We start from the raw sequence: 72,089 nt of genomic DNA, 5'->3' as shown, positions 1-72,089 counted from the left end.
ATTCGTTCTTCAGACTTTTCTAAGCTATTGACACTGCTTCAGGCATCTGCTTTAACTCTCTTCCAAAATGATTGATAAAAACCAACCAACTACGGAATGTTTACAGAATCCAGAGTTTCTACAAAATAAAAGATTTAAAATTGAGAATTTGGTATCAATAAGAAGATAAATATTTACCCGCTTTTGCACGAACAGTGAATACTTTCAATTTAGTGTTTTTCACCACGCTCTTTAAATTTTAACATCAAGGAGTGAGGTTGATTGGCTTGATTGTATGAAAAATCCTTCAATTACTGTAATACCATCCTCTTGACTAAAAAGGAAGAAATTAAAAGACCCCTTTGGGATTTCTTTAAACATGCGCTCACCTTCTTCCAACATTCTAGGCTTCTCTCCAATATATTTGAAAATTTCAAACATTGAGAGTTCAACTGTAATATAATATAAGGAGTATTTAGATTTATTATTTCCAAAAAGATATTTATTTTGAAATTTATACCCTTTAGAGACTAAGAGACGTCATATTCGATGTATATCAAATTCCTTCTATTTACATTTTACTGGTACACCACCAAGACTAACTATTCAATTAGTCTTAAATCTTTCCAACACTGTCATTTAGAACTATATAATATACTACCCAAACATTTACTAGACTTACTAATTTAAAAATAATACCAAATTTATATTTAATACGACGTTTAAATGGTCTAATTAAACGTATTGAAACCCTATTTAAAGCCTTGCCAGCCATGCTTCTGATTTATTGTATCACCGAAGTATAGTTTGAAAGAGTGCGGATAGGTGGCGTTACTGTAGTTTTCTTTAGCGAATATAAAGGTCTAGATAAAATATTTCAAAGGGAGTGAATACGGAGGTGACAGCTAGCAGAAACGCGTAATTTTTGCAGGCTATCCTTATAAGGCGCTATCTATCGGTAAGAAAGCTCGTGCTATCGTCGCGAGAGCCATAGCCGCCTAGATTAAACAAAGCCCGTGCATGGTCGGAAAATCTTTTTTAAAACTGGCATTTTAAGGACGCTAGGGTTGACCGCTTGGTGGCGTGTTATGGACTAGGGACGATTACGCAATAATTTTCTAACGGTGCGGTAGAGGCGTCTGCTACGAGGCTTGGAGGCTGTGTGCCTCGTAAAGTTGTAATAAGTATTTCATTATTATTTAACAGGTAAGAAAATGATTTTAAATGAAAAATACTTTTTTAGAATAGTGTTTCGTTCATTAAATAACTAGTTTAAAGTGCACACTGTGCGGTGTACTTTATTTAGGGTGTTCTATTTTGAACTAAATGCTATATACGTAGGCCTTATCTTGGGCTATTTGTTAGGTCTTTTCCTAAAACTATTATTATTTTTCAGTTAAATTTGTTAAAAAATGGTCTACTGTTTGGTTCCAAGATGTAAGAATAACGATTGGCACAAGAAAACTTCTGATACCAGAAGTTTTCATAGGATTCCCAAGAAAAAAGATAATAGAAATAACTGGCTTTGTGCAATATTTGGTGAGAACTATGAAGTTCAAAGCGAATACCTTGAAAACATTAATAATCAGGGTGCAAGAGTTGGTAGTGATCACTTTAATCAAGCTGATTTCAGCATTTCAAGTTCCAGAAAATCATTACTGGCATTTGCTATTCCTTCAATATTTGTCGAAGACATTGTTGAAGACCAATTAAATGAAACTTTAGTTGATAAAAGTAATCATCAAAGTCATGGAGATTACGCAATAAATAAAACCCCTTTGTCTAATATAATACGCAATCAAAATCAAGAAGGGGTTTTTCACGCTAGTCAAGGAACTCAATATGACTCAAATTCTGTGCTCAATAAAATGTCATCACATAATACAAGGAATCCTTATTTATCTCCTCCTAAGAAAAAAAGGTCACCTGAAAAAGTACAAAATGAAAAATTAACATCTATTACTGATAATGAAGCTAGTCAAGAAATCTCAAACTTAGCAGCTACGGTTACTTACATTTTGAACTTTATAAGGACCTCCCTAGTCCCTAATACAATTTATTTTCCTTGAACCTTTATTAATGCCCCCCGAGTTCGTAGTCCATAAGACGCCATCCAACGGCGTACACAAGAACTAAAGCTCGGCTAGGAGTAAGTAAAATATCCCCCCCTCTCTGGGTACCATGCACGGGCTTTGTTTAATCTAGGCGGCTATGCGAGAGCCATTGTCTCCTGCTTAAAAATTATACTAAAAGTCACCAACAGATGGTGTCTTAAGACTACGGCCTGCGGAAAGGTCAAGCACTTAGTGCTAAAATGCTAAGAGAGCTCGCGCTCTTGGTCACGTGCCTTCCTCGGTGTCTGCTAGGTGTCAATTCCGTATTTTATGTTAGGCTTAGACGCCTCGAAATTAATCTAGACCTTTATATACATTTCTTATATCTATAGTCCCAATTTCCAAAATAAAGATAAAATAAAGCGTGGCAACTGGCAAGTGTTTTTGCAACAATTGTAAGTGAAAATGGAGAATGCTGTCGGAGGATGTTGCCCATATGTGCATTGTTATGCTCATCGACTAAAAAAATAACTTCCGAGTACATTTAAACAGTCATGTACATTGCTTTTGTAAAATATTAAAAATAAACTCGTTTTGTCACAGTTTTGTTTAGTTAGTGTATGTTAACGTGGGCCCCCAAATTAAAGAATTAAGTAGCCTACCCATAGTAATATCCTGGCGCCGCCACTGTTCGCGCTTGTTGCAGCCTTCTTCCAGGGGCTAGTAGACCACACTTTGAAGTTATCTGGTGCTCTTTTAACTCATCGTAGGAAAATGGGAAAAACACCGGCATACTTCTCAACTCACCCACTACAACTCCTACAAATGTTTGCATAATCCTTTGAAACACCCTGTATTTGTGATGTATACGTTTATATTTTAAACATAATTTATTCTGTTATTCGCCATAGTTATAGTTGGGCTTCTGCTACAAATGTGACAATTTCGTCAACCTAATGAGATAAACAAGATAAGTTATTCGATACACATTCCGTATCACTCAGCTATTTACAGAATGAGACCAGTAATTCGATTAGAGGAAAGAGGCTGTTATTTTCGCTCCGGATGTGGTGAGTGGTGGTGGTGATGGTGGTGAAGGTGAATAATACAGTGGAAGCTATAGGTCCGTATAGGTCCCCGGGAATCGACGAATTATCTTCAACGGCACTCGATATACATTAATTTCAGGCGTCATTTAATTGGTATTAGCTCTCTCTCTGAACCTTGAATATCAGTCCCGAAAACGTAAAAAATATCAAAATTGATAATTTAAAAATTGAAATTACCATTTTAATACCTTGAAAATAAACAAACATAAAAAATGCATATACTTCAAGAATTTTATGTTTTTCCCAAGCTTCATCATTTAATTTTTCACATAGATAAATTTATATTTACCGAAAACAATCGCTGAGGTGGATAATTCCATTTATTGACTTAATTAAATTGACTCAAATCATTTGAGCGGTAAATTTGTTATTTTATTATATTAGCTCACACAAATTTCGGTTAAGTCAACTTTTCCTTAGAAATTTTTCAATTAACGAAGTATTATCGCCGCAGCGACACCCATGTAAAGAAATTTCAATTTTGTGAAGCAGAATGAATAGATAAAATGGATTCAAAAGTACTTTGTTTTCAAGATATGCCGAATAAACGAGAAATGATTAAAATAATAATAAATACTCATTTATTTTAAGAAACTTTACGACAAGAGCCAGTGCTAAGGTTATACGACTTACAGTCACTATTTAAAATGGTTTCAGAGTAGCAAATAATTTATTTTTAAATATTCAATTGAATTAATTTCTGATAAATAAATTTATATAACGGTTTTTAGTTATCCAAAATCATAGGAATCGTTTAAAATGGTCACTAAAGGCACGGGCATGTCTTACTAAAGATTCTCGAACAAATTTTAAAATGCCTGCCCTGTTTCGGAGAGTGTCACGTCCTTCAATTACGCGTCATCACCATTCAACTCCATCAAGAGAAGGGCTCGAGCTCACCTCACTGAATTTGTATATGAGCTTACGGATGGTCTTGGGTTCACCTTGGGGTACGACAAGTTGATAAGATTTCTTGTGATCTCGTGAACTTAATGATTTTTAAAACCGGACGTAAGAGCGATTGACGTCAGAGATCTTGCAAGATTAGTAAGATCACTTTCGAGGTAGTTTTAAATAAGAATTAAAGATGGCGTTGAATGGCGGTTAATTATTTAACAGACCTTAAAGACGAAGATACGGGAATAATTTATAAATTTGAAGTTCCAGCCGAAGAAATTGAGCGAATTTTTAATTTTAAATATATCTTTATTGTTCTTCGAGGCTTTTATAATATTAAAGCAACATTTCGGCTTACTACTTATGAAATAGCATTTGATGACAAGGATTAATGATATTTATATTTGTATTCTAGTGTCATTAGAATTCTTAAGCCTTGGCCTTATTTTGAGCTGCAACATGCATTATCAGTAGCACATTAAAAACACTCTTGTTTAACTTAAATTTTTTACGAATAAATTCGTTAAAAATTTAGCGAAATCTTATAATAAGAATTTTTCTTGCTAGACCAATTCTTATAATAAGGAAAATATCTTCTCCACTTGACGTACCCTTGGTCTCACCAATTATTGGCTGGGTCTCAGCTCAAGCTAACAATCTAAATTTCCCCGCCGATGTGAGGTCTCGAGCTCAGTAGATTTAAAACCTACAAACCGTCTCGGGCTCGGACTCGCAGCAGCTATAAATATACGGGCAGTCTCGTTCTCACGCTCACTATATTTACAAATCGACGGGCGGTATCGGGCTCACAACAATTACAATTCGACATGTAATCTCGGGCTTAGGCTCACTATAGTTACTCACAAATAAAATGGTGGCATCGAGCTTGGTCTCACTATGTTTTAAAACTACTAAAGACTCAAACTCAAGCCGCACAATTTATTAATCAAATAGCCCAGTAAGTGTTTTCGAGCTCCATTCCGGCATCACTGGCACACCTGGAAGACAGTCGGAGGCAGTCAGGCAGCCCTAAGCCCGGGAGTCCAGACGGCACTAGGGCGCGCTATCTTCTAACGCTTTTTTTCGCCAAAATAAATTTCGAACGTGGGCTTAGGGCTAAACAATATTGCAAATTGGAAGGAGATCGAGCTGATCCTCAGATACTAGAACAAATTGGTCTCGGGCTCATGCTCAATCGTAAGCGTGAGTTGAGCTCGGGCTCACTTCAGATATGGACACTACTAAAATCAATCTTGAGCTCGGGCTCAATCGTAAGCGTGAGTTGAGCTCGGGCTCACCTCAGATATGAAAACTACTAAAATCAATCTTGAGCTCGGGCTCAATCGTAAGCGTGAGTTGAACTCGGGCTCACCTCAGATATGAAAACTACTAAAATCAATCTTGAGCTCGGGCTCAATCGTAAGCGTGAGTTGAGCTCGGGCTCAATCGTAAGCGTGAGTTGAGCTCGGGCTCACTTCAGATATGGAAACTACTAAAATCAATCTTGAGCTCGGGCTCAATCGTAAGCGTGAGTTGAGCTCGGGCTCACCTCAGATATGAAAACTACTAAAATCAATCTTGAGCTTGGGCTTAATCGTAAGCGTGAGTTGAGCTCGGGCTCACTTCAGATATGGAAACTACTAAAATCAATCTTGAGCTCGGGCTCAATCGTAAGCGTGAGTTGAGCTCGGGCTCACCTCAGATATGAAAACTACTAAAATCAATCTTGAGCTCGGGCTCAATCGTAAGCATGAGTTGAGCTCGGGCTCACTTCAGATATGGAAACTACTAAAATCAATCTTGAGCTCGGGCTCAATCGTAAGCGTGAGTTGAGCTCGGGCTCACTTCAGATATGAAAACTTATAAAATCAATCTCGAGCTCGGGCTCAATCGTAAGCGTGAGTTGAGCTCGGGCTCACTTCAGATATGGAAACTACTAAAATCAATCTTGAGCTCGGGCTCAATCGTAAGCGTGAGTTGAGCTCGGGCTCACCTCAGATATGAAAACTTATAAAATCCATCTCGAGCTTGGGCTCAATCGTAAACGTGAGTTGAGCTCGGGCTCACCTCAGATATGAAAACTTATAAAATCAATCTCGAGCTTGGGCTCAATCGTAAGCGTGAGTTGAGCTCGGGCTCACCTCAGATATGAAAACTACTAAAATCAATCTCGAGCTCGGGCTCAAGTATTATGTCGGGCTCAAGGTAGTACGTTAATTTTTAATAAGGACTCGGGCTCGAGCTCCAAGTAATGTGAATGAAGAAATGGGTTCAAGCTCGAGCTCGAAGTAATTTGAAACTGAACAGGGGCTCAAGCTCGGGCTCACTAGTTACAATATGCGTTCCACAATAGCCTACCTCAACTCGGGCTCGTTTTAATATGGTCACAATATTTATTTAAAATACCTGAGCTCGGTGAGCCCGAGCCCGTTGACCTATGGTGGGAGATTGTTGCACTGAGGAGAATAAACTGGGACCTATGATCACGAACTTCACTGGTATAATCTAACAAGGAGACTACCCGAGGTGGTTAAAACCGATTTTGTTGAAACTCGGGGGTTAGGTAGACCTTACGGTAGTATGAAAATTGGCCAAGGGAAAAGTTGCAATGGGCTTTAGTTTTCCCATGGCAACCGAAAATGTTTTTGATCTCTCAAAACAAAAATCTCCATTTAAAAAAGCATAGCATTTTCTCGGTTTCACAGGGTACTTACTTACTTGAAAAAATTATATTTTCAAAACTTACCCATAAAGATAAATTGGACCTATTTTGGGTAAAATTGTTCAAGGATTTTGGGTAAAATTGATCAAATTGGGAAAATCCTATGCTATTTTAATGGAGAGGTGGGGTGGCGGAGTGGTTAGCACTTTCGCCTCGCAGCAAGAGGAGCCGGGTTTGATCCCAGCTTGTGGCACTGGGTGAAAACTCGGAACAACTCCTTCTGCGTTGAGTTTGCAAGTTCTCTCCCCACTGGTTTAAGGGGTTTTCCCCCGAGTTCTTCGGTTTCCCCTTCCATAAAAACTTGTCAAGGTTAACGGTAATAGTTAGTGTAGGGAGCTGTTGGCTCGATCGCGTGGCATGCAGGGCTTGCCACCACCCTCCTACGCATTGTAACCCGGCCACCTTAATTAATGGCTTCAAAAGTCGCTTGATGACTTATGCCTAGGGTGGTGCCTTGGGTATTAGCCTAGCTGATTATTATAAACAAAAGCCCATTGCAACTTTTCCCTTTGGAAATTTTCATACTACCATAAGGTCTACTTAACTCCCTAGTTTCAACAAAATCGGTGATAACCACCTCGGGTAGTCTCCTTGTAAGTCCTTGAGATAGCCCCAAAGAAATAATTGACGAGAGTTTAAATCCGGAGATTGGGTTGGCCACGAAAACGTTTCGCCTCGACTTGTCCGGCTCAAAGAGAACGTAGCATTGAGTTTGGCTCTAACTTGGCGGTGGTACACCGTCCTGCAAAAACCGCATTCGCTGTCTTATTGCTAATGATAAAAGGATTCACCTATGGACTGCAATGCAAAGGATGATAAACTTAGCGAATAAGTAGATTAGTTCATTAATAAAAGGGATAAAAAAGCTAAACCCAAAACAAATTTAAAAAAAATTTAAAACTTACAAATAGCTCGTACCGATAGGTCTTCGACACGTTTTCGAGTTGATCAAATAAATTATATTGGAAAAATGTCAGATATGCAGTGGCGTAGCCAGGATTTTGTTTCGGGGGGGGGGGGGCACGCCATTGAAAAAAAAGTAAAAAAATATAAATATTTGTAGGAATGACCATACGTTTCGGGGGGCATGTGCCCCCTGTGCCCCCCCCCCCTGGCTACGCCACTGCAGATATGCCTAAACTAAATTGTTCTTGGTGTGATATTTGGGAATTGGGGTACCGAATAACTCTCGTCAAAAGTAACTGACAAAAGTCATTACGCCTAGGATGTCTGCTTGGTTAAGAGATTGAACCTTTTGCAAATTATAAGTATGATATTGATGTGCGCAAAGAATTCGCCAGATCATAACTTAATTGATACATAATCAGCGCCCAACTTGCCTGGTGCTTGTACAAAGATCTTTATCGAAAATAGTAAATATTTAATCCTCAATGTCCACTGGGAAATCTAAAGCTATGTATAGAGATTTTGTTAGTTGACTTTGTTCACTTTCTCTTAATCGTCTGTCAACAGTCTCAAACGTTTGCCATCCAAGTAGTTGTCTTTGAGGAAACTGTGCCCCTGAACAAGAGTACTCAGAATTAGTGAAATTAACATTTGATATCAACCTAATTAAAACGATTATTTACACTTCAAAATAAACTTTCCTGAGAAATTAAGGTCAACACTCGGAAACTTTAAAAATAATATCTCCTAATGAATAAGTGTCTGAAATCTGCTATGAATTACAAATAAAAGCTTCGACGCAAATATTATAGTTTTGCTCCAACAAATCACACCGTTGAGAAATTTCTTAGAATAAGTGGCTGAAACCAAAATATTTTTCAAATTTTAAATAGTATCGCAAAAAAACGTTTTATTTTACTCAATTTCATTGTGTCCAATTTCCAGTGGCGGATTGACAACCACCAGAACATCAAAATCCATTCTCGTCAAACTTTTATTTATTTGGTCTTTTTATCCTCATTGGAACTCCTACAAACCCCGACCGTAAAACCACTCAGATTGTTGGTTAATAGGCCAATTCCAATTCACATTAGTAATAAACTTAAGGAAAACATTTGAGAGAAGTGATTTTATGAAACCACATAAGTTTGGCAGAAGTGATTTAATACAATTGTTAACCTCGGCCAATGCATTTGAAAGAGAAATATTGACCTGAAAAAATATAGCAAGTTTTGTTTCATTAAAACATTTAATCATATTATTTAAAACAATTTCAGATTAACTTTCTTTATATAGAAAGTAATAAAACGTAAATTTTAATTTTGCAAACAAAATGATCAAGGCATTATTCGACTTTTCGGTTTTAATAAATGTTGATGTATTTGTAACGTTTTCAGGAATGAAATTCCAAGTGCTATAACTCTAAAACTTTATGACTACAGTTTTGCGGCTCATTTTCACCCAAAGAACAAGACCCGTAATTATCAACAGACATATCCAAAACACCCTATATACAGACGGATACTCTTGTAAAAGATGGTTTATATACTTCTGTTCTTATACATTATTAGTGAGATTAAACGAACGTCTTTGGAATATATTTGAAGGTAGTACAAACTTCCATATTTATTAATTTAATTATAATCAGCAAGGCTAATTTCCATGGATCAACACAGTCCTAAATCAACTAGTGCCTTGTGAAGCCAATTAATAATCAGCTAGGCTAATACCCTTGGCACCACCTTAGGCCCAAGTCAAAAAGCGACATTTATTGCCTTTATCCCAAGTGGCCGGCGGAAATTTCTTAAGATGGTGGTGGCTAGCCAGCCCTTCATGATACGCGAGCCAACAGCTCTCTATACTAACTATGACCATATGAAACATAATCACTCATAAGCATGCTCTGTATAAAATTTCCATATAAAAAAATTCAATGAGATCCTGTTTCACATTCACATGCTATAAGTGAGCCCATAATGGTATTATTTTTATAATCTTTAAGCTATTGAAAGGTTACCATGCAAATGAAATCACGTGATTGCGAGCCACGTGTTAAAGTTAAAAACGAGCAAGGCTTCCCGCGCATTTTCAATATTCGCTGATGACGCGTTTTTCATCACGGAGTTGGAACATTGCCACCAGTTAGGATCAAACCCGGGCCCTTCTTGGGAGAGTGCTAATCACTTCGTCCCCTCACTACCGTGGCTCAATTTTGGTCCATTAAATTTAACTTTTAGGGCTCCTTAAATATAATTATTCACAATGATAACGGAAATATTTAATATTTTAAGTTAATATTAATTTGAAAAGAATGTTTCATGCTATTATTTATACTTATTTGTAATATATCTGAATTAATTTAATAAGAACCGTCAAAGCTTTTTAGAAACCGACTACAGACGTCGCATCAGTCGACTTTCTACGAGGGAAATTTCTCTAAGGCACAAAGATTCTTAAAATATTTTAACTATATTTTAATATAATAAGAGCCTGCTAAGCTTTTAGAAACTGACAACAGGTGTCGCATTATTTGACTTTCATAAAGCTATCCTGATTTCTATCACAATATTTTTCTCGACGGCCAAATAATTCCGAAACCATTTAAAATTTTAACTAAATTTTAATTTAATAAGAAACTTCATAACTTATCAAACTGGCAAGAGATGTCGCTTCACTCGTCTTTGAAAAAAATTATCTATGACGAGAAATTCTCCAAGGCAGCATGAACGAAGAACCTAAGGGGACTCACTGTTAACTAAGACAAACCTTACTTTATGGCACCTACTGTCGCCTAAGCCCGGACTAAGATAACCGTAGTGATAGTTGAACCTTGGATGAATAATTACTGGACTAGAAACATAAACAAAATCACCGGTTCCACAATTTGCATCGCCCGTCCTCGCTCCTACCTAGAGAATCGCGAAATATTTCTATCCAAATACAAAACACGCGCGTAAAAATGTCATTCCGTTGTCTGCTCTGCTGTTTTTAAAAGAAGTGAGGCTTTTGGAATTTTAAAAGGCTTTAGATTATTCAGTAATAATTGTATTGGAATAAAAATGAAGAGTAATTATTTAATTAATTTAAAAATAAAATCCGCTTTAATGTTTTTGTATCTATAGTTTCTGTGAAAGTTTAAATAGATTATAAATTTAAAAATGGAAACAAAGGTGTAAGCCTTGGCAACAGCGACGAGCTAAGAACGCTAGGCCTAACGTCGTCCGCTAATATTGGGCACGTGTTTAGTATTTGGATAGAAAATTTTGCGATACTTGACACTAGGGCGCTCCCGTAAAAGCACCAGTAATTCATAGAAACTACCACAGGAATAGAAGGCCCTGCCTTTGTACGTGCTTTACTAAGATGACACCGGCAAAAGTTTCTCCCTTGGTTATCTCTGGTCCAATCAAAAAGAAGCTTTGGAAATGACGGCCAATTAGATTCAAGCGGAAATGAACGGAGAACCTTTTGCCCGTACCGAACCCGTAACACTTTTCATCGACTCTTTCTATATCTCTTGTAGTTGCTAAGAGTAATTATTCGTCCATGGTTGAACGCAATTCTGGAGTTGCTTCAAAGTGAAGGGTGTACCTCCGATTTAGGCCACGCCTACCATGTCAAATTATCGGCCACAGTAAGTCCCCTTAGATTCTTGTCCATTTAGATATACGTGATCTGAGATTGTATTGGGATTGATATAATACAGTCAACCCATAATAACGCCTTCAAGTGTAGATGCTTAAAATAAATACAATAATGCCCTTTAAGTGACTTAGTAATATTAATTAAACCGTCTTATGAACCGGGTGCTATTTGCCATAGGTATTTGCGTCTCATTATACTAATCACTAAGGCTGAAAGCTGTATGTGCTTAATTACCCAAAAGAGAATGCTACATAAATCACAGATTGCAAAAGCATTAGTTAGGCTAGCAACATGCAGAATAGGCTGTACAGTTAATATTTTCCAACACCCCAGACCGACGCGACGGTCGATATTTTGTACATAGCTAAAAGGTGACCTACGTGAGCGCAATATGTTTCAAAATATAATGAATTTATGAAATACAATGGTTTGTTTTAGAAAAATTAACCTAAGAATAATTAAATATTAAGAATTGTTGGCGTTAATGTTTTGCCGAGAAATAAAATATAAGCTTTTAATTTTCCGATTTAATTAGATTTCTATTTTCAGGCTCCGGTCAATTTTGCAAATGACAGTGCGTGGGATATAAATGATTTCATAAAAAAATCTAAAAAAACTACGTCGAGATAACAAGATTTTTATTTTCATTTTAGAAATTTTGATAAAACAATATTTGATAAAATTTTGATAAAACAATATTTGATAAAATTTTGATAAAAAATATTTGATAAAATTTTGATAAAACAATATTTGATAAAATTTTGATAAAAAATATTTGATCAAATTTTGATAAAAAATATTTGATAAAATTTTGATAAAACAATATTTGATAAAATTTTGATAAAACAATATTTGATCAAATTTTGATAAAACAATATTTGATCAAATTTTGATAAAAAATATTTGTTCAAATTTTGATAAAAAATATTTGATCAAATTTGGAAAAAAATATTTGATCAAATATTTATTTCACCATTTGATCGATCCAAATTTTGATAAAATTATTTGATATAAATTTGATCAACCATTTTCCTAGGGGAAGCTCTCTCCCCATTGGTTGGAGGGGCTCTCCCCCGGGTTCTTCACGTTCCCTTGTCTCTAAGAAGTTGTAGAGATAGGGAGCTGTAGGCTCGCGTGGCCTGAAGGGCTTTTCACCACCCTCCTACGCATTGTAACCCGGCCACCTGATATCTTGGAGGAGAGAAAGGGGTTCCAGGAGGGGAAAATATGAAAACCATAGCTCGGGACGTTTTTTTTGGTCGGACTCTCGTTTAACGCTGCCACCATTGAGGGGAATTTGGAACTATATTATTATTTTTTGCCTATTTGACCTTGACCGACAACACAGATCGCGACTAGCAAGCTTTTTAGGATGTTGATCGGAATGTTTAATACAGTTTTTGATAACGTTATAAACTTAAAATGGAAGATGAAATATTTTTAAAGTCGCTTGTTTATCAAGAGCATAATTACACCTGTATTTCCATTTTTGTTACCTCTCCGAGGGGACTTTGTACCCTAGGAGGGGTTATACAACCACCGTGTCTGTCTGTCTGTCTGTCAGTCAGTCAGTCTGTCTGTCTGTCAGGACTGCGAACGCGTTCGCATTTTCGGGGCAAAGGGTAATCACTGCGTACCCAGTTTCTTAGAATCAGGGAAAAGGTTTTTCCAAAAGCGCCCTCTTTTTGTCATTGGGTGTAGTATAATTTTTTAATCGGCCAGGATTCGAACCCGAGCCCTCTTGCATGACAGGTGAGCGTTCTACCGCAGAACCACGGATAAAGTTACGCTTGACTGAAAATTAAAAACTCTTCCGAGGAGAGGTATATTTTGGCTTGCCAACTTGTTTACTGGTCGCTCATCACGCGTAACATCAATAGCCTCAATTGGTTTTTGAGATGGATATGGATATGGGTTTTCTTGGGTTGGGCCTCGTTTATCAATGAAATGCAAATTGCAAACATAATGATGTTGATGCAGTAATGGAGTTTCGGTTAATACTAAAAATCCATTTTTGGGTGAGCTCTAACTTAGTATTTCTCTTTCCAGGTTTAGGTACTGGATAAAAAGTCATATTCTTGTGAAATCTTGAATCACTTCTACAATCTATATAACAACAGTACTTTCCCATAATAATGAATTAATTGTAAAAGTTTTAACATTTAAACTAACGCGTAAAAGACACAAGGCTTAGGAATGATTCCTAAGCCTTGTGTGATCTAAAAACGTCTTCCAAATGTGCAGACGACTAATTCGAATTTTTTAATAAATTTATTGCCGCCCCCTGCCTTCCCCCTGTCCCGCGCTCGGGTACCTATCGCCTATGATCTTGGTATTATATTTTCCCCCCAGGAACCCTTTCTCTCCTCCAAGCTGATATAAGGCGTTGAAAGCCGCTAGATGAATTGGGCCTAAGACGGTGCCTTGGGTTGTTATTATTATTATTAATTCAGCAACTAAATATCAATAAAAAAAAAAAAAATTCAATTCCCTAGCTGATCATTAATTTTTCCGGGAATTAGGTGTTTTACAGTATTAGTACTTGGTAAATATACAGTTTAATCAAACCCAGCGAAAACGTGTACGGCAAAATTGTAAGAGTGAAAACGTAGCTTTATTGCGCACAATCATCTACACTCAAGTTATCCGTTCACGTTTTCGAAAGCCTGCTTAACTTGTCTAATAGCTCTAAACATAACATGGATTATTGGATTTATATACCCCGTACAAAGGTGAGATGGAAAATTTTGCGTTGCGCGTTAAAAAACCTTTTTATTCAGAAAAAGGTTCTCAGAAGTGAAATGAACTCCAGATATGCCAAGGAACTGGAAAAAAATTAGAAAACGTTTTCGTAAAAGTCGGGTTACGGAAAAAATTTGAAGCTGAAAAAGGAAGAGCTAGTTGTGTCTGATATCCCCGAGTCAATTTCCTTTTGGTTCTTTTGTAAATATATTTCTTTCTTAATGCACTTCTTTCAAAATTACAGAATGACTTCCTTTGATCCCCCGCACCTTTACAAACATGACCTTTAACCTTAGTGAAGATGAAAGGTATTTATCTAAACTGAGCGCGAAAATCGAGGCTTTTTGTGATTCTAGTACTCGCCATTTGTGGCTGGGACAAAGTAAAGAAAACTTCGCAATATTTAGGAGGAAAGGCTTTTGAATAATCGGATTTTATAAGGTTATAAAAAGAGTTTCAAATAAGCGTCCTTATAAGAAACCCGTCGAGAATATCTAGCCTTTGATGAAATAAAACCCACATTTTTTAAATGAATTCGGCCGCTAGCGCTCCTAACGAGAGTACATCGAAAAATTTCCACCCAGGTACAAAGCACGTGCGTAAGAAACTTTATATGACGAACTTAAAGTTTTATAAAAGTAATACACTTGAAAAGGTATACAATTCCAAATGTAAAAGACCCAAAATAATAAAGCTAAACCCTAAACTTTAAAGGAACTACAAAGAATACGCAAAACTCGGACCAAATAGATCTTGGAGTCAAAATCCAATTAAAATTGAAATAAAATAGGCAAAATCGGCAACGCATAGCCGAATAAGGCGATTGTGGTGGAGAATAAAAAAATACATTGCGCACGTGTTTACTATTTTGGTGGTAATCTTTACAATATAGGATGTTTGAAAGAATCATACAGTAACCCACTCGCATAGAGTGGAAGACCCTTTGGAAGCGCATGAAACATTTATCCTACCGGGGCAACGTGTTTCCGAGGCGTGAATAAATATATAGAGCGATGGTGTTGTTTTCACATTTTTTAGAGTACAAACTTACTTTTTTACCCAGATATTGTACAGTACCTTTTGGCCAACTTGTTTATTTCACGCCTCGAAAACAGGACGTTGCGTACGAAAAAAGTTCACAAGTTTCGCTGATAGCCTTCCACTCTAAATGTGAGTGGGTTACTCTATGCAAGCGCGAAAGCTAGATTGGGGTGCAGTAGTTTATTCGTCCATAGTCTCACAAAAAGTCAGTTAAAATTCATCGCTGTGAATCCTCGTAAGAAAGGTAACCCAATTCTACCTACGGTGGGTCAAGTTGATAAAACGTCCTGACTGTTCGTAGGAAAAAGTTAGTAATATCAAAAGTTACATAATTACCAAAAGTGTGACAATCTCTGTACTTTCGTATGATAAAGGTTTAATGAATGCTCGACTCGAGATCGTCCACATAAAATACTTTTTATTGTCGCCTTTCTGGATCTTTTTTTAGTCTATGGTATTATATCGTAGATAGATGGCGATAGCATCTCCACAGAACGACGAAAAATCAAAAAATACTCTAACATTGACCAGTGCTACATAGTTCCTCCGTTCCTCACTACGAGGCGTTATTTGATGTTTTTAACTTCCTTCCCTCCCAAAGGCAAACTTTCCCTTCTCCCCTCCCAACTTGTAATTCGCTCGTAACATTTATTCAGAAATAGGTCCGATTGACACACACTGTGTTATTATGTCACTTTTGGTAATATTTATATTCAAGTAATGGATTTTGCAAAAATACTTAACAAACTTTCTGTGCCCCGACACTTACGTACTTACTTAAAATGGAAAGTAAGTTCTGTTCAAAACGACAACCTTTCGTATTTATACAAAACTGTGTTGCAGTTTGAGTGTTTACAATCTATTTTTAACTCGGTGCCTGCTTGTAGAGTCGTAGGCACATTAATAATAATAATTTCACGTCACAGATGATGAATTAAACTCGTTACCTTGGCAACGGAAATAAGTCGATTTTGTGTCGAAAACACGATTTGAAAGATTTTTATTTCTATAACCAAAGAGTTCTGCTATTTTTAAAGATTTCTTTCAATTCCGAATGAGATAATTATTTCTAAAATAATCTTTGTTATTTAGAATAACCGCATTAGAGATTATTTTCAGTTCAAATTAATGCTCTTAAGATTTATAAGATTATTTCCAATTCCATTTTTAAATCACTATGCTGCAAAGATTTAGAAATCTTTTCTGATTTTTATTGGTATTTTGGATTTTAATAAAACGAATTATCATTTTTTTCTCTAAATGTAGGCCATATGTCTCGAAAATCACTATAAATCAAGCATATTTGGAATTAAGAGCTTGCCACCACCCTCCTACGCGGTACAACCCGCCCACCTGAATTAATGGCATTAAAATTCGCTAGCTGACTCGAACCTAAGGTGGTGCCTTGGGCGTTATTCTAGATGATGAATATTATTATAATCCAAAAGTACATTTATCTCGTCTAATTTTCTTTAAACTTGCGAGACCAAAACAAAAAGCTTTTACAAATAGATTTGAATTTCACATCCTTTCAAGTTTTTTTTAACATATAGCCCGAAGACATTTTCTTTTCACATAAAAGAATGACACTAATCCAAGAAAAACAAAACACTAAAGCTTCAAAAGCCCGTCACACGAATACGCCCATCCAGTCACTAAGCGGGAAGGTCTTTGTAAAAGCTTTCGGTTTTGATAAATAGAGTGGGTGAACTCCATATCAAAAGATTGGGCCCCGGTAGGTTAACTACTAATATGATCCAGCGTATGTTGCTATACGGAGTTACGCCCACGGACCATATATTAGCTATATTAAAAGCCTGCAAATTTCCACGGGCAGTGGATTGGATACTACGCGGGTAGAATTTATAAAACAGTCAAAATGCGGTATGATTACAGCAATGCAAAGACTCTTCCTACTATATTATTAAGCTCAGTTCACACTACTGCCCTACAGATCAGAAACGCATTATGTTCGATAGATTAGTTTCAGTATATCTGATACGAGTAGCGATAGTCAAATCGAAAATAATTACACAAACTTTTCACAAACACTAATATTATACTTCCATTAAAAATAACCATATAAAAAACTCGTATTTATCAATTTTATTGTTTCTAAAGTGATTGTATAAAAATTAAGATAACTATCGCTACTCGTATCATATATACTGAAATTAATCTATAAAACATAATGCGTTTCTGATCTGTAGGGCAGACTATACAATTAATTGGGTCACTTAATTGTATCCAATTAATTGTAAGCAAGAAAATTGTATAATGTGAACATAAATATTGTAACAATGTTTCCGACTATTTCTGTTCACACTATGCAATTTTCTTGATTACAATTAGTTGGATACATTTAAGTGGCCCAATTAATTGTATAGTGTGAACTGGGCTTCTACCAACGCAAAGTCCCGTTGATTTTTCAAAAAAAAAAGGTTTGGGACGAAGACCGTCATATATTGATTTTCTAATATTATTTAATCGAAAAAATATAGTTTATCAATATGTTAATATCCCTACCATAGAGTAACCCACTCTCATAGAGTGGAAGGTCCTATGGAAGCGCATGCAACACTAACTCAAACGGGCTGCCTTGTTTTCGAGGCGTGAATAAATATAGTCCGAAGAGCGATGGTGTTGTTTTTCAATTTTTTAGAGTACAAACTTACTTTTTGATCCAGATATTGTACATCACCTTTAGGCCACCTTGTTTATTTCACGCCTTGAAAACAAGACGTTGCGTACGAAAAGTGTTAACAGTTTCGCTAATAGCCGTCCACTCTATGTGAGTGGTTTGCTCTATGATCCCTACGCAGAGTAAATTTTACACCATCAAACCTGGTAGAATTTGGCAGCGACTTCAGTAATTAAAAAAGCTCCCACTGGTGAGTCTCATTGTTGAGACTGAAGTGAAATTTATCGACTTCAGTGGTAGGAAATAATTGACGAGGACTATTTTTCCAACTTTTAAAATTTATCGGGTTATATAAATAGATTTATAGAATAATTTGTAGCCACAGCAGCAAACACTTATTTCAAAATCTAGTTTTCAACTTAGGTCGACCACATTAGGTATACTATATTATGGTACCCTAATTGTGGTTTTCGACGGTTACGGTCTGTAAAACAACTTCAATTAATTGAATTAATTTAATAATTAGGTATATCCGCTATATACAAGATACTACACATTAATATAATCGTATAAATTAAATTTTATGACCATGGTCTCGATGTATAAACTAAAATTAAAATCAACGACGGATACTTCATGGTTAAAACATTTTTATTTTTAAAAATTTGGCTAGCTTTCGGGTATGACACCCCTTGTTAAAGACTCACGCTTGACAAGGGGTGTCATACCCGAAAGCTAGCCAAATTTTTTAAATAAAAATGTTTTAACCATGAAGTATCCGTCGTTGATTTTAATTTTAGTTTACACAGTAATATAAGTCAAAAGACCGAGGTTCATAATTCTTTAGGCATACACACGAATTTTTATAAAAAACCTTCTTCTATAGACACTAGACCGTATAACTAAAGGCAAATTATTATGTTATCAACGTACAATTGGTTAATATTGTCACAAACCAGTTGGTTATATTGGGTACGTTGCCATGCGTGGAGACAGTTATGGCAACGTTCTAATTTCGTTTTGATTGTGTCGGAGTTTTGTAACTGGCGCTTTTTCCTTGGTTATACAAATAGGCGTATTTCCCCGGGAAATAGCGGGTACCTCAGCTATTAATAAAATAAAACTTTGTTAAATTTACACATGCATCAAACTTTTAATTAAAAAGTCGAGACTTAAAAAGTTGATCCGTCGAGTTTCGGTCAGTTTGGAAAGAACATCATTAATTAAAAGTTTTATACATGTGTAAATATAACAAAGTTGTATTTTATTAATAAAATTTAAGTCTTTCTTGATGTAGATTAAGGTTAAGATAAGATAAAGACTTAACAATTTGAAAGATTTATACGGATTTTTATACGCTTATCATTTTTATGGTGTTTTTTTGGTGTTTGGTCAAACATTGGGATATCGCTATTTTTACGAAAGACGTAACTTATTGTTTTACGGCATACATTCTCAGACCAAAGAATCGATTTTTTTCGTAGGAGAACTTGAAGCGTTTTCCCCTTACCCCCGCTCTTATCGATTCTTTGAGTGGTGAGAGCTTGAGTGGCAATTCCGACTGTTCTGGATTTTGTACCTAACTTTTTTCAATTTTCATTGATATCTGTACCTTATTCAAGAGAAGACCAACCTGTTTGTCCAGCTGTCCAAGCTCTAGCTCATAATAAAATCAACAAGATGATACAGCCACCGTAGTAGCCTCTTCCTCCTAGCACTCTTGATTTTACACCTTTGATTAAAAACCGCGGCTCAACACTGGCATAGGTAGATAGAAAGAGCTATACCAATCGAATGACGCCAGAAATTAATGTATATTGAGTGCCGTTGAAGATAATTCGTCAATTCCCGGGGACCTATACGGACCTATAGACTATACGGACCTATAGCTTCCACTTTATTATAAAAAAATTGTCACATTTGTAGCAGAAGACCAACTATAACTATGGCGAATAACAGAATAAATAATGTTTAAAATATAAACATATATAGGTTGTTTCAAAAGGTTGTGCAAAATTTTTAAGGGGTTGTAGGGGGTGAGTTGAGAAGTATGCCTGTTTTTCCCCATTTCTCTACGATGAGTTAAAAGAGCGCCAGAGAGCTTCAAAGTGTGGCCTACTAGCCCCTGGAAGAAGGCTGCAACAAGCGCAAAATCAAGCAGCAGGAAAACGCGAACATTAAGGTTTTGGTTTTGCACTCGCAGCTTCTTTCATATTATTATTTTAAATAAGCTAAATAATATAGAATTTAAATAATAGTTTTTAATTGAATTTTTCAGATTCCTTAAAAGTATCAAATTGTTTTGCACGGATTTCACAATATGTGATGGAAAAATTGATCGTTACAATTTGAAAAACGCTCCATTATCATTAAAGATGTTATCAAAGAGAGTTTGAAGGTTTTTACTGAATACCAACAATGGATTTAGAAAGTGGAAACCACGTTTCTTTAAACCACACCAACGAGGTAAAACCATTTTTTATTATATAATATTTTTAACTTCTACTATCCTTGTTTTTATGTACTACACTTTTCATATTTTTTTGCCACAGCGTTAAACAAATTTTGTAAAACATTTTTGTTATATTAATTTAGCTACCTTAAAGCAAGTGTCGGCTCTAGGTGCAGTAGCTCTTTTTTCAACAGATGTCGCTAGCGTCGAAATCAAAACAAGATGCTGAAGCTACATTTTGACCCAAAAGGCGGGACCTAAAAGTATGCTTCGCGTTGATGGGCTCATTTGTAAATTTGTCAATAACTTCAATTATAGTAATGGTTTACAATATATTTTATATGGGATATATAATTTAGGTTAACGTTCACTAAGTAGAGTAAAAGTGGTCTAAATGGCTCTCTGACGACGTTATTGTTTCGCTATTTTGAATTTTAGCTTCCGTTCCCATTAATAGATGGCTCCACGCTCTCCGCGAATATCATTTTTTTCGAAGATTCGGATAGATTCATGGCCATCTCTAATAACAGGGTCCTTTTCATAATACAGGTGACAATGATAGAGCCGACAGTTGCTTTAAGGCAAGTGGCGGCTCTAGTTTAATACCTGGGTGGTACAATAGATGTCGTTTTTGGCAGCTCCTCCATTCTAGTGCATTAAGTCCGATTAGATGAGATATCCAAATGTTTAGACACTTTAAGAGGCCTTCTCGGTGTAATACGGAAAAGTATCCAATGGTATATTTTTGGGAGCCACCATTTGCTTTAAAGTCTTTTAAAGCAACTGTCGGCTCTATCATTGCCACCTATATTATGACAAGGCCTTTATTATTAGAGATGGCAATGAATCCATCCGATTCTTTGAAAAAAAGACTTTACTGGAGAGCCTGGGGCCATCTATTAATGTCAAAGGAAGCTAAAATTCAAAATAGCGAAACAATAACGTCAACAGACAACCATTGTAGAGTATTATAATTAGACAACTTTTACTCTGCTAAATTATATATCCCATATAAAATATATTGTTAAAAATTACTTTAATTTAAGTTATTGTGAAATTTACAAACGAGCCAATCAACGCGAATTTTGGGTCAAAATGTAGCTTAACCACCTTTTTTGATTTGCACGCTAGCGACATCTGTTGGAAAAAGAGCTACTTCACGTGGAGCCGACACTTGCTTTAAATGTATTCAATGAAATGTTCTGCAATTATGAACTACATCTTACGATATTTTCAGTATTCCTCTAATTCTTTCAATTTTCGATTGAAATTTAAATATTTATATTATAATTCGTACATTAAATGATTAATAAATGAAGTTTAAAGGTAATAGTTTAAGCCTTATTTAAATTTAATTGTTTCAACACCAAATACGACTAAACCAAAGACGAAATAGACGCTTCAATAAAGCCCATTTAGCGATTCACTATAGATGAAACTTTTATGTGCATATTTAAGTCATTTTAAACAAACTTCGTATATTCTAGAAAAATTAATTATTTATACTGGAAATTTCTTTTTCATTATAAATATTTAGACGTTTTGCTTCCAGCGTTAACTTCTACTATTCCACTTTATAAGTTGTAAATAACAAGAATCAGTTAACCAAGGCATCTCTTTAGGGTACAGTCATCTAGGGACTTTTAATACCTTTAAATCAGGTGGCCGGGTTACTAACCGCCACACCACCCTCCTACGCATTATAACCAGGCTACCTGATTTAAAGGCTTTAAAAGTCGCTAGTGGAATTGGGGTAAAGGAGGTGAGTTGAGTATTAGCATATGTAACATAATTACTCATAAGTATGCCACTGTACCTTTATTTCATTCAAAAATCTTCACTAACGGTTAGTAGGGTGGTGGGGTGGCGGAGTGGTTAGCGCTTTCGCCTCGCAGCAAGAGGAGCCGGGTTCGATCCACGCTTGTGGCACTGGGTGCAAAACTCGGAACCACTACTTCTGCGTAGAGTTTGCAAAATCCCTCCCCACTGGTTTAAGGGGTTTTCCTCCGAGTTCTTCGGTTTCCCCTTCCATAAAAACTTGTTGAGGTTAACGGTAATAGTAAGTGTATAGAGCTGTTGGCTCGCGTGGCATGAAGGGCTTGCCACCACCCTCCTACGCATTGTAACCCGGCCACCTGAATTAATGGCTTCAAAAGTCGCTTGATGACTTAGGCCTAAGGTGGTGCCTTGGGTATTAGCCTAGCTGATTATTATTTAATAATAATAATAATAATAATCACCACGAACCAGTAAAAAGGTGGACTACGCTAGATTCGTCTTAGTAATTTTGGGAGTCTAACTAACTTATGTATTTAAACCAATGGAAAACCTCTAAATTGAGAAGGAATTTTTTTTGTGTCGGAATTTTAGTCAGCCCAATGTAGCTTTATTAAATTCATTGTGCGAATTAAGTTAAATAATGAGTACTTTAGAAAAATAAAAGGTTGAGGAAAATGACCAATACGGTTCGGTTCAGTGATCGCTTTCCGAAAATGGAACAAGTCGTCGAAGTGGGATATTCCACCAGCGTTACTAAAACCCATACCAAGCCTAGAAGAGTTAGGCCTAGGCTCAAAAGAATATGCAAAGACTCCAACCTTGTAGATGACCCAGAAAAGCTCAACCTGAATTTCAACTATTTTTTCCAATAAACCGGCTTCTTTTATTTGACAATGCAAATTTATTTTAGAACCCGAGTCTCCGAAAACTTTATTTATTTGCAAATTAATTGCATTAACAACACTGGACACTAAATTGTAGTTCATTTTAGCTCCCAAGCCTTAGTTGTTCAAACAGGTTTGTTTACTAAAATAATGGCAGTCGGTTTATCAGAGCAAATCGCGCGACGGCATAATCGGCATTTGAGATTCGATGACGTCAAATATGACATCAAATATGACGTCAAATATTACGTAGGGTACGGATGACGCAATATCTATGAAATAAACCGTTAGTGAAGTAATAGAGCTAGTGGCATACTTATGAGTAATTATGTCACATATAGTATTAGCAGGCCCTTCATGCCACGCGAGACAACAGTTCCCTAGATTTACTAGGAAATTGTAAACTCGGAGGAAAACTTGTTCCGCTCCTCTTGCTGCGAGGCGAAAGTGCTAAGCACTCCGCCACCCAATAATTTGTTGACGCTGGCAAGGCTTAAAGAAACTGTCGGATCTATCATTGCCACCCGTATTATGAAAAGGCCCCTGTTATTAGAGATGGCCATGAATCTATCCGAATCTTAGAAAAAAATGACTTTCGTGGAGAGCGTGGAGCCATCTATTAATGTGAACGGAAGCTAAAATTCGAAATAGCGAAACAATAACGTCGTCAGAGAGCCATTATAGAGTATTATATTTAGACAACTTTTACTCTGCTAACGACTTTAGTGAACTTAAACCTAAATTATATATCCCATATAAAATACATTGTAAACAATTACTATAATTGAAGTTATTGACAAATTTTCAAACGAGCCAATCAACGCGAAGCATATTTTATGTCCCGCTTTTTGGGTCAAAATGTTGCTTCAGCATCTTGTTTTGATTTCGACGCTAGCGACATCTGTTGAAAATAGAGCTACTTCACCTAGAGCCGACACTTGCTTTAATTTGTAGAGGGAGCTGTTGGCTCGCGTGGCATGAGGGGTAGCCACCACCCTCCTACGCATTGTAACTCGGCCACCTACATTAAAGGCAATAAAAGTCGCTCGATGACTGGCGCCTAGGGTGGTGCCTTGGGTATTAGCCTAGCTTATTATTTTTATTATATTTTTAGTGAAATTGTATCGCTTAGGTAGTGTAGCATCATTAAAGATGTTTTTATTTGTATGTTTTTATGTGCTTGCAATAGTCTCGGCTGCACGAAGAATGGCTGCAGTTTTTTTCCGATTACAAAGGATTCCTTCGCTTTCTGGATTTGCTGGAGACATTCTACATCCCAATCATGATCGCTTTGGGCCTGGTGGGCAATTTCCTTTCCTTCGTGGTTTTCTTCTTCACTAATTTGAGAAGACGCTCGTCAAGCTATTATTTGGGCTCCCTCGCAGTCTCAGATTTTGGATACTTGTGCTGTCTCCTCATTGTGTGGCTCTCTAAACAAGGCGTTGACGTAAGAGCCTTTATCTTATTTCGTTTTCGTTTGTCTTCTGTTGTCTCATCTCATTGATTGAAAACGTTGAGTGTCCACGCTTTCTGGTCGAAACGTGTATCCAGACAAATACCATGGTTACGACAGCGTGTTAATACGACCAGCGACCCTTACAGACTGATTTGATAAAAATAAAACGTAGACCAAAAAGATAAATAAGTAAAAATACCGCTGAAGTTAGTAACGTAAATATTGCACAGGAAAGACTCTTAAAGCAACTGTCGGCTCTATCATTGCCACCTGTATTATGAAAAGGCCCCTGTTATTAGAGATGGCCATGAATCTATCCGATTTTTCGAAAAAAACGACTTTACTGGAGAGCGTGGTGCCACCTATTTATGGAAAAGGAAGTTAATATTTAAAATAGCCAAATGATACCGACGTCAGTTAGCCATTATATCCCACTTCTAGTTGTTCGATATTTTTGGATAATGACGTCATTGAAAAATATTCCTTGTTGATGATAATATTTTCTTTCAAATCTTTTATTGACAATTTGCTTTCTCCAACAATGTTTATCGCCACTAGCCATGGGGGCTCGCAATCATTTATCTTCATACATAGCTTATTAAGTGAGGAAATATCGTACCTTCATTAGCGCATTCATAGCTCGGCGAAGGACGGTATTTGCCCCTTTGCCCCCTTGTGGCCGCTCATGCCACTAGCCACCATTTTTTAACTTTATCTTGAAGAATGTACGTAACCCATTCTTTGTATTTATCACCCATCCTAAAACCTTGCCACTGCTTTTCAGCTGTATGGAGAGTAATTGAGGGTTACGAAAGTATTTGAAAGAGTTAACACGAAAATCTGAATCTGAGATTCGTACTTCTTCGAACAGGTGACCTCTAGATACGGCTGGTGCCAAATTATCGTGTACCTGTCGACCTCCTTCAGCTGCTGCTCCGTGTGGCTGATCGTCGGCTTCACGGCGGAGAGGCTGGTGGCCGTGAGCTACCCATTCTGGCGAATCAACTTCCCCAAGACGCAACGAGCTCAACAAGTCTGCCTGACCATTCCTTTTATCAGCTTCGCTCTCAATCTGTACCTGTTCTGGTTCGTGGGCATCACCAAATCGGGCAACGGTGCTAACGTCTGCGACATTGTCGACGGAGAAGAGAAGTGAGCTGAATAATTACCGATATTTTACCGATAAAGCATATTGATACCGAGGGGTTGCTATCGGTGTACAAGCCTGTAGCTTTGACTGTACTACAGTGGCGTAGCTAGCATGGGTGACACCCGGGGCGGATATCATGGTGTGCTACTTTTTAGTCTGTGTAAGTTTTTACGTTTTTCACCGCCCCCCCCTAGCTACGCTACTGCTGTACTAAAAAGAGTACGCGGACTCTGTACAGTGCTATGTACTCGGTGTACATAATAGCCTCTCCATCGATACCAATGTCGATATTTTCCCGATAAGGCATATCGATACCGATACCTATAATTAAAAAGTAAGTCCTATCGATCCTAATTAATATGTTTACAGATAAGCCATATCAATCCCATTTATTATATGTTTACAGATAAACCATATCGATACCGATATTTCTACCGATTATGCATATCGATACCGATATTTCTACCGATTATGCATATCGATACCGATATTTCTACCGATTAGGCTTATCTATACCGATGCCAATATCTTTACCAATAAGGCATATCGATCTCGATGCCGATATTTCTACCGATTATGCATATCGATACCGATATTTCTGCCGATTAGGCTTATCTATACCGATGCCGATATCTTTACCAATAAGGCATATCGATCTCGATGCCGATATTTCTACCGATAATACATATCTGTGTCGATATATTTACTGATAAGGCATATCAATCCCAATGCCCATATCTTTTCCGAAAAGGCATATCGATCCCAATGGCGATAATTTACCGATAAGGCATATCGATCCCATGCCGATATCTTTATCGATAAACCATATCGATACTTATGCCGATATTTTAAAGATAAGGCATATCGATACTTATGCCGATATTTTAAAGATAAGGCATATCGATCCCATTGCCGATATCTTTATCGATAAACCATATCGATACTTATGCCGCTATTTTAAAGATAAGGCATATCGATACTTATGCCGATATTTTAAAGATAAGGCATATCGATACTTATGTCGATATTTTTAAGATAAGGCATATCGATACTTATGCCAATATTTTAAAGATAAGGCATATCGATACTTATGCCGATATTTTAAAGATAAGGCATATCGATACTTATGCCGATATTTTAAAGATAAGGCATATCGATACTTATGCCGATATTTTAAAGATAAGACATATCGATACTTATGCCGATATTTTAAAGATAAGGCATATGAATAGTTATGCCGATATTTTAAAGATAAGGCATATCGATACTTATGCCGATATTTTAAAGATAAGGCATATCGATACTTATGTCGATATTTTAAAGATAAGGCATATCGATACTTATGTCGATATTTTAAAGATAAGGCATATCGATACTTATGTCGATATTTTAAAGATAAGGCATATCGATACTTATGCCGATATTTTAAAGATAAGGCATATGAATACTTATGCCGATATTTTAAAGATACGGCATATGAATACTTATGCCGATATTTTAAAGATAAGGCATATCGATACTTATGCCGATATTTTAAAGATAAGGCATATCGATACTTATGTCGATATTTTAAAGATAAGGCATATCGATACCGATCATCATTTTCCCAATATCAATTTTTCTATTACACTATTCTCGGGGGTAGGGGAACTGACTAGAAATCAATATTACCTGCGATAACTAAAAAAGGATTGAAAGGAGGGGTATTTGGTCCTACTCCGGAAAGGTAATAGATACCTAGTAAAAGTAATCGTTATACAGAAATAAAATACAAATAAACGTCATGTAATTATATCTTTTCTTCCCACACTAAGATAGGCTTCTTCTTTAAAAAAATCAAACTTGTTAAAAAATAAAATGTACCCAAAGACTAACGATTGAACAGAAAAACTTTGATTGTATTATGTAAATGAAATTAATGAACACGTTGATTTATTTTTTAGTGAGCTTGATTGTTGTTACTGTTTAGGCTCTATCTGAAACCTAGAGCTTAAAAATAAATGAGATAAAAATAACTATAATCTTATTTCAAAGAGACTTGGGCTACGTTCAGTGAAGCTTAACGGTCTGATACCGTTTTACGTTTGCGTTGATTCCGTTGAGACTTTTTATCCTGGCCTGTTGAACGCTTTTTTACGATTGTTGTAATTTTTATAAAATATCGTCTGCTATTTCATCCGCAGCTAGCCTTCCCGCGTGCTGTGACGTCACGATTCCGTTTAACAATGAAGAAACCGGCTGGAAGAGCAGGTTCAAATGTTTCAGGAAAAAAGCGTACAGTAGGAAACCGGTTCCGAAATCTTGCAACGTTTAATTTTTTGCAAGCTACTGAACGTAGCCTGAGAGAGCAAAGACTTAAAGACTTACCAAGCCAAAGCTTATTGATGATAATGGCTATTAATTCAATGAGCTACTAAAAGAACGTTACTTAGAAACATATCTGAGTTTAAAAATGGGTGACTCACGATGTTTATTTAAAAAACGTACCAGAAATGGAGTTTTGAATCATTTATATCAAAATAATAACAAAATAAAACAGCTAAGTAAACGGAGGCCCAACCATGAAACGCGTAGGAAATCAAAGGAAATAAAAAATTCGCTTAGTTTAAGAAAACACTAAGCGCTTGCGAGCGCTTGGAACTTGACACGCGATGACGTAGCAGGCAACATTTTCAAGATAGGCTCCTCTAATTTTAAAAAATCAACAATTTAAACACAAAGAAATTGGATTACGAAATAATATCATGATAAGCCATTTTCACAGTATTTAACTTTGATTACGACCACTTTAGTAGTGCCAGGTAACGTTGATTTTGCGTATAGTCGATAAAATAAAATACATATTTAGCTAATCGTTAAAAGATCGAGAATTATCTGAAACTGGAAACTGATTATTTGGCAAAATCGTGAAGTCGGTAACTGAAACCCACCATTTATAAGCTTATGCCCACCAGCAATAAAGCTACTGCCACCAAATAAAAGGGTTTGCACCAAAACGTAAAATGAAAGAGATGCATTATTTCTCCAAAATAATCTGGCTTTCGAATTTTCGTTGCTATTGCACTTTTGTTCCATTTTGTTGGCTGCCGGAAAGTTTTCAAAGTAACTGAATTTTACTTAGAGACAAGGTTGATGATGTTTTGACATTTTGGTGGTTATGGTTTTTTTTAAATTTTGACGGCTATTGTGATTTCCTTATTTTTGGAGATTCCGACGAAAGTGGCATTTTTCGGTAGATTTTTTTATTATTTAGCGTATTTTATAGATTTTTCACTTTCCAACGGTCAACTGTTCGGTTTATTCAGGTCGTAATTATCAGATATCTGAAGATTATTAGTTGGTCAGATCAGGTTTATCTTTTATATCGGATCACCAATTGTACATGATTCATTATCCAAATTAATTTATCTGAACAGATCGGTTATAATTCATGCACATTTAAATTGGCTTTTGAAAGATAATCCAAATGAACAGTAATTAAAATTTCGAAAGGAATTTAATCAGGGGATATTTCAAATCGAAATATCTCAGGAAGACAGCGAATTAACCAAATATTTTGTAATACCTGTAATGATTCTTAATACCATATTGGTAGATATTGACCTTTGAAATGAATTGTGTCTTAATTGTCTAGTTCAATATCAAATGGCAAGGGTTTTATTTAGAAATTCCAATAATAATAGGAAATAATTTTGTTGTGCAAACATTTATTGAACCCTGTATCTTAGGAAATAATAAGTAAGCTAAAAAACAAGAAAGTTAAGAGTTACGTTGAAATTCTTAAAGCTATTGTCGGCTCTAGGTGAAGTAGCTCTTTTTTCAACAGATGTCGCTAGCGTCGAAATCGAAACAAGATGCTGAAGCTACATTTTGACCCAAAAGGCGGGACATAAAAGTATGCTTCGCGTTGATTGGCTCGTTCGTAAATTTGTCAATAACTTCAATTATAGTAATTGTTTACAATATATTTTATATGGGATATATAATTTAGGTTAACGTTCACTAAGTAGAGTAAAAGTGGTCTAAATATTATACTCTATAATGGCTTTCTGACGACGTTATTGTTTCGCTATTTTGAATTTTAGCTTCCGTTCCCATTAATAGATGGCTCCACGCTCTCCACGAAAGTAATTGTTTTCGAAGATTCGGATAGATTCATGGCCATCTCTAATAACAGGGGCCTTTTAATAATACAGGTGGCAATGATAGAGCCAACAGTTGCTTTAAAAGAACTCCCCATAACATTTCAGAGGAGAAAAAACAATTTGAAAGAACTGCATTTAAATAATAAATACACAATTATATTTAAGGTATGAGATTTAAATTATTTAAATTTCTATATGTGATAAACCTAGAGTAAATTAAATTTGACTTTCTAAAAGCACTGCGTTCATACGTTTTTATATTTGTTAAGACGCTCTTAAAAGCTACCTGGGGGCGTGCCACCACCGGCGCGGCGACTTGCCCTTATTCTCCGTTGTATTTAAAGCAACTATCGGCTCTATCATATCCACCTGCATTATGAAAAGGCCCCTGTTATTAGAAATGGCCATGAATCTATCAGATTCTTTGAAAAAAAAAGCGACTTTAGTGGAGAGCGTGGTGCCATCTATTAATGGCAAAAGAAGATAAATTCGAAATGGCAAATGATAACGTCGTCAGAGAGATCTTGTAGAGTATTATATTTAGACAACTTATACTTAATTTATTGGGCTTTAAACTAAACTATATATCACATGTAAAAAATATTTTTTAAAATTACTGTAATTTATGTCATTGACCAATTTACAAACGATCCAATCAACGCGAGGGGTACCTATAAGTACCCGCCTCTTGGTAAAAATGTGGCTTGACTAACTTGTTTTGATAACGACGATAGCGGCATCTTTTTAAAGAAGAGTTACTTGACGTCGAGCCGAGACTTGCTTTAACTCATTATTTTTAGGCGCCAATGACGCACTCTTACGGTTTTGTTTTTTTTTACCTCTCGGCATTATGGAACGCTGTTTATTGAACAAGGTTGTGCTTATAATATTGTTTTGCCCTCCCCCTCTCGTTAAAACGTTGACACGCCCCTAAAACTACCGATTTCCAACTTTGCTTTAATATCAGATAATAAATTAAGTTAAAAATCGTATGAATCATCGATTTTTTGTAGGAAAAATGAAAAATGATCAATCCTGATAAAGTTTTTTTTTAATATTGTAGCATTCGCATCATGTCAATTCTTAATTACGTGGACACTTGCCTGACACTGGTTCTTCCGGTACTACTGATCATCGGAATGAACACCATGATCGCCCGAGCTTTGGTTCGCTTCTACACCCAAAGACGAATCGACAGTGTTCAGGATGACCATTCCAAAACTGAAATAGGTAACATCCAAAAGAAATGAGGTTTTCCATTCTGAAGTTTGGCAATTTGAAGGTTGAGATTGCCATGCGTAAAGTAGTATAGATTTTAGTATATTTTTGGAATTAACATTTTGAAGGTCAATGTTGCAATTTTTAATGTTGAGATAACCTTGTTTATAGTACTTATTTTTTGGTTTAAGATTTTAGTATATTTTCGGAATTAACATTTTGAAGGTCAATGTTGCAATTTTTAATGTTGAGATAACCATGTGTATAGTTTTTATTTTTTGGTTTGAGATTTAAGTATATTCTCGCGATAATCATTTGAAGATCGAGATCACCATTTTCAAGGTTCAAAATCGCCATTTATTAAATATGGCCTATTTGGGTACCCCCTTTATAAAACTAGGAATAAATAGTTTTTCGCATAACGAAGCCGTAATCTGTTAAAAATATTTTCAAAAACGCTCGAAATATGAAAAGCGTTTGCCAAATCTGAATAGATCGAACTCGACTTCATCCTAAGTACTTCTTAAGCCTAGTGAAAATGAATTAGCAGAAGCATTTGCCGCCAGTCGGGGAAGCCGGTCAAGTAGGGGATCCGTTCTTTACAGGTTTATATGTTTTTAAATAAAACCCATTTATTCTGATTCCAGTCTGGAATGAAATTGTAATAAAATAATTATCATGAGAACTTAAAAGATAGAAACCTTACTTATTACTTTCCATTATAATTAGTGTTTTCGGCGAGTTTGATTAATTCTGAGTTTCTGACGGTGTTCATTTTGTGATTGTCTATCCAATAATATTTTTCTGTCCGCCAACTGGTGGAAAAACAAACCATCTTTCTAAATTTAATTATCCCTTCATCCTTTCGAAACAAGCGAATAGCTGACGCTTTGTTTTATTAGATTTCTAGCTGCTTTTGAAAAGCGACTTCATGGCTAAAAGCGAGCCACTTAAGAAATCTGGTGTACAAATTGTGAGAAATCGAAATCATTATTTCCGGAAATCTAGAAATTCACAAGAAATATACGAATTATTGGAAATTCAGGAGAAATATAAGAAATCCAGGATAAATATTGGAAATTCAGGATAAATATTGGAAATTCAGGATAAATATTGGAAATCCAGGTGAAATATGGAAAATACAAGATAAATATTGGAAATCTAGAGAAATAAACGGAAATATTTTCGATATTTCTGGAAATCTAGAAAAACCGGAGAAATATTAGAAATCTCGAGAAATCTAAAGAAATATTAGAAATCTAGAGAAATCCAAAGAAATATTAGAAATCTCGAGAAATCGAAGAAATATTAGAAATCTAGAGAAATCCAAAGAAATATTAGAAATCTCGAGAAATTGAAAGAAATCTAGAGAGCTTAACGGAAATATTTCCGATATTTCTGGAAATCTAGAAATTAACGCAAATATTTTCAATATTTCTAGAAATCGAGAAATCTAAACCAATATTGGAAATCTAGAGAAATAAACGGAAATATTTTTATATTTCTGGAAATCTGGAAATATTTGGAAATATTTAAGAAATATCGGAAATATTTAAGAAATATCGGAAATATTTCAGAAACATCGGAAATATTTAAGAAATATCGGAAATATTTAAGAAATATCGGAAATATTTAAGAAATATCGGAAATATTTAAGACATATCGGAAATATTTAAGAAATACCCGAAATATTTGGAAATCATAAATCTGATGTACAATTTTTTCTAAGTGGCTACCCCTCGGCTAAAAGCGGTTCTCAGAGTTGAAAGCTTTGGAAAAACCCTGAAATTTCGAGAAGCATATTTAAATGAGCTCTTCCGTACTAAATAAAGTTTTAAAAAGCTGTCTCTTGAAATAAAATATTATCGAAAGAGAATATAACGTTATTTTAAAACCGAAGTAGTAAAGTCGTACCAAAAACCATAAAAACCGAAAATTTACTGAAAGACCTATTGATAATGCGAACTGGACCACATACCATTCCGTTCAGCTTTTGACCTTTATAGGCGCCAAAAAGGCAAATACGGTCAGGTACTCAGGCTGCCAATTTTTTTAGGTTCACGATCAATAGCTTACGCGGATTTCTATCTAAAGAATATAATAGGTGTTTCTATAAAATACGGGAGGTCATGTGATAATGTTTTGACTAGGTCACTGAGCTGTTCTACTGCCGTGCAAAGCACAAAAGCATTAACGACCAAAACCAAAATATGGAGAAAACCCGCGAAATTCAAACTTTCTTTGCCTTAAGATACCCCAACTTACTTCTTTCAAGTTTATATAGTAGACTTGGATTTTTCAACTCAAATTCTATTCTGGTACTAAACAATTTACAAGCCAAACGATATTTCAGAAATATCATTAAAAACATGTCTTAAAACGCGAAAAAAATGCGTTTTGATTTGACTTTTAAAGAAAATAAACACATGAATGCGTTTTTGGTTTGAAAATAATGCGTTTTGCAACAAGTCATTTCTCTAAGAACAAAAATTTTAAATTCGAAAATTAGTTCAAAATTGAATTTAACGTATAAAATAAGGAGAAATAAAACCAAAATCTGTAAATCGAAAATTTGGTCGTTAATGCTTTTGTGCTTTGCACGGCAGTGTAGCTCTTGAAAGTAGAGAGCACGCGCTGCAGTCGCGAGACCCTCGGAATCCAACACCCGCGTGCAAAACTCCCGTGTAAGTGTAGAAACGCCTATTATCTTTGAACTAACTTTCGTAATATTTTGTTTATAGCCAAGAATGTATTTACTTATATTTAATTTATTAGAAGTCGCTCGATGACTTGGGCTTAAGGCAGAGTTGGGCAAAACTCGGAGTGAATTTGTGAGTTATTTTCCCCAACACTTTTCTCACTCCACTCCCTAGCAATAACTCCACTCTTACGAGCGGGGTTTTCACTTTTTCGTCACTCGGCGAGTGAGCTCGCTGAAAAAGAGTGAATATAGTCCAGGTCAGCTCTTTCACTCTTATCGATTTTCAAGACAATTAAAAGAAGTCGGGATCTTTGGTTTTAAATTTCATTTAATTACTTTACTGCAGAGCGTGGTGCCATCTATTATCGGCAGAGCAGGCTAAAATATACTTATTGGAACGAATTCAAATTTCCCGGGTTAAATTTGAAGTTTCCCGCCAGGAATAAGAGTGAAATTGGTGACCTTGATTAATCCATCATCTTTGGGGAAGAGTGCCCTCAGTGAGTGACGAAAAGCGAGAGTGGAAAAGAGTGAAGATTTTTATTTAGTTCCACTCTCACTCTTGAGTGAGAGTGAATTTCCAAAAATCACTTGTGATTTTGCCCATGTCTGGCTTAAGGTGGTGCCTAGGGTATTATTAGCCTAGCTGATTATAATTATTATGATCTCGTGCTCTAAGACTAATCTTCGTTGCCCCTAAAAGAAATAAGCTCAGCCATGTATCAGGCGATTGAAGGCTCGAAGCACACGCCGGTGATTGTTTTCCTTCCCCCCTCTCCTTCAAACCGTGAATAAAACATGATGGCCGCGTATCATCTCAACACATAGTCGTTCTCTCCCGAAGTATAAACAAATACGTTTTTGGTATAACCTTTATAACACTCCAGGGATTTGGTAACAGCTAAATAGATCAAACATATTATCAAACAGTCCTTTTTTTAGCTAAATCTATTTTGAGTTTATCCGACCATTTCATCTAGCAAGGCTAATTCCCAAGGCACCACCTTAGGCCCGAGCATAGATAAAATAACTTCGTATATAGATAGGAAACTTCAATGGGGCAAACTGACTTTCACGAGATTGCCCTGACATCTAGTGACTGCGCCAATTGGCTGTGTTCTCAAGAGCGTAGAACGTATTGAGGAATTTGAGGTCAGAGTTTTGGGAATAAAAGTATTTTGCAAGGTAAATGTCTTCAAATATACCAGAAATAGCGTTTTAAACCAACTTGAAATCTTTAATGAATGCTATTTCTTTAGTGCTATTTTTTAAATTTGCTCTCAGTTCAAGAAAAAGTACTTTTAATACATATAGCTCGCTTAAGCCTTTGCAATTGGGATTGCGTTACACCAAGGTTCTAGTACGGACTTCGAGTAGTGCGAACTTCACCAAATAATATTATTCGGGTGCTGCCACCAGATGTCGACCAAAATTCTGGTGTCACTTCTACAACATGAAGTTTCGTATCTATATACGAAGTTATTTTATCTATGGGCCCGAATCAGTTAGCGCCTTTTCATACCTTTTAAAATCTGTCGGCCGAGTAACAATGCGTAGCAGGCCACACGAGCCAACAGCTCCCTACACTCAACTTTTACCGTTTAACTCAAGATGTTTTTCAGGTCGTTAAGTTTTATTGCGAAATTTGAGTTCTAAATAACGATATAATATTGTCAAGGATGCCTTTAAATAAATGTAACTCGAGTTGGCTATTTGGTTTCCCTAGATCTGCTATTAGTTTTAATAGGCGAAATAATAAAGTAACGTGGCCTTCTTGTTTTGATGGGAAAGGCCGCCTTCCACTATGCTTCCATTAGCTTTCCCACCAAAGAGCCTATGAATTCATCCGTAGGCTTTAACTGTACTATTTCGTTATCCCATTTTAACAAGCTGAGCAAGCATATCTGACTTTATAATATCGCCTATTGAGTATTACTAGTTTCATATAGTCAAGATTGCATTCAGGTTGGATCGCCACTAATACATTCTTGATATCGAATAACTATAATAATCTTATGTAATTATAATAATCTTATGTAATTATAATAATCTTATGTAATTATAATAATCTTATGTAATTATAATAATCTTATGTAATTATAATAATCTTATGTAATTATAATAATCTTATGTAATTATAATAATCTTATGTAATTATAATAATCTTATGTAATTATATTAATCTATATACTTATAATAATCTTATTTAATTATAATAATCTTATTTAATTATAATAATCTTATTTAATTATAATAATCTTATTGAATTATAATAATCTTATTGAATTATAATAATCTTATTTAATTATAATAATCTTATTTAATTATAATAATCTTATTTAATTATAATAATCTTATTTAATTATAATAATCTTATATTATTATTAATCTTATTTAATTATAATAATCTTATGTTATTATAATAATTTTATGTTATTATAATAATCATATTTAATTATAATAATCTTATTTAATTATAATAATCGTATTTAATTATAATAATCTTATTTAATTATAATCATCTTATATAATTATAATCATCTTATATAATTATAATCATCTTATATAATTATAATCATCTTATATAATTATAATCATTTATATAATTATAATCATCTTTTATAATTTTATATAATTTATTTTATAATAAAAAAATAATAAACACAACTGAACTGAAATGAACTGAGCTCAGCTTACTTATCACCGAACGTAAATGGCAAAATGTTTTTCGTCTTCGTAGTCATAATGAAAGTTAAATAATTTGAATGAAAATGTTAACTTAACAACCAAAGAACTATGCTGTATAATGGCTAATAAAATTTGTAATTTCCAATTGTCAATTGAAATAGTTTACGTTAAAACCATTTAATTGGAACCCACTAAAATCTAATTTCACAGCAGTTGTCGCTAAACGCATTTATCTGGAACAGGAATTCATACCTCTACTTGGAATGCTTATCCTGCCGTATCGTGTATGGTAAGATCACTCTGACGGCTTTGGCCCTGCCTAACAGAGATAAAAATCCGATTTGCGCGCGCTCCCGTCTCAAGTTGTTGTTTGTTAAGTTAACATAGTGACGTCAAAAAAACCGTCAGCCACATCGAGACGAAAATCTGCCGCGATAAGCATTCCAAGTAGAGGTATGGATTCCTGTCTGGAATGATGTGCCTGATATTCAGGAGTACACCTTATTAAAGCAAGTGTCGGCTTTTACCGTAGAAATTGAAACAAGATGAGTAACCACCAATTTCCCTTAAGGGAGAAGAATACGGAAAATCCTATATTGCGTTTCTGTTTTAATAATTACATAATTGAATTATATTTTTCTTATTAAGCTGAAACTTCCTCTAGTGCTTAAAATAATTTTTATAGTTATAATATTAATAGTTAACGAGATATAAGGTATTGGCACTTTCAGATAGATCTATAGTAGGGATGCAACGGTTCCACTTTTTTGGACTATCTCGGTTCCGGATCCAGTTCCGGTTCCTAAATTTTTGCTTTATCGGTTCCGGTTACGGATCCGGTTCTTAAAATTTTAATTTATCGGTTCCGGTTTCGGTTCCGGTTCTAAAAATTTAGAACCGATCGGTTCCGGTTCCTAAAGGGTTCATATACGTTTCAAAGTGTGTTTAGTATTAATTAAAGTTAAATTCACAAGCAATTCAAATGAAGTTAAAGAGAAATAATATCCACCACATTTATTTATTTAGAATATAAAATTTGTTTTTGATAAATAATATTTCAAAAATAGTAGCGATGGGTTCGGGGTCCTCCCGCGAAACTGTTTTTGGGGTCCCTTATAATCATTAAGGCCGAGTCGCGATTATCGCCATCTAGAGTTAGGGCTAACATGTATCGCCTTCTACAATTAGATTTAACACGTACTTGCATGTGAAATATATAAAACGCTTAAAAATGGCTTTAAGCCCTAAGTGAATAAATCACGACAATCAACGCCTGGAGCATTGAAAACAAAGGTTCGGGTAGAGCTTGGAAGTCAGGAGTTAAGACACCCAAGTCCGACCAGAAACACGATCTAGATGACTTAATGTAAAATTCCCACGGTTTCATCGATCCAAGATGGAGGGGGGGGGGTGGGAATCATGTACTTTCAAGTTTTGGGGAGACATTGCTTTCCCTTCCGCTTCTCATTTCAGGGGCGTAGGAACGTTTTGGAAGATGGGGGGGCAAAGAGAAACGAAACGGGGGTCTAGGAGCTTAGCCCCCGATGTAGAGTGAATAATCGGTCGCGAATGTCATTAAGGCATTAAGAGTAACAACAGTTATCATACGAAGTGTATTTTAGTCTTTAGAGTCGTTTATGAATTTAAGATACACAAATCCCCAACAATAAAATGCGAATGGTTTTGAATTTTTAAAGGAGTGTAGCTTCACCGAATGCATGTGTTACTGTTTGACTACTATGTAAATTGGCGGGAAAAGACACAGTTGAGCTTCTATAAGCTTTATATGCTTTTAAATTGAGAATTTGACCTTTTGAAGATTTCAACTGACCAAAAGGTTTAAGGGGCAATTAATCTAGGGAGGGGCATTTCCCCCTGGTTCCTACGCCTCTGCCTCATTTCATTGAAAAATATAAAGACGGGATTTCTATGACTCGTTTTGATTTCAGTTGAATATATCGTTCTAAATGGGGTCCATATTATTTCGTTCAATAAGCATTGTCATTTGTGAAATTTAAGCAAATGCATAAGTTGAAATTTTATTTTTTCTAGACAAAAACTACCCAGGCCAGCGATTATATTAGGCAAACGAATTAGCCTTACCTTAAAAACTTTAAATTCGGAAACACAACTTAGTTTTTAATTTACAAAGTTTAACGATCTGCTTTAAAACACGTGCCTCGATACTTTTCAAACTTCAGTATGTTACTTTCATTATGTACGTTGTTTGGATATTTTTTCGATGGTTATTGTGGTTGTATTTATAAAGTTTTGGGCGCGCCTGTTGAAACATAAATAAATATTTGAAGCAAGTAACACATTAACTTGAGCTGACAAGAGAAAAAGTAGATAAGGCCTCACGCGGTTCGACTGTACACATTCCCATAGGTAATTTGGGAGCCCCTCGATGGAAGCCCCCCCCCCCTCGCATTGCGGAGTCTGCCGGGGCGTTATTTACGCAGCTGGCTTTTCTGCCGTTTCTCCTCTAAGTCGGTTGCGAAGGGGATCAAAAATTATGCTTGCCCATTGACCCACTAAATAATTGCTCGGAAGGCACACTAGTAGCAGTAGACGACAAAAAAATTTTGTGGCCATTGCTACAATTGTGAAATTGTGTCTAGTTGTCCGACTGAAGAAAATAAAACTAAAACCATCGCGGATTTCCGGATGATGCCAGTTTTGAAAGCAAACATTTGGAGGACGAGCCCATTTTCAATTGAGAATACGGAAGGGTGTGTCAGTTGACAGTTACGCAGAAACCCACATAGAGTTATCTGAGATAGGATAAAGATGAGTTTATATGAAAAACTACTAGTAAATTAGGAAGTTTAATTACTAAATTTCAACATGCGCTAAATGTTGGTAAATAAAGTTATAGAACCGTTTAAAACAATGAAAAACTCGGTTCCGGTTCCGGTTTCGGTTATTATTTTTTTACAAATATCGGTTCCGGTTCCGGATACGGTTATCAAATTTTTATATTATCGGTTCCGGTTCCGGTTCCGGTTATCCATTGCATCCCTAATCTATAGCCATCTAAAATAATGTATTATTATTATGGTTTATTGTGCAAAATAAATAAATAAATAGTTTACATTATCCTAACATTTAAACAAAACCATAAAAATAATTAGGCTATCGGCAGCACATCAACGTTGGGGTAATTATTTTTTAATAAATCTTTTGATTTTTTTTTAAATTAAGGATTAAATAATAATATAGGTGGCAGTGTTAGAGCCGACACTTGCTTTAAACAATTTCTTTGGTTTTAAACAATTTCTTTGACTTGATAATTAACATTTAAAATACTCTAATCACTCAACTGGTCGTTTAGTGTTCTCATCGACATCGGTGGAAGGTCACGACCGCTCGGTCCCTCACGCTTCGCAGGTCAACGTGGCCAGAATGCTGCTACTGGTGTCCTCTTTGTTCATCATTTTAAATTTGCCCAGCTACATCATTCGGATCTACGGCTTCATTCTGGAGATGTCCAATGACAAAGAGAACGCGCTGCCCAAACACGTCGTTCTGTGGCAAGCCCTGTGCATGTTGCTCTTCTACACGAACTTCGCCTTGAACTTTGTCGTCTACAACGTGCTGAGTCGGATGTTCCGGCGAGTGCTGAAGGACACGTTGACGAAGTGTCTTAAATGGATCTGCGCCAGATGCGTTTTCAAAAAGCATTCCGTGTCTGATAATTCCACCAGTTTCGTAGCTTAGACTCTAAGCGCGTCATAAGAGGAAATAAAGCGTTGAAAAAAGAAATGAACTAACAATTTATTTTTGAAAATTATAAAAAGAGATTGAGCCATTACATTCTATTTTATAAAAAAATTATAAAATAATTTGGAAACCTTAAGTGCTGTGTGTAAGATTACCATTGGTAAGAAAATATCGGAATATATCGAATATATTTAGAAATTGACGTCATATTTTTTCTTAAAAATATATCGGAGAAAGATTTTACTATGTTATATCAAAATGTAAAAAAAATTAACGTTTGAAAAATGTGAAATCTTGCCAGGTTTAAAAAGAGTTTTGGATCTAGAAATTTTGTTATATATCAGAATACCATTACGTAAAAACCACCGAAAATAAGTAAAAACAACTTTTCCAATGAAGTAAATTACCTTCCTCAAATAGTTGGCTACCTCTTGGTGGTTATATCAAAATGTTGTCTAGGATCATAATTGGTTTAGATTTCGATGTCACGGCACACTTTTACTATGAGCGTCAGTACTTAGATATCTGACGCTATTAACAAAGACATCGGGAACTACTATTAATATGTATCACCAATTGTTTATTTATTTACACTTACGCTCTAACAGTAAGTTCCTTTCCCTCAAAAATCAAAACAGGCCAGTAACTCATTGGTCGCCAACAATTAGGTCTTCCGAAGCGATTGAAGCAGGCACCGCTGACGTTTTCAATTTCCAATTCTTGGGCCAAGAGGAAAACTAGATAATCATGCCACCTAGGAGCAACAAACACAAGGAGAACGCAGCTAGCCTTTAAACTCGCTAACGCAGTGTTGTGTACAAATTTCATTGGACGAGCCTTTACGCTGAACGATTTACGGGCGGGGGGAAGACAATTTCCGAATTTTCCCCTTCCGACGGCAGCAGGCGCTAAAGCATTTAAAAAATGAAAACTGTACACAAGAAAACGCACGACTTTTGACTTGTGTGGGGTGCTGTGTTTGTTGCTCCTAGATGCCAAGGATCGTTTCGACAAAGTCTTTTTCCCTAAGTTAAAATAAATATGGTATTGAACAATGTAAACTGTGTTTAAGCACAAAATACGGACAGACCCTTTTACAGGGAACACCGTTAAGAATCACTTTGTAAAAATTACTTTTATGGTGTTACCAGCAAATTGATATTTTGTAAAAATTAAATAAAACGATTTTATATGGAGTGGCAATCTGTACTTAATAGAGCGAGTTTATGAAGGCTTATGGGCTGGTTAAATTTACATGCGCCCGTGGGGAACTACCAATTGTCTGCTTGTCCGTAGTAAGTTTAGTAACTCTCAGCACTGCTGACATTGGTTTCCTACTGAACATGGTAAATTCGATAATACTGTTTTGAAAAAAATAACTTTATTTTTATTATTAGAAAAATAATATAACCCTATAAGTTACTACGTTTTCATGGAGGTAGGAAACACGGAATTCGGAAATCCCGATTTCCTTCTGGACGGGGAGCCTTTGTGGGAACAAGTTCTTAGCCGTTTTCAAGAAGTCCACTTTCAACATTGACACGGGTTTAGCCCAAAAAAAGCACTGTTTAGAATTTTTATACTAGCTTCGATCTCTGCAAAATCTATTGTGCTCTGAACGAAAATGAAAAGAGTATCGTCATACGTAACATAATAATAACAAGTATGACACATCCTATTGCTTTAATGCTAATTTTCTAACCGAACCTTTTTTCGGCACTGATACTCTCTTCAAGCTGTGAGTAGGACTCGGGACTTACCATTTTGGATAACTACTTTTTGATTAAAATTTAAGCCTAATATCGGAGAGCACGTTCTGGAGTCGCGAGGGGCTTGGGCTTTGTTTTGAAGCCCGCGTGCGAATAACGCGTGTTAAATAAAACATGAGCTTTTTAATTTTTATCATTCTAGCCTATCTATCGGAAACCAGATATTTCGGCTTAGCGGAAGTCTCGCATATTTTCGACACTAGAGGGCTCTGTGTTCAAAAAACATCTTGATTACGCAATAACTATGAAAATCAGGTTGGTTGTAAATCTCGTTAACTGTCATACTTATTGTTATTATGTTACTTATGGTATCGTGTTTAATATTTTAACGGTATATTCAAATACCCAAAAGGGTTTCAACGCCACGGTCTCAACGAAAATAATTTTTCTTCGTAAAACAAGTTTTTTCCTGAACGCAGACCTGTATTTGCAGAAAATCGAATACAAGCATTTATGGTGGCGTGATCTACGGCGGTTTTCGGAAAGAGATAAAAATCTATTAAATCTATTGTAGATGGCGCCTTAATGTTTTTGAAGAAATCTGTTAAACGTTATACATGGATTAAATTTTTCGATTAAATATATTAATACTTCTAAGGGTGTTCACCAAAGGCACATACCATTTTGAAACCACCTTTTAAACTCCTTTTTACTGTACAATCCGCTACCCCACCTTAGTAATATAAACAGCATTGAGACGTTTTCACAGAAAACAGTTAAATCTGGTGGCACACTTCCTTTAAAGAAACAAAGGTACCTATTACGTAGGGCTGGAATCCGTACCTCCACTTGGAATGCTTAATAATAATCATCATCATCAAGCGACTTTTAAAGCCATTAATTCAGTTGGCCGGGTTACAATGCGTATAGGAGGGTGGTGGCAAGCCCAGCATGTTAACAGTTCCCTACACTAACAATTACCGTTAACCTATACAAGTTTTTATGGAAGGGGAAACCGAAGAGCCGTATCTGACGGCATTGGCCTCGCCTACGAGAGAAAAAAATCCCCTCTGCGCGCGCTCCCCTCTCACGTTGTCAGAGTTGGGCAAAACTCGGAAGGAATTTGTGCGAGTTATTTTCCCCTACACTTTGGTCACTCCACTTCCTAACAAAAACTCCACTCTAATGAGCGGGGTTTTCACTTTTTCTTTGGGGAAGAGTGCACTTGGCGAGTGACGAAAAGCGAGAGTGGCCAAAATTAGAGATTTTTATTTACTTCAACTCTCACTCTAGAGTGAGAGTGAATCTCTAAAAATCACTAGTGATTTTGCCCATGTCTGCACGTTTTTCTTTGTTAAGTTAACATAGTGACGTCCAGTGTAAATTGCACTTAAAGGCCGAGAAGAGTGATTCTATTTTCTCGTGCGCCAATTTTGACCCCCGCAAAACGGATCTTATCGATTTGTTGAGGAGTGACAGCGTGGACAGCTTGACCGACGGCTCAAACTTTTTTTGAATAGAATTTCGATAATGAGCATCACTCAATCTGTCAAGTAAGCTGTCAGAGTGGTCAATTAAGTCAGAGCTGTCAAGTAAGTTGTCAGAGTGGTCAATTAAGTTGTCAGAGGTGTCAAGTAAGTTGTCAGAGTGGTCAAATTTTAAAGAGGGAAGGCACGTAGTTCGTTGCTGACACGAGCTCAAAATAGCGCCCGCTTGGGGACTCCTGGTCATCGGCTCCTGGTGTTACAGATAAGCATGTCGAAAATTAAGTTACCCGTTCTTTGAGTCATATTGCGTCGAAATGTCTAATGAGCATGGGTTCCAAAATGCATTGCTTCCGAGTAATTGGCCCTTAAAAATCAACCTCCAAAACGGGCAAATGTGCAGTTACTATTATTCCTCGGACCCATTTGTTTCCTTGTACTACCCCTGTAGCATTTAAGAGTTGGGCCGACGTCGGCTAGTCTCTTAAAACAGAAAGGTCAACCGACTGTCGGACCACCCCACTCTTAAAGGTTGAAATGTCCTAGTAGAAACGTAGTCGGCCGACCGTCGATCGACTAAAAAATTCGACTAACTTTCGATGTATGTCCTACTCTTAAATGACTTTAGGCCGACTCAGAAATGACTATGGGCCGACTTCACAGAAGCATATTTCCGACTCGAAAACGATGTTGGCCCGACTTCACAGAGGCATATTTCCGACTCGGAAACGACGTTGGGCCAACTTCATACGTATACATATCCGACTCGGAAACGACGTTGGGCCAACTTCATACGTATACCAATCCGACTCGGAAACGACGTTAAGCCAACTTCATATAGATCAATTTCCGACTCGGAAACGACGTTGTGCCGACGTCAAATTAAATCACACTTCGGAACTCCCACAATGAGCTATTTATCTTAATAGAACTAATCGAACTCACCCAAAACATTGTTCACAAAGACAAAGCTATTATTAATTGATAGATATTTGTTTAATGAAAAACGTACTTTGTTAGTGTAGATTTAATATATTTCTCAAGATTTCAATGATTTTCCCATTGATTTGTAACAGAAAATTAAGCGCACAACAATAACACCGCTCACGCGAGTTAGCCAATAAAATTCTAACACGCAGCTAGTCTGGAGATGGCGCTGCGAAAGTATCAACTGGCTCGTGCTTTTGAATTTTTGAAACTATGAAGCGTTTGAAAAACATTTTGTGCTCGTATATATCGAAAAATCAATATTTATTAATACATTTTAATTTTTTTTTAATGTATTTATAGTATAATTAATCAATATCAATAAAAATCAGGAATTCATATTTTAAAATTGTATCGTAAATCGCAAAGTAACTTCTTATGCAAATCAATTTCTAAAAATTAACTAAACATAGTTATACAATTAAATATAATTATTTTAAAAATATGAAAAAAAAGATACACGTGTGGTCCTTATCAAGTCGGCATATCGACTGTACATAAAGGTTAAGTTGCCGACTTTATAAAGTCTCAAAATGGAAATTTGTAATTTTTGGAGTTTGAAAAATTGGAACAATTTGAGTCGGCGTACGGGCGTCGACCTGAAAACGACTTTTCGACCCATACCCGACTCTTGACCGACACCCTAATGCTACAGTTATAAGTATTTGCTTTAAAAAAAAGATAAGAAAACGACCACTAGTATCAAAAGTGCGATATTAAATTAGAATAAGTAGGATATGTGTGAAAATTACATTTTACGTAAAACATAGGTGTTTCAAAGTGTCACCATTGTTTAAATGAAATTTTCTAATTGAATTGGGATCATTTTATTCTTCAAATGTCATGAAACACGAACAAATTTAATTGAATTAAAATAATCGTTCAAAATGACCCTCTTGGGCTTCGATACACGCATGGGCCCGTCGTACAAATGATCATCGAATCCGTTGGAAGATTCCAGGCGTGTTACGGATAGTTTCACAGGCATCAATTATTCGTTGTCATAGTTCATCAATGTCGTGAACCAAGTCTTTGATGTGGCCCCAGAGGTAAAAGTCGGGATACCACGCGGACCCCTCAAAAATGACCTATCTCACAGGAAATGTCGCATCGAGGTAAGCTCTTCTCGGCTACAATGTCGTGGGGCTCCGTCATTCAATTATCTCCTCGTTGCTAACGTAAGTCTTCCAGTAATTAAGACAAAGAATCTTGTATACGACTACATTGCTGTTGGTGCAACTTAACACTCCACTGTTGGTTAACTTTTTGTGAACATTCAATATAAAACGACGGAAAAATTATTGTCCACAGATTATTTGTTTCAACTAAACGTTATTGGCACTCAATTACATCCCAAAATTGCCGGGTATTTGTTCTGAGATAACTTTAAGAATTGTAATTACTTAAATGTTGGACGTTTTACGTTTGCATTTAAGTTCATAAAAAGTGACCGGGAAGAGGAATTTAAATCTAGTTGTAAAAAAAAGTATTTAGATTGGCTACAATAAACATGCTTCGAAAAACCATAACTTTGCGTCAAAATAAGCTAATGTGAATTTCACTAACTCTGAGTACACGGATATGCATTTGATGTACGGACGGGCCCATGGCAATAGTTTAGAAGCAAGGCGGTTTATCAGGAGCAATTCTCCGATAGACGATTGCCAGATAGACACACGTTCGAAGCCGTCGATAGATGATTACGAGAGCGTGGTCATATTCGACCGGCAAGTAAAGGACGCGAGATATGTTCCAAAAGATGTCGAAGAACAAGTTATTACACCTTGCCTTTAAAACTAGCATTTTTCTTATAATCATTTCTTCGTTGCTTTCAATCTACCGAAAATAGTATCTACTTCCATTTATTGATAAATAGATATAGAGTCAGTTATTAGAAATACGAATATTTAGGGGCTTACCATTTTCGACAATGATCCCGAAAGAAGTACCCGGAAAGTGGAAAGGAAATTGTGGGTGAATCACGTCACAGTGTGGCGAAGACATCATGGTCACCAGTATCACCCTTACCATCTGCAAAAGGTCCAGTCTCTGAACGAAGCAGAGTGAGTTAAGGTTTGCCAGTGCTTTGTGGACAGAATCGCTGAAGATGCACAGTCTCCAGATATAATCATACGGCTGAGAAGCCAATTTTTCTAGTGACGGCATTATCAATCTGCACAAACAAAAATTTAGCCCTAATGTCTGGTGCGGAATTGTTGGTAACACTTTACTTGGACCTGTCTTCCTTCCACCCAGACTAAATGGTGATGAGTATTTACGGTTTCTACGTGATACTTTTCCCGAATTACTGTAAGACGTCCCATTAGCAACGTTGAGGCGCATGTGGTTTTTGCACGACGGAGCTCTACCACACTTTAGCCGAGCAGTAAGAGCTCATCTTGATGAAGGGTTTCCTTTCAGATGGATTGGTCGGGGGGGGGGGGGCGTTGTGAGACCGGCTCGATCTCACGATTTTATCCCTCCTGACTTTTATCTCTGGGGACACATTTAAGGCTTGGTTTACAAGACTGCAGTTCGCGACATTAATGACCTACGACAACGAATAATTAATGCCTGTGATTTTGTGAAACTATCCGTAACACGCCTGGAATCTTCCAATGGATTCGAGGATCATTTGTACGACGGGCTCATGCGTGTATCGAAGCTCAGAGGGTCATTTTGAACAATTATTGTAATTTAATTAAATTTGTTCGTGTTTCATGACATTTGAAGAATAAAATCCCAATTCAATTGAAATTTTTATTTAAACAACGGTGACAATTTGATGTAATTTACACACTTATCTTACTTATTCTAATTTAATATCGCACTTTTGATACTAGTGATCGTCTTCGTATAAAAAAAAACAAATGCTTAGTAAAAGAAAACAAGCAACTGCATATTTGCCCGTTTTTCGACGTTTTGGAGGCCGCGTTTTGAGGGCCAATTACTCGGAAGCAATGTATATTAAATAAAAAATGCTTTTATCAAAGCAGTTGAAAGGTTGAATTAAGGGGGAGTAGTTGAGATCTATGAAGGCGCAGATATTGAAAATGTTTTAGGTTTAAAGAGTTTAGTTTTCGGAATTTTCAAAAGCGAAATATATTTCTAAAATAATTTCCATCGATTTTCCTCACCTTTTATATATTTTAAAACCCTTCCCTTAAATTTGAGCCTTGAAACTGTAACAGTAAACTGAGAAAAAAAATTCTGTTCTAATCGAACTATTTAAACCAATTTTAAAATCACACGCATTTAGCCATGGATAAATTAATAGGGCTGTATGACCAAAATCTAGAAAGAAAAAGACAAAAATACGATGTAGGCTACATTGCTTGATAGTTGATACGGCACCATAATTTTCAAATGAAAAGCTTATTTCTGGGCTTCTGGCGTTGATTTTCAATCCGATAGACCTCTACTACGTTGTTGTAACTAGCTCGTGCAGATTTATTTTGAAAATTAGTACTCGTGATGAGTTATAACCTAATTAATTTACTTTTTATGTTAAATTTAAAATGTTGTATGAATATAAAAGAAATTAAACGGTTAAAGGAGTTGGCAACGTTCTATGTTAGCTAATTATCTTGATGAATTAAATTGATGTTACATATGTCATATACTTATCTCTATCTATCATAGTCTGCATTTTTAAACTTTTCATTTAAAGTAGAATCATGAATAGAGTAATATCGGCGTGACGCATGTCGACGTCACCCATGCTTTTTCCTATAGATAGAAAACTGTCCTCAAAATGGCGGCCATAGCCCAAAGGTACAGAGCGATACTACTCTATTAATTAACTTCATTAATCCATAGTAGAATTACACATAACAACACGGAGCTTTATACAGTTTTGGCATGCCTAATGAAAATCTGAAGCTCCACACAAGTCGAGTAAGCGCTGGTAGTAAAAAAAGAGACTTAAGAGTTACATTAAAACGCCATGTTTCTTTCAAGAAAGGCCTATTAGAATTTATTGTTATTGGAAGAAAAACAATGACTTATCTTTTCACACGGCTCTCTTTGCACTTGCAGGCTCTCTATAGGAAGAGAATGTTATCTGTTGATTGTGAAAATAGTAGCTATAGTTACATCAAAATTTTCTCTGTTAACTTGAACACCGTCTTGATTAAAATTTTTGCAAATCTCTTTTATTTATGACTTTTTCTAGTTCAGTTTCTGTTATATATGTATTTATACAGTGATTTCAGTGTCACGTGATACGACGCCACCAATGCTTTTTGAGTTAAACTACTCTATATGTGTATATAGAAGTTAAATGCTGTCATTTTACACGTAATCCTTCACAATTAAAAATTTTCTCAGTTTACTGTTACAGTTTCAAGGCTCAAATTTAAGGGAAGGGTTTTAAAATATATAAAAGGTGAGGAAAATCGATGGAAATTATTTTAGAAATATATTTCGCTTTTGAAAATTCCAAAAACAAAACTCTTTAAACCTAAAACAATTTCAATATCTGCGCCTTCATAGATCTCAACTACTCCTCCTTAATTCAACCTTTCAACTGCTTTGATAAAAGCATTTTTTATTTAATAGCTGTCCCTTTGCTCTGCCTCACAGGGCATATTTTGCCTAAAATTAATGTTTGTAAAAGAACGCCATAAGTTGGAAAATAAAAAGTTTAATTTATAAAAATATTTTAAATGGAACAGATCAATAATTTGCTGTAGGATATTTTACTATATTATTGGATGTAATTAACGGTATTTAAAAAAGTTTTAAATATGTTATACTAAACAATGTATAATTGTTTTATGTCAAATTGATTTCTAAAAACAAATGTACAATAATTTTTAGGCCTAGATACGATAATTTAAGATCTGGCAACGCTGTTTCTTTAACCCACATTGTCTACCCAGCAAACACAAAATCGTCCTTTGGACATCCGATTGACGTAACACTCGGATCTTTCCTTCGTCCGTAGGACGCCTCAAAATCCGCGTTGACGTCGGTCGGCAGCATAGAAATCTCATAGGTAACTAGAATGCTGCTGCCGGCGGCCGAGCTTGTCGCCAGTTCGTTTTGAACCTTCAGCCAATGAGAGGCCGTAGAGTGGTTCCGCCAAAGAGGATTATAATCCTCCTTGGTTCCGCTACTATCGCGGGAGATAGTGTGTCAGAATTTATAGCCCGGTGTACCTAGTACCAAAGACCATACCACCGCAGGCCTATCATCATAGTGCCTTACGCCAGCGTCCCCAAGCCCGGACAGGTGACAAATCCAGCATGGGTAGCAGTACCCTACTACTGATGGTCGCACCTTTGACGCAAGCCACTCAACCCAGCAGAAGGTGCAGCAATGGGTTTACCAATTCCCACTTCGCACACAGAAGTGGGATTAAGAATGGATGCTATAGCAACTCCAGCCGACACCGCGGGAGATAGGTGACGTCATTCTCTCTGGTAGAACCACTCTTTGAGCTCTGATTAACTGAGATCTGACTATCGTCTGCCACGGCGTTTGGTCGATTTCCCAGTTACACAGCAGCATTCTGGTTACCTATGAGATTTCTATGGTCGGCAGTGATGGTCAGTCGAGGGAAATTTTTACCCCAAAAAAACCCAAAAGGGAAAAGGGAAATCAGGCTACAAATTTGCGAAATCTAAGGAAATTCCACGTAGGGTGATTTTAAAGTGAAGTTACTAATCTAAATAATCACAATATTTAAAATAATTGATTTAATTTTATGAAAATTAAGAGAGTAATTTTAGCAAGAAAGCTTAATGTTTTCTATAAACCTGGCACCCCTGCAATTTTGCTTTCCACTTTTTCGTTTTATTATCGAGGACTCGTCTGCTCGTCCACGGCCGTCTCGAGATCTGCTTCGCGCTCATAGCGGCCCAGGCGATCGTACGAAAATCGCGTATGGGAAATTAGTTCAAAAACTTCTCACATCGTTTTCTGGCGCTAGTCTAGCCCCCCCTTGAGAAAATTCGCAGCCATGTTATCGAATGGGAGGAACTGCGCAGAACTTTGGAATTTCAATTATTATCGCGTAATGTGTAATTTTTTGTAAAATATTTTTATAGTAATATTTAAGTTAATTAATAATAAAAAAGTTAAACACCTCTTGAGATTTTTTAACGCAAAGTAAAGTTTTGAAAAACGTTATTAAAATTTGGTCATTCTGGAGCCAGAAGTCGCCGTCGACGTTTTCTGTATATAAATGTAAACATAAACACGTGGTTCTCCTTACAGCTGTATTTTTGCTATGTAGTAACTTCCAGAGGCCTTTGTTTTGTATTAATGTTTAAAAATTTATTTTAATTAAAGTAGTGATATAAATGAATTTTAATTAACTAACTGACACTTGGAAGATCACTATGAATGAAAATAGTGATGGAAACTTGGAAGGTACTTAAATCTGATAAATATAATAAACCTATGTGAATTTCCCACTGAATGATACACAACTAAAAATTTAGAAAACTAAAATTTACAACTTGAGTACTTTTCAAGAAAGAGGCTTATGCACAAGTGCTTTCACTTTCTCAAATTTTGCGGACAGAGTTTTGGTAATATTTGTGATAATTGGAAGTACGACCTTTCAACAAATTAAATCAGCAATTTCATTCGGTGATTATTATTCAAGTCACATTGGATGTAAAGGCATAGAGCAATTTTTGGCCACAAGTGGATTTCAATGTTTTTTTAAAATGGCAGGTGAACCCGGAGATAGGGTACAGATCTCTCTATGAATGTTGTTACTATAGCCATTAACATGATAAAGCTTTGCTGCGGATACCTAAGGTTTCCTCTGTCGGACAATTTTATCAATCCAACTAATGGTGAGTCAGAATTAGGCTGTGATACATTTTCAAGGCACAATTCGCAAAAATGTTTTTCCTCTAGGATTTGTACTACATAACCAGCCAAGTATGCGATACTTGCTAGCCGTAAGGTGCATCTCTGTGTATCTTGGTACTCATAACTTCAGATGGTAACGTAACTTCATTGCCGTTAAAAATAGTTGAAAATCCATCGAGTCTAGTATCAATCATGGCTGATAGATCTGTAAAGCTGTCTAGGGGAACGTTATATGTTTTAGGTTTTGTTAATGATATAGTGCCTCTCTTAAGGTAGGATTCCAAACTGAATATAGTTTATCTTGCATCAAGCATGTCATTCCCTCCAGCCATTTTCCTGAGAATGCTGAAAAACATTTCAATAGCATCGCTCGTTAAATTTCTTGTCAAGACAAACTGGAAACCAGATTTAAGGAGGTATGACACGCAAGATATTGTAGACAATGAAGTTATTCTAATAGATATTATAGATTCATATGTTTCCTTTGTCAATATTTTCTTTAATTTGCGGATCTTTAGACCTTGATAGTAATCACTTTCCTTAAAATGTCCCACTACAAACAAATCTTGCGTGATGCGTAAGCTTCATTGACCCCAAAATCTTTTCTAGATATGTTCTTAGTCCATAATTTGCATAAACTTTCATCAACTGGAAACTGATGAAATTATACATTGATATTCTTCTTAGATTCACAGAATGGAACACAACAAATTTTTGTGGTGGGCATTTTTGCAAATTAGAAATAGGCAATATTTTAAAACTTAAGTTTGAGAAATGTGAACTTAATTTAAAGAATAATAAAGGTATTTATTAAATAATATGAATAATATTGTGGTTATTTATTTAAAATTCTGATAAAAAATGCGAATACTGGTTTGAAAATTGTGAAAAACAAAAGAAACTTTGGTTAAGCTTAGCAATTAACTAATAAAACTCAATATAAGCATATTACTTTAATTAAATAAATGTTTTAAATGAAAACTTATTAGATAAAGATCAAATCATAAGATGTATATCCCAAACTTTCCAGAAGTTTTTGAAAAACAATGCAAAAAGGATTAACTAGTTGAATTTACCGCCATAGAAAACTATTAAATATCCCGCTAATTTTTTACATTTAAGGGGGGGCTCAGACAGCGCTCCTAGTGTTAAAAGAAGGTATTCGCGGAAATACATAGGAGAGGAAATCTTTGCCTGGGCCGCTATGAGCGCGAAGCAGATCTCGAGACGGCCGTGGCTCGTCGGAATGGTGACTGTGGTCGCGTGCAGTGTGATAAATTATATAAACAATTATAATTAATCTAATAATTTCTAGTTTCTAGTCATCTAACTCTGTTGATTAAACTAATGGGGAAAAGTAAAAAATCGTTATTTCGTGTAATAACGTACTGTTTTTCAGCTAATTATTCTATTACATATAAAGCAATGAAATGTATTAAGATAAATAGAAAATTATAAATATATAAATTATAGTTTAATATTGGTTACCTAGAAGGCGCTATGTATTAAATATCACTTTCTGAAAGCTAACAATGAAACTTGGGAAAATGTTGGTCAAAAATGGAAGTTTTAAGTCCCTGTGAGGGAAATTTCAATTTTGGCGACTTGACATCACTGTCGGTCGGACGTTAGCCGACCGTACAGACGCAGTGTTTCCACTTTGCGGCGAAAAAGGGCGTTTTCGGCGAAAACTGTCTCGGTGCGCACCATAATTTTTAAAACCGGCGAAAAGGCGAAAAAGCGGCGAAAACCATTGAAAACGGCGCAAATTGCGGCGAAAATATTTTTCGATATTTTCAGTAAGAAAAATTAAAAAATCGTCGTCTCTGTAGTCCCTCTACTCTGCCCCCTATGTCCGCCCATTCAATTTTTATATATTCCAATAAAAAATGTATAACATTTGACGAAATAAAATGTATTTTTTTATATAAAAAAGAGAAGTAAAATATGCAGTGACACTCACTAAAAAAATTAAGGTAAATCTAATGGGGGAAATTGCGGCGAAAACGGCGGCGAAAATCGACTATAGAACCGGCGAAAACTGGTAAAATTGCCCCTAAAATAGGCGAAAATCTCTACCGCAGAGTGGAAACACTGTACAGACGCCCAAATGTCCGGTTTGTCTAGAGCCTATGGACATCCCTGGCCTCTAGGACGATCCTAGGGATGTCAGCTGGATTTTCAATAGTTCATCTGGGGTTTTATTTTGGATTAATTTTGCGCCAGCAACGACGTCTTAGGGACGTTAATTACTATTTAATGTTAAAAATAATTTATTCACAGTAAATTTATAATTTTCAGTGAAACTTTATTTAATAATTTAAAATATGAAATACATACAATTGCGAATTACAAATAAAATATGGCAAACCATACATATTTTCTGCTATTTTAATTTTGAAAGCTATACATTAATTTATTAATGCATTTCAATAAATTATCGCTTTATAAATTTGAGCTTTCAGTGAACCCTTGACTGAGAGTGAAAAATAATAAAATGTAATGGACCAAAGTGAACCACCCCAAAACTTACTTTTGGAGTTACAATTTCACTAAATAAACTACTGCTTTATGAATTAGGACTTTATGTAAACCCTTGAATGAGATTGAACAATAATATAACCTAAAAGCCAAATAATAAAAAGTTATTGCCCAAATTTACTTAGAAAACTGTGATTGTTCCGCTACTTTTCAAGGAGACCACCTCAAAACTTACTTTTGAAGTTACAATTTGACTAAATAAACTACTGCTTTATGAATTAGGGCTTTAAGTGAACCCTTGAATGAGATTGAACAATAATACAACCTAAAAGCTAAATAATAAAAAGTTATTGGCCAAAATGTACTTTGAAAACAGCGAATCATCCGTTCTTTTCAAAGCAGCTCAACCAAATAAACCATCAACTTTAATAAAAATGTTTAGTAATAATAGTTAGTACTATGTGATAGCTAACATTAAATATGTAAAAACTAATCGATCCAGAATGGTTAATTATTATATAAGAAAGTTGTATAATTTAGCTATTACCGTATACGTACAGGGGTGCAAAGGCTTAAGTTTTTAAATGTTGATTACAATTAATTTACACAAGATTATGGTTATTTTATTTTTTTTAAATAATTCTTTATGTATAATTTAATGCACCACAACCAAATTTATATACAAATAATACGTTTATTAACACTGAGAACATTTAAAACTTTTAAGGCGGTACCGACCAAAAATTTTATTTTCAAACTTTGGAACAGGGTTGCTCATGAACTTCCCAGCCGATAAGTAAAGCCGTCATGTCAATAATGTTTCAATAAAGCAAAGCCTTCGGTAAGATTTTACCTACTGTCGAGTAAACCAAGCAATGTATTGCGATTATGAAGTGTTTTATATTTTAAGTGGACAGTAATAACAAACTCGTTAAGCTATCGCTAGCCTCCCTAATACTGAATCTTGGGCATGAAAATCGCTTAAAATTTAAAAGTTAACAAAAAAGCTTACGTTTTTGATAGCAATAATAGTGCTTTCAAAGTCTATGGAGAAGCATGTTGGCCCCTTATAAAGATTCCACTATCGTGGAATCTTAATATGCAAATGATATATTTTTGACTCAATGTAACTCAAAGAATACGTCACTTAATTTCTGACATGCTTATCCGTAACTTCAACCATTAATTATTGATATTAGTTTATTCCGTAATAATGATGTACAATCTAATTTTAATTAAGTTTCAATAAAGATTAATTTGAATATGGCCGATATTTTTAACATTTTAGTTGGGAAATAACTTCCAATTCAGTGGACACATTAAGCTAAACATGCGTATTTCCTGAAAGGCACAAACTCATTTGCACATTCGCTAGTACTTGCTTTAAGACTATAGTGATAAATTGTGCTATATAGCATAATTCATTCGTTAATGATTATATCGTGCTATAGCATAATTCATTCGTTAATGATTATATCGTGCTATAGCACAATTCATTCGTTAATGATTATATCGTGCTATAGCATAATTCATTCGTTAATGATTATATCGTGCTATAGCAAAATTCATTCGTTAATGATTATATCGTGCTATAGCATAATTCATTCGTTAATGATTATATCGTGCTATAGCAAAATTCATTCGTTAATGATTATATCGTGCTATAGCATAATTCATTCGTTAATGATTATATCGTGCTATAGCATAATTAATTCGTTAATGATTATATCGTGCTATAGCACAATTCATTCGTTAATGATTATATCGTGCTATAGCATAATTCATTCGTTAATGATTATATCGTGCTATAGCAAAATTAATTCGTTAATGATTATATCGTGCTATAGCATAATTCATTCGTTAATGATTATATCGTGCTATAGCATAATTAATTCGTTAATGATTATATCGTGCTATAGCATAATTCATTCATTAATGATTATATCGTGCTATAGCAAAATTCATTCGTTAATGATTATATCGTGCTATAGCATAATTCATTCGTTAATGATTATATCGTGCTATAGCACAATTAATTCATTAATGATTATATCGTGCTATAGCATAATTAATTCGTTAATGATTATATCGTGCTATAGCAAAATTAATTCGTTAATGATTATATCGTGCTATAGCATAATTCATTCGTTAATGATTATATCGTGCTATAGCATAATTAATTCGTTAATGATTATATCGTGCTATAGCATAATTAATTACTGATTATATTAAACAATTAATTATGAACTGATTATATCAAACAAAGAATTAATTACTGATTTTATCGAATAATTAATATAATTACTGATTATATAGAACAATTAATTAATTACTAATTATATCGAATAATTAATAATTACTGGTTATAATGAATAGTTAATTAATTACTGATTATATCGATAATTAATTATTTACTTATTATATCGATAATTATTTACTAATTATATCGATAATTAACTACTAATTATACCGATAAATATTTTAATACTAATTATATCGATATTTAATTAATTACTGATTATGTCGATAATTAATTAATTACTGATTATGTCGATTATTAATTAATAACTTAATAAATCTATAATTAATTAATTACTAATTATATCGATAATTAATTAGTAACTGATTATATCGAATAATTAAATGTTAAAATAAACAGTGCTCAATGATTTTATGATCGTACCTATGTTTTGTAACAGTTTCGTGCTGGCATCCACAGCTGCCTGATGTTTTCCATTAGCAATATTCCTTAATGTATTTTCAATTCACAGTTTCACTCGTTTTAAAATGTAATATTGGCTAAAACCGAGTTAAAAGAAGAGCTTTTAGGGGAAACAATGCGAAAATGGAGTTTTTTATATTTTATAATCAATTTTGTTTTTGAAACGTTAACTACTAGATCCACTTTAACAATTTTGTTCGAGACTGGTTTATAAAGGAAGGTAGTGCTTTCTTTTGTTAAATAGATTAAGAAAGATAACATTTTTAATTTAGGTCCTTAATATATTTTATAAAGTATCTAACACAGACGTCTAGTTGGTTCAATTTAGCCGTCGTTTTCATTTTGTTTTTTACTTCCCTATATTGCTTTCAACATTTCCACACATTTTCCAGTTTACTGTCTTTACGATAGAGATGGATGAATTACTTAAATGTTTTTGACGCGTACCGGCTCTTATTTGCCTCTTGTCGGACCGAATTTATTTTATCCTTAAAAGGCAACATAGCTCAAAGCTCTGGGGAGCTCTAACCCCATCTAGTGACAAACACCAGTACTAAACAAGTTTTCACGATAAAATAAATCGTCCAAAATGATACAATTTTATTCCGTCGCAGCTAAATCTGCTGGCACTGAAGAAGTGATGTTCTCGCAAAACTGAATATTTTAAAGCAACTGTCGGCTCTAACAATGCCACCTGCATTATGATAAGGCCCTTGTTATTAGATATGGCCATGAATCTATCCAATTTTTAGAAAAACGCGACATTACTGGAGTGCGTGGTGCCATCTATTTATGGTAAAGGAAGCTAAAATTGAAAATAGCCAAATGATAACGTCGCCAGAGAGTCATTGTAGAGTCTTATAGTTAGATAACTTATACTCTATTTAGTGAACTTGAACCTAAATTATATATCCCGTGTAAAAATGTTGTTTATAATTGGTGTAATTGATGATATTGACCAATTTACAAACGATCCAATCAACGCGAGGGGTACCTATAAGTACCGCCTTTTTTATTTCGACGCAAGTGACATCTATGGAGCTACTTCACGTCGCGTCGATTCGCCACTTGCTTTAAGCTGAATCCATTGAGCAAGGCAGAACGCCAGCCTGGGTTATCTACAGACAGGCTTCCAGGTAATAGGAGCAGAGTGAAAGGAAATAGGCTATATTAATCCTATTCGATGAAGTTGTCTAGTAAATATTAACTTTAGCGCGCTATTTGGCGCACTATAAGAGCTAATTGTCATAGCATGTACTCTTAACTATTTTGTCAAACTGATTGTCTCCTTTGCGACTAGAAACCACATTCACACCTTTTGCATTCGAAATGTGTGGGCGTTTACATAAACCGATCATTTTCACCTTAAATTCCTTCGGGGGAATAATACTTACGTCGTTAGTTTAGGACCTGCAAGATTTTTTTCCGAATTAAAGGTCCCCTTTTCGCATAGAAACCGAGCTCTTTTAAACTTTGTGCTCTACAAATCTGTAATAATAATAAAAACCTTACGCACAATCATAAAATAAGCCACTCACATAGAGTGGAAGGCTATCACTGAAATTTGTCAACACTTTTCGTACGCAACGTCTTGTTTCCGAGGCGTGAAATAAACAAGGTGGCCTGAAGGTAATGTACAATATCTGGGTAAAAAATTCAGTTAATACTCTAAATAATTTAAAAACCACACCATCGCTCTTCGGACTATATTTATTCACGCCTCGAAAACAAGCTGGCCCGTTAGGATTAATGTTTCATGCGTTTCCATGGGGCCTTCCACTCTACGCGAGTGGGTTACTCTATGGGCACAATAGTACTTTCTATAAATTCCTATCTAAACAGGTCAAACCCGTTCACAAAGATAACATAGTGCTACTTCAGTAGGACTGGCCAATTTATTTATTCTTTGGTTTAAAAAATTCTGCTTATGCGCATTCCTAAGTATTTGTTATTTTCTGAAGCGTCACTTATAAAGTCGATTTTCAAAATATAGCTAAGGTAGCCTACGTGGAAATAGTATATTTCAAAATATGGTACGTCTATAACTGAACTATTTACAAAATCAATGAGATATAGTTAATTAACTATTTATAATGGTTTGCATAAACCTATAACCGTTAAATGAGTAACAGTTTGATCAAAAATCCACTATTTATCCGGACAACTAGGTTGGCAGGTTTGCCAGAGAATCCTTTAATGAGCCGCCCTGGTTCATGAAAAATCAGGCCAAACCTTCTGCCTCTCTATAGACAAAAGTAAATGATCACATAAGTAGTATTTTATAGAATGGTCTATTATTCTAGCGACTTCTAATGCCATTATTTCAGGTGGCCCGGTAGCAATGCGTAAGAGGGTGATGGCAAGCCCTTCATGCCACGCGAGCGAACAGCTCCCTACACTAACTATTACCGTTAACCACAACGAGATTTTATGGAAAGGGGAAACCAAAGAACAAGCGAGAAAACTCCTTTAACCAGTTGGAAGAGAACTTGCAAACTTAACGCAGTATTAGTAGTTCCAAGTTTTCACCCAGTGCCACAAGTTGGAATCGAACCCGGCTCCTCTTGCTGCGAGGCGAAAGTGCTAATTAACCAGTTCAAGCACCGGACTGTATATTGCCTTGTGGCAAATAATTATCTCCTCGTTCACTTGCTTTTTTTTTTGCGAAAATGTGTACAATCGTTTACCATCTACCTCAAGAAATTGTGTAACACTTCATGGAATATAATCATCTTGTATTATCGTTCAACGAATTTAAAATCGATAGGCCATGTTAGTTTAAAGATTTATTTATTTTCAACGTTGTATTATTTAAATAGAGTGTATAAAAGTATTTTATTTATTTTTATTGAAAGTAATTTTGTAATACCTTCCAATGGTGTTTTTTTTTTCCTAGTTACTTTGAAGCGAACATTTTTAGAAACTGCTTCTGTGTCGACCTTCATGCTTTCAATTACTATCTTGGAAAGAATATTTTTATTGAATTATCGTACTGTTGTTTTATATAGATGAAATAGCAGATAAAACACGCTTTGTAAATTAAATTTAAATTTAAATTCCACTACAGATTTACTTTGTCATATTCGTTTTTGGCTAAACCTATTCTTTACAAAAACAGTACCTTTTGTTAAATCACAAAACGCCTTCTCTTTTACCTTTTCCGTTTTATTACATTGTAAAGTTTTTAAAAATGATTATCATTATGGTCTGTATTTAGAATTTAGTGTCTATACCCTTTTGTGTGACGCCAAAACGGCAGCTTCACGCTCTATGTCAACGGGTCGACCGCGCCCAAGAGTCTCTCCCGCGATTTAGAAATAATAATAATAATTAATTCAATTTTAATTTCCCCTCTTGTAAATAAAGTTTTGTATTTATTGTAAATCTTGTTCATCACGCGTTGTTACATCAGATTAGACCTTTAGATTTTCAGACACAAATTAATTAACTTCCCCTATCGGATCAGATATCACACCTTTCGTAACCTTTTTAAAACTTTTACTGAAGTAGAAGGAAAGTGATGGCGAGACTCCGATCCCAGGTTCAGGTTTAGGTTCGGGATCGAGATCCGGGATTTAAGGGGTGAAATGGGGGTAAAATCATCGAAATGTCAATGTATTTCTGATATTTCTCGCGACAATTTGTTTTTTCGTATATCAACATATTGTGTCCAGGCCAACTTGTTCATTTATCTACGCTTATCTCGAAAGATACTTGAACGTATATCTTATCGCGTTTTATCGTACGGAATAAGTTGAAATGATGTAAAAAGTGATAACCTAGGCGGCGCGCGCGCGTGGATCCCCCAGGGGACGCGGTTAATTTGAATTTAAGAGTGTTTTGACGTCATGGAATATTCGTTGTTAAAGTAGAATGTAAAAATTTTTTAACTTCATTTTAATATCATTGTAGTACGCTTGGCACTTGAACCTATCTCACGAGTATTTCACTGGGTGAGAGATAACGCGCGCGTGCGTGGATTACCCGGGAGGCGCGGAGCACGCGTGCGCGGTTAATTTGAATTTAAAACACGGATTTGAGTGTTTTGACGTCATGGAATATTCGTTGTTAAAATGACGTAGAATGGAAATATTTTTAAACTTCATTTTAATATTATTAGCACGTAAGTTTTAAATTTCATTATCATATTTTTATACCTATATTTACATATTGAAATTGTTACGCATACATGGTTCCCATTTAATATTGGGATATATATAGTAATAAATACATAGAAAAATACTACAAAAGTTCAGAGGCGCGGATTGCCCGGGCGCGCGGTTAATTTGAATTTAAAACATGGATTCCCTCTCCGAAATAATTCATGTACCCAAAATTGGACCGCAAGTTTTTTTCTTTTAGGGGAATCTCTATGGGAGTTTAACATTACAATAAAGCTAATAGGTCCAGTTTGGGGTACTTTTGGTCCGAAATGGGGTACATAGGGCCGAAAATGGTGACTTTGGTCGTTTTAAGGGTACTTTTGGTCTATTTTGGTCCATTTTTGGGTACATCAGAAAAGCAGTTGGAAAAACGAAGAGCCTTATTTTTTTTTCCCACCCATCTCCAAACTCCAAAAATTTATTGCTTTAATTTATTTATCGCTTCCGTAGGTATAAAATAAGATAAAAACCACTTACCTATATTTTAATTACGGTAAATTAAAAATACTTAATTAGTGTACTAAGTTACGTTTAAAAGAACCTTTTGTAACAATTCCAATATGTAAATATAGGTATAAGGATTGAAAAAATACTTAAAGTGGTTTTACTGATAAACTCTAAAGGAATTTAACTTTAAAGGGTATCTTAGATTATTGTTTTTAATTTTATTCAAGTTGGAAACGTATTAAGAGTCCTTCAAAGTACTATAAAAGGATTTTATTTACGAACTTAATTCATATTTTCTTCAAACTTTCAATTCGCTTTTATTACTATTTAAATACGGTAAAATATAATTCTTATACACAAATATAGTCAGAAAGATACTATAAAACACTAAAATTAAAATTAAATTAAATTTGTGTGGATAAGATTTGTAAATATCATTTTGAAACTAATAACTTTCACGCTTTATTTAAGTCAAGCCAATAAAAACAATTACCTATATTTTAAATACGGTAAAATATAAATACATTTCCGATATGTAAATAGGTAGAATAACACTATGAAAAGTTCCTTTTTCTTCTTTTAATACGACAACACACAACTCTGATACGCAAATATATAAAGAAAATATAAAAAAAAATTTACTCTACGTTCGATACGTTAAAATACATTTCCGATACACAAATATAGATAAAGAAATACTATAAAATGTAAAAAGGTAGAAAAATACTACACATTAACCATTATGAATTTAAGCTTACAACATCCTTCACGTATAGAGCATAACATATATGTTCAGAGTTAACTTGTTTCCTCGTTATCTTTATCGCATGTGTTTTAAATAGCGTATGGAATAAGTTAAGAATGTACTGAAATGGTGTATGTTTAAACCTCGTAGAATAAAGAGTAAAACATATGTTCAGAGTCGGCTTGATTACTAAAGCGAATAACAAAGAGACGTTTCCGGTGTAGTCACGTAGGAAGAAAAATACTACAACACTCTCTATACTCTACATTCAACACGTTAAAATATACTTCCGAAATGCCAATATAGGTAGTAAAATACTACAAAATCTCTATACTTTACCTTCAATACGTTAAATTACATTCCAATATGTAAATATAGGAGGAAAAATACTACAAAAGCCTCTTTTCTTGGCGTTCAATATGTTAAAATAGATTTCTGAAATGCAAATGTAGGTAGTAAATACTACAAAATCTCTATACTCTACCTTCAATACGTTAAATTACATTCCAATATGTAAATATAGGTAGTAAATACTACAAAAGCCTCTTTTCTTGGCGTTCAATATGTTAAAATAGATTTCTGAAATGCAAATATAGGTAGTAATTACTACAAAAGCCTCTTTTCTTGGCGTTCAATATGTTAAAATAGATTTCTGAAATGCAAACATAGGTAGTAATTACTACAAAAGCCTCTTACTCTACGTTCAATACGTTAAATTAATGATATGCCTCCGATCGAATCGTGCATTTTTTCTTATTTAAATATACGCATTTAAATTAGAATTGCTTCTAGTGTTCGGCAGTCGATTAATTTTTATCCACAAATTTTCCGATTTATTTATTTAATTAATTTGTGTATCTGAAATGTATTTATTGAAAAATAAGTGGGTTTTACTATTTATCACGGTTTTATATATATATATATATATATATATATATATATTGGAATTGTTACAAAAGGTTCTTTAAACGTAACTTAGTACATTAATTTATTTTGGAAGTTCAAAACGTATTAAGAGCCCTTCAGAGTACTATAAAAGGCTTTCATTTACAAACTAAATTTTTTCTTTAAACTTTCAATTCGTTATAATTTGAATTTAAATGAAAACATCATGGATTATAGGTGCGTAATCTACTATTAGACCGAACGGATTAAAAAATACTTAAAGTAAGTGGTTTTACTGATAAACTAAAGGAATTTAACTTTAAAGGGTATCTTAGATTATTGTTTTTAATATTATTCAAGTTCAAAAGGTATAAAGAGTCCTTCAAAGTAATTTAAAAGAATTTTATTTACGAACTAAATCCATATTTTAGAAGTTAGTTTGTATGAAATACTTACTAATACCTGAAAAATGGACTTTAGAGTTGATAAGATTTGTAAATATCATTTGAAACTAATAATTTTCACGCTTTATTTAAGTCAAGCAATTACATTTTTAAAAATGAAAGAAGTTAAACAATATAAAAATTTGTAAATATTGTAAATATTTTTAGGTAATAAAGAAATTAAGAAATGTTTTAATTAAAATATCTTTCATTTTCTACTACATTTTTAAAAATGAAAGAAGTTTAACAATATAATTATTCTAATATAATTTCAAAATCAGGTATTATTTAAAGTACAAATGCATAATTTAGTGAAGCAATTCTTATTTAAATACTTTTATTTAATTAATTTGTGTATCTGAAATGTATTAATTGAAAAATAAGTGGGTTTTACTATTTATCACGGTTTTTTATATGTATATATATATTGGAATTGTTACAAAAGGTTCTTCTAAACGTAACTTAGTACATTTAATTTATTTTGGAAGTTCAAAACGTATTAAGAGCCCTTCAGAGTACTATAAAAGGATTTCATTTACAAACTAAATTAATATTTTCTTCAAACTTTCAATTCGTTATAATTTGAATTTAAATGAAAACATCATGGATTATAGGTGCGTAATCTACTATTAGACCGAACTAATTAAAAAAATACTTAAAGTAAGTGGTTTTACTGATAAACTCTAAAGGAATTTTGGAATTTTCTAGAATAGCAAAGTAAAACTAAAACGTAAACCAAGTTTAAAACGAAACTAATAACTGGGAGAAAGGTTGAAGTAAGTAATTTTTTTGATTTTTCGTTTTTTAAGTTTTGAGTTCCCTATATTATTATAAACTAAATTAAATATAATTTTTGAAAATTCGTGATAAAAGATCTGCTCCTTCGTGTTTTACATATATTTAAAACTCGAGATTTTAATGAATTGTTTTCAAAGCATGAAAAATATAGCAGATCCTTTGATTTTAATTGTAGTTAGTAGTTACTTAAAAAAAAGTCGCTAGCTGACTTGGAGCTGGTGTAGTTAAATTTTAAAAATGTGTATTTTAAATTTTGTTTGTAAAAGTTTTTTTTGAAAAAGTTTAGTATTATAGTTTAAATTTATTAAATAAAATAAAATATAAATTATACATTTGGTTTAGTATTTTACTATTGCAAGTAAAATTAATAGTAATTTTAATTACTTTTTTAGTTTTTTTTTTGACAAATATGCAAACTATTTAGTTATTTCAAAAACAAATACGTCGAATTATTTGGTATTCGAAATACTATTGGTTAGTTTTTATATATTTAATTTTATTTTTCAGAACAATTTCTCTTTGTCTAGCTTCTTCTAACTTTAATTTAGATGGCCTTAAAGCCAAGTATTTAACAAATTTTGTAACCAAGTAGATGGAGCTTTAAACAATTTTTCAGTCATGTAGTCAAGGAAATGTTCAAATATACGTGTATTTGGTCATTTTGATGGTCAAATAGCCCAGTATGGAACTGCGAGATGATAGTCAGACATTGAGACGCGGACGCTGGGGCACGGGCGCTACCCGCGTCTCAACGTCTGACTATCATCTCGCAGTTCCATACTGGGCTATTTGACCATCAAAATGACCAAATACACGTATATTTGAACATTTCCTTGACTACATGACTGAAAAATTGTTTAAAGCTCCATCTACTTGGTTACAAAATTTGTTAAATACTTGGCTTTAAGGCCATCTAAATTAAAGTTAGAAGAAGCTAGACAAAGAGAAATTGTTCTGAAAAATAAAATTAAATATATAAAAACTAACCAATAGTATTTCGAATACCAAATAATTCGACGTATTTGTTTTTGAAATAACTAAATAGTTTGCATATTTGTCAAAAAAAACCAAAAGTAATTAAAATTACTATTAATTTTACTTGCAATAGTAAAATACTAAACCAAATGTATAATATATATTTTATTTTATTTAATAAATTTAAACTATAATACTAAACTTTTTCAAAAAAAACTTTTACAAACAAAATTTAAAATACACATATTTAAAATTTAACTACACCAGCTCCAAGTCAGCTAGCGACTTTTTTTTTAAGTAACTACTAACTACAATTAAAATCAAAGGATCTGCTATATTTTTCATGCTTTGAAAACAATTCATTAAAATCTCGAGTTTTAAATATATGTAAAACACGAAGGAGCAGATCTTTTATCACGAATTTTCAAAAATTATATATAATTTAGTTTATAATAATATAGGGAACTCAAAAATTAAAAAACGAAAAATCAAAAAAATTACTTACTTCAACCTTTCTCCCAGTTATTAGTTTCGTTTTAAACTTGGTTTACGTTTTAGTTTTACTTTGCTATTCTAGAAAATTCCAAAATTCCTTTAGAGTTTATCAGTAAAACCACTTACTTTAAGTATTTTTTTAATTAGTTCGGTCTAATAGTAGATTACGCACCTATAATCCATGATGTTTTCATTTAAATTCAAATTATAACGAATTGAAAGTTTGAAGAAAATATTAATTTAGTTTGTAAATGAAATCCTTTTATAGTACTCTGAAGGGCTCTTAATACGTTTTGAACTTCCAAAATAAATTAAATGTACTAAGTTACGTTTAGAAGAACCTTTTGTAACAATTCCAATATATATATACATATAAAAAACCGTGATAAATAGTAAAACCCACTTATTTTTCAATTAATACATTTCAGATACACAAATTAATTAAATAAAAGTATTTAAATAAGAATTGCTTCACTAAATTATGCATTTGTACTTTAAATAATACCTGATTTTGAAATTATATTAGAATAATTATATTGTTAAACTTCTTTCATTTTTAAAAATGTAGTAGAAAATGAAAGATATTTTAATTAAAACATTTCTTAATTTCTTTATTACCTAAAAATATTTACAATATTTACAAATTTTTATATTGTTTAACTTCTTTCATTTTTAAAAATGTAATTGCTTGCCTTAAATAAAGCGTGAAAATTATTAGTTTCAAATGATATTTACAAATCTTATCAACTCTAAAAACCATTTTTTCAGGTATTAGTAAGTATTTCATACAAACTAACTTCTAAAATATGGATTTAGTTCGTAAATAAAATTCTTTTAAATTACTTTGAAGGACTCTTTATACCTTTTGAACTTGAATAATATTAAAAAAAATAATCTAAGATACCCTTTAAAGTTAAATTCCTTTAGTTTATCAGTAAAACCACTTACTTTAAGTATTTTTTAATCCGTTCGGTCTAATAGTAGATTACGCACCTATAATCCATGATGTTTTCATTTAAATTCAAATTATAACGAATTGAAAGTTTGAAGAAAATATTAATTTAGTTTGTAAATGAAATCCTTTTATAGTACTCTGAAGGGCTCTTAATACGTTTTGAACTTCCAAAATAAATTAATGTACTAAGTTACGTTTAAAAGAACCTTTTGTAACAATTCCAATATATATATATATATATATAAAACCGTGATAAATAGTAAAACCCACTTATTTTTCAATAAATACATTTCAGATACACAAATTAATTAAATAAAAGTATTTAAATAGAATTGCTTCACTAAATTATGCATTTGTACTTTAAATAATACCTGATTTTGAAATTATATTAGAATAATTATATTGTTAAACTTCTTTCATTTTTAAAAATGTAGTAGAAAATGAAAGATATTTTAATTAAAACATTTCTTAATTTCTTTATTACCTAAAAATATTTACAATATTTACAAATTTTTATATTGTTTAACTTCTTTCATTTTTAAAAATGTAATTGCTTGACTTAAATAAAGCGTGAAAATTATTAGTTTCAAATGATATTTACAAATCTTATCAACTCTAAAGTCTGTTTGTTTTATTTAAAAAATAGGCTTGTTCACTTTCGATTATTTAAACATTTAACAATTTTTATTTAACTATTGGTTATTTAAATAAATACCACTTTTATTCAAATAAATGCTTGGTTGGGTAAAAAACACAATTAAATAAGTTAAAATGATATTCTTTTTACCAACGTTTTTTAAATAAATCGGAAAATTTGTGGATAAAAATTAATCGACTGCCGAACACTAGAAGCAATTCTAATTTAAATGCGTATATTTAAATAGGAAAAAATGAACGATTCGATCGGAGGCATATCATTAATTTAACGTATTGAACGTAGAGTAAGAGGCTTTTGTAGTAATTACTACCTATATTTGCATTTCAGAAATCTATTTTAACATATTGAACGCCAAGAAAAGAGGCTTTTGTAGTATTTACTACCTATATTTACATATTGGAATGTAATTTAACGTATTGAAGGTAGAGTATAGAGATTTTGTAGTATTTACTACCTACATTTGCATTTCAGAAATCTATTTTAACATATTGAACGCCAAGAAAAGAGGCTTTTGTAGTATTTTTCCTCCTATATTTACATATTGGAATGTAATTTAACGTATTGAAGGTAAAGTATAGAGATTTTGTAGTATTTTACTACCTATATTGGCATTTCGGAAGTATATTTTAACGTGTTGAATGTAGAGTATAGAGAGTGTTGTAGTATTTTTCTTCCTACGTGACTACACCGGAAACGTCTCTGTGTTATTCGCTTTAGTAATCAAGCCGACTCTGAACATATGTTTTACTCTTTATTCTACGAGGTTTAAACATACACCATTTCAGTACATTCTTAACTTATTCCATACGCTATTTAAAACACATGCGATAAAGATAACGAGGAAACAAGTTAACTCTGAACATATATGTTATGTCCTATACGTGAAGGATGTTGTAAGCTTAAATTCATAATGGTTAATGTGTAGTATTTTTCTACCTTTTTACATTTTATAGTATTTCTTTATCTATATTTGTGTATCGGAAATGTATTTTAACATATCGAACGTAGAGTAATTTTTACCTCTCCGAGGGGACAAAGTCCCCTAGGAGGGGTTATACAACGACCGTGTCTGTCTGTGGGTGGGTCTGTGGGTGTGTCTGTCTGTCAGGACTGCGAACGCGTTCGCATTTTCGGTGCAAAGTGTAATCACTGCGTACGCAGTTTCTCAAAGGGTTGGCAAAACCACCGTGTGACGGTGAGCGTTAACGGATGCATTTGCGGTTTGGTTTGGTTGGTGTTTTTTCGCTCACCGTCGTGACGGTTTGGTGGATTACGGTTTTTGTAATGTTTATGCGTAGGTTGTGAGTGTTGAATTTGTTGTGTTTGTGTTCTGATGGATGTGCATGTTGAGTCTGTTGTGTTTATATGGGCGTTTTCTCTCCAACTTCTTCTTAATGACTTTGGGACGGACCGAGTGCTGAGTGTAATGCTACCTCTCAACGTCCAATGGCAGGGTTTCCACCAGTTGTACACGGTATTCGTCTTAGTATCAATTTGCGATCGCATCGGGCGGGATTTGAACCCGAGACCTCCTGATTGACAGGCGGACGTTCTACCACAGAACCACCGACACTTGTTACGCCTTATTGAAAATTAGACCTTCAGCTTTATCGGAAGCGTATTTAATAGAGTACGAAATTTTGGTTTAATTGAAATAGAATTGAAATTGAAATTATTGCATCGAAGAAATTCTAATTTAGCGTTTCTCTATTGATTAAAAACAAATGCGCCACCCAAGTTTCGAACCCAGACCATTCGGCTTGGCAGTCGAGCGCTCTACCACAGAACCACCGATAGCTGCTTAGATTCACTGAAATTAAGACAGGCATCGTAAGCATAATAGGTAATAAAGTCTTTTTTTATTAATGAATTTATGAAGGCCTAATCTGGTATTTTTTAAAGGTTAAATCTTGTTTTAGCGCAGTCAGCCGAGATTAGAGGGTTAAAGGGTAGACCCTGTGGGTGGTCCACTTTCTTAACGACCTATATATAGTTCTGTTAATTCAAAGGAGATAATTTAACGTTATTGCTTTAAGAGGTGGCGGTTAGTCAAGTGGCTCTCTGTGCTTTGTTGATGGTAAGGTTTTTGCTTCTTGTAAATACATTTGGTGTGGATATTTGGATATCTACGATTTCTAACGCAGTCAATGATTTCTTGGGTGTGCGAGTCAATATATGATATTGGAAATTGGACGGCATTGGTCTTTTTCATGTGGTATGCGTCACAACGTCAACAGGAAGTGAACGAGTCGTCCACTACCAGATATCTACGGTATCTTCATCAAGGGCGAGTGTTGAAATAAAATGAGCGTTAAAGATGCGGCAAGTATTTCGTAAGCGAGTAATTCCAAAAAGCCTCTGTAGATATTTCTTTCATTAAAATTTGCTTCGTATTATATTTAACTGATAAACTTGTTCTGTAAAAGGGTTTAATTCAATTGTGCATTGTTATAGTACGTCTAACTTACTGTTGTAACTACTTAACTTATGATATTCTGAATAAATTAAAATTGGTCGTTTCGTCTCAATTATTTTAATTATAATTAAAATTTTATACCGGGCGGGATAGAAATGGGTTAATATTTTTAACAAATAACTCTAAATTGCGGAGATATATCTTTAAGGGTTATCTCGAGAAATTAATACCACTAGGGACAATTCTACCGAGGAGAGGTATATTTTGGCTTGCCAACTTGTTTTTTATATTTTCTTTATATATTTGCGTATCAGAGTTGTGTGTTGTCGTATTAAAAGAAGAAAAAGGAACTTTTCATAGTGTTATTCTACCTATTTACATATCGGAAATGTATTTATATTTTACCGTATTTAAAATATAGGTAATTGTTTTTATTGGCTTGACTTAAATAAAGCGTGAAAGTTATTAGTTTCAAAATGATATTTACAAATCTTATCCACACAAATTTAATTTAATTTTAATTTTAGTGTTTTATAGTATCTTTCTGACTATATTTGTGTATAAGAATTATATTTTACCGTATTTAAATAGTAATAAAAGCGAATTGAAAGTTTGAAGAAAATATGAATTAAGTTCGTAAATAAAATCCTTTTATAGTACTTTGAAGGACTCTTAATACGTTTCCAACTTGAATAAAATTAAAAACAATAATCTAAGATACCCTTTAAAGTTAAATTCCTTTAGAGTTTATCAGTAAAACCACTTTAAGTATTTTTTCAATCCTTATACCTATATTTACATATTGGAATTGTTACAAAAGGTTCTTTTAAACGTAACTTAGTACACTAATTAAGTATTTTTAATTTACCGTAATTAAAATATAGGTAAGTGGTTTTTATCTTATTTTATACCTACGGAAGCGATAAATAAATTAAAGCAATAAATTTTTGGAGTTTGGAGATGGGTGGAAAAAAAAAATAAGGCTCTTCGTTTTTCCAACTGCTTTTCTGATGTACCCAAAAATGGACCAAAATAGACCAAAAGTACCCTTAAAACGACCAAAGTCACCATTTTCGGCCCTATGTACCCCATTTCGGACCAAAAGTACCCCAAACTGGACCTATTAGCTTTATTGTAACGTTAAACTCCCATAGAGATTCCCCTAAAAGAAAAAAACTTGCGGTCCAATTTTGGGTACATGAATTATTTCGGAGAGGGAATCCATGTTTTAAATTCAAATTAACCGCGCGCCCGGGCAATCCGCGCCTCTGAACTTTTGTAGTATTTTTCTATGTATTTATTACTATATATATCCCAATATTAAATGGGAACCATGTATGCGTAACAATTTCAATATGTAAATATAGGTATAAAAATATGATAATGAAATTTAAAACTTACGTGCTAATAATATTAAAATGAAGTTTAAAAATATTTCCATTCTACGTCATTTTAACAACGAATATTCCATGACGTCAAAACACTCAAATCCGTGTTTTAAATTCAAATTAACCGCGCACGCGTGCTCCGCGCCTCCCGGGTAATCCACGCACGCGCGCGTTATCTCTCACCCAGTGAAATACTCGTGAGATAGGTTCAAGTGCCAAGCGTACTACAATGATATTAAAATGAAGTTAAAAAATTTTTACATTCTACTTTAACAACGAATATTCCATGACGTCAAAACACTCTTAAATTCAAATTAACCGCGTCCCCTGGGGGATCCACGCGCGCGCGCCGCCTAGGTTATCACTTTTTACATCATTTCAACTTATTCCGTACGATAAAACGCGATAAGATATACGTTCAAGTATCTTTCGAGATAAGCGTAGATAAATGAACAAGTTGGCCTGGACACAATATGTTGATATACGAAAAAACAAATTGTCGCGAGAAATATCAGAAATACATTGACATTTCGATGATTTTACCCCCATTTCACCCCTTAAATCCCGGATCTCGATCCCGAACCTAAACCTGAACCTGGGATCGGAGTCTCGCCATCACTTTCCTTCTACTTACTGATAAGAAACAGATTATAAATACGGTTCTAGAAATTTTTATTTATACCTGTTAGGTCAGATTACTGTGAAAAACCTAATACTGATGTTCTAAGAAACGGGTTTATTTTATTTCGATACAATTGAAAAATTTATTGATCATTGTGGTTGGAAGCACTCGTTGGTTTTGGTCTCAGGAAGATTTACGGCCAGGCTACTCAAATAAACTCGGATAATCAGGCTACTTTAAAGGCCTTGGATCAGGTATCCATCGAGCTGATTGAAAATGTTTGACTTGAGTTTTCAATATACATCCAAGATTTCCAATATGTGAGCAGTCCATTGCAATTTATAGTGCAATTCTTCGCAACTATTGCATGGTGGTCGCTATAAAGCAAACATCTTTTAGGCTCGGACTTCCGTTGAAATCCAACGTTAAGATATTTATATCCAAAGTCCACACTTCAGCCCTAGATTCCAACAGTAGACCTGTTTCGCCCTTTTTGAGTTCATTAGTACTATAAATTGAAATGGACTGCTCACACATAGGGCACCGTGGATAAGCCAGAGTACTGATTTTGACTTTTCCCCTTTCTATAAAACCTTTCCGAGGTTAACGGTAATAGTAAGTGTAGGGAGCTACTGTCACCACCCTCCTACGCATTGTAACCCGGCCACTTGAATTAAGGGCTTCAAAACTCGCTTGGGGACTTGGGCCTATGGTGGTGCCTTGGGAATTAGCCTAGCTGATTATTATATTATATTCTCTTGGCAGCCATTTTGTTTCTACTTTATGTAGTGAACCGACTGTGGGCATTTTGGAAAGACTACCTTCACGAACATAATATGTAGTTAAAAATAATGCGCTAGCACAATTATGCATTTGGGCGTGCGCAAGCCGGAAATAGAAAAACCACTCCAAAATGACTCCACGAATTAATTAATTAATTATATCGTGCCTAC

The 72,089-nt window shown here is 34.5% G+C and overlaps 1 protein-coding gene and 1 long non-coding RNA gene across 2 annotated transcripts; both read left to right on the top strand.

Moving 5' to 3' along the window:
• Window positions 1-20,110: 20,110 nt before the first annotated feature.
• Window positions 20,111-40,038, top strand: LOC149960297 (neurotensin receptor type 1-like). The gene is made up of 5 exons (XM_090165216.1): window positions 20,111-20,202; window positions 24,041-24,298; window positions 25,179-25,459; window positions 30,666-30,832; window positions 39,544-40,038. Exons 1-5 carry the CDS (start codon window positions 20,155-20,157, stop codon window positions 39,927-39,929), a joined length of 1,140 nt encoding a protein of 379 aa, XP_090021342.1. The 5' UTR covers window positions 20,111-20,154; the 3' UTR covers window positions 39,930-40,038.
• A 10,612-nt stretch (window positions 40,039-50,650) lies between these two features.
• Window positions 50,651-51,053, top strand: LOC149960296 (uncharacterized). The gene is made up of 3 exons (XR_016478427.1): window positions 50,651-50,739; window positions 50,800-50,924; window positions 50,989-51,053. It is a non-coding gene; the product is annotated as an uncharacterized LOC149960296 (long non-coding RNA).
• Window positions 51,054-72,089: the final 21,036 nt, after the last annotated feature.

This window comes from Leiobunum rupestre, chromosome 2 (genome assembly GCF_980474605.1).
Source record: "Leiobunum rupestre chromosome 2, qqLeiRupe1.1.hap1, whole genome shotgun sequence".
Lineage (NCBI taxonomy): Eukaryota > Metazoa > Arthropoda > Arachnida > Opiliones > Sclerosomatidae > Leiobunum > Leiobunum rupestre.
This window is presented reverse-complemented; position numbering and strand designations above follow the sequence as displayed.

Excerpts from the sequence above, each read along its gene's own strand:
- LOC149960297 (XM_090165216.1), top strand. The coding sequence starts at position 20,155 with ATGGATTTAGAAAGTGGAAACCACGTTTCTTTAAACCACACCAACGAG. Across the intron at positions 24,299-25,178 it reads TCTCTAAACAAGGCGTTGAC|GTGACCTCTAGATACGGCTG; the intron begins GTAAGAGCCTTT and ends TTCTTCGAACAG. Across the intron at positions 25,460-30,665 it reads ATTGTCGACGGAGAAGAGAA|CATTCGCATCATGTCAATTC; the intron begins GTGAGCTGAATA and ends TTAATATTGTAG.